Source organism: Oratosquilla oratoria, chromosome 12 (genome assembly GCF_046742065.1).
Source record: "Oratosquilla oratoria isolate Oo_2021 chromosome 12, ASM4674206v1, whole genome shotgun sequence".
In the NCBI taxonomy this organism is placed as follows: domain Eukaryota; kingdom Metazoa; phylum Arthropoda; class Malacostraca; order Stomatopoda; family Squillidae; genus Oratosquilla; species Oratosquilla oratoria.
The window spans coordinates 1,574,715-1,646,803 of NC_134788.1; the positions used below are offsets into that span (position 1 = coordinate 1,574,715).

Genomic DNA, 72,089 nt, shown 5'->3' on the forward strand with positions numbered 1-72,089 from the left:
TCTTTAAATTTCCTGATTGTACTCCGATACTTTTCGATGAGTTCTTCCGATCGAGTTGATTCGACGTCATTCGTACCGGCGTGGATTATGAATACCGTATTTGCGTCCGCTTCTTTTGTGACATTGTTACAGGACTCGGCGATGTCATCGAGTCCGGCACCTCTATACATATAGCACCTTCTGCGGCCATTTGAAGAACGGCCACAGAACTCTTCGGATTGGTGCCTCACTATGGAGTCCCCTACTAAACGAGTTTCAAACTCGTCCTCCTTGGCTAGTTCTAAAACAGGAGGGGGGAGGGGAGAGGATGGAGAGAGGGGGAGGGGAGAGGAGGGAGAGAGGGGGAGGGGAGAGGAGGGAGAGAGGGGGAGGGGAGAGAAGGGAGAGTGGGGGAGAGGAGAGGAAGGGGGAGAATGGAGAGGGGGGAGAAGGGAGAGATGGGGGCAAGAGGAGAGGAGAGAGAAGAGAGGGAGAGAGGAGAGGAGAGAGAAGAGAGGGGGAGAGGAGAGGGGGAGGGGGATGAAAGAGGGGGATGAAAGAGGGGGGAGAGAAGAGAGGAGAGAGAAACGAGGAGATGAGAGGGGAGAGAAGAGAGGGGGAAGAAAGAAGAGAGGAGGGAGAGACAAGAGAGGAGGGAGAGACAAGAGAGGAGGGAGAGACAAGAGAGGAGGGAGAGAGTAGAGAGGAGAGAAAGGGGGAGAGAGGAGAGGGGGAGAGAGGAGAGGGGAGAAGAGAGGGGGGAGAGAGGAGAGAGGGGAGAAAGGGGGAGAGAGGAGAGAGGGGGAGAGAGGAGAGAGGGGGAGAGGAGAGAAGAGGGGGAGGAAAGAGAGAGGGGGTGAGAGGAGAAAGAAGAGGGGGAGAAAGGAGAGAGGGGGAAGAAAGAAGAGAGGGGGGAGAGAAGAGAGATGGGCGAAGAGAAATGATAGAGAAGAGGGGGAGAGAAGAGGGGGGAGAGAGAGGAGAGAGATGGGGAGAGAGGAAAGAGATGGGGAGAGGGGAGAGAGGAAAGAGATGGGGAGAGGGGAGAGAGGGGGAGAGAGGAGAGAGATGGGGAGGAAAAGAGGAAAGAGATGGGGGAGAGGGAGAGAAAGAGAGGAAGGGGAGAGAAGAAAGGGAGGAGAGGAGAGAGTAGTGAGGAGAAAAGAGAGAAGGGGAATGGTGAGAGGGGGAGAAAGGAGATTGGGGAGAATGGAGACAGGGGGAGATGGGAGAGAGAGGGGGAGAGAAGAGGGAGAGGAGAGGGGGAGAGAGGGAGAGGGGAGGAAAGAGAGATGGGGAGAGAGGAGAGGGGGAGAGATGAGGGGGGAAAGAGGTGGGAGAGAGGAGAGAGGAGGGGGAGAGAAGAGAGAGTAGTGAGGAGAAAGGAGAGAAGGGGAGAATGGAGAGAGGGGGGAGAAGAGAGGATAGGGGGGAGAAGAGAGAGGATAGGGGGGAGAGGAGAGGAGAGGGGGAGGAGGAGAGAGGAAAGGGGGAGAGAGGAAAGGGGGAGAGAGGAAAGGGAGAGAGAGGAGAGGGGGAGAGAGGAGAAAGGAGAGGGAGGGGGAAGAAAAGAAGAGATGGGGGAGAAATGAGAGAGGGGGAGAAAGGAGAGAGGGGGAGAGAAGAGAGAGGGGGAGAGAAGAGAGATGTGGGACGAGAAAGGAGAGAAGAGAGGGGGGAGAGAGAGGAGAGAGGGAAGGGGGGATGAGGAGAGAGATGGGGAGAGAGGAGAGAGGGGGAGAGAGGAGTGAGGGGGAGAGAGGAGTGAAGGGGAGAGAGGAGTGAGGGGGAGGGAGGAGAGAGGGGAAGAGAGGAGAGGGGGAGAGAGGAGAGAGGAGAGAGGAGGGTGAAAGAGGAGAGAGGGGGAGAGAGGAGAGAGGGGGGGAGAAGGAGAGAGAGCGGGGGGGAGAGGGGGAACAGGAGGAGGGGTGGAGGAGAACCGAGGGTAGGGGGATGAGAGAAGTGAGAGGGGGATGAAAGAGAGGGGGAGAGAGGAGAGAGAGAACAGAGTGGAATAAAGGAGAGGGAGAGAGAAGAGGGGGAAAGAGGAGAGAGGGGAGAGTAGGGGGAGAGGGGAGAGTAGGGGGAGAGGGGAGAGGAGAGAGAGGGAGAAAGAAAAGAGGGGAGAGAGGGAGAAAGAAAAGAGGGGAGAGAGAGAAGAGAGGAGAAAGGAGAGGGGGAGAAAGAAGAGAGATGGGGAAGGGAAATAAGAGAAAAGAGGGGGGAGAGAAGAGGGGGAGAGGAGAGAGAAGAGGGGGAGAGGAGAGAGAAGAGAGGGGGAGACAGGAGAGAGGGGGAAAGAGGAGAGAGGGAGAGAAGAGGGAGTAGTGAGGAGAAAGGAGAGAAAGGGGAGAAAGGAGATAGGGGGAGAATGGAGAGAGAGGGAGAAAAGGAGAGAGGGGGAGAGAGGAGAGGAGCGAGAGGAGAGAAGAGGGGGAGGAAAGAGATGGGGAGAGAGGGGGGAGAGATGAGGGGGAAAGAGAAAGGTGGGAGAGAGGGGGGAGAGATGAGGGGGAAGAGGAGAGAGTAGTGAGGAGAAAGGAGAGAAGGGGGAGAATGGAGAGAGGGGGAGAAAGGAGAGAAGGGGAGAATGGAGAGAGGGGGAGAGAGGAGAGAGGGGGAGAAGAGAGAGAGGAGAGGAGAGGGGGAGAGAGGAGAGAAGAGGGAGAGGGGGAGAAAAGATAGGGGAGGAGAGGGGAGAGGGGGAGAGAAGAGAAGGGGAGAGAGGAGAAAGGAGAGAGAAGAGGGGGAGAGAGGAAAGAGAAGAGGGGAGAGAGGAGAGAGAAGAGGGAGAGGGGGAGAGAAGAGGGAGAGGGGGAGAGGAGAGAGATGGGGATAGAGAAGAGAGGGGGAGAGAGAAGAGAGGGGGAGACAGGAGAGAGGGGGAGAGAGGAGAGAGGGAGAGGAGGGGGAAAGGGGAGAGATGGGAAGGAGAGAGGGGGAGAGGAGAGAGTAGTGAGGAGAAAGGAGAGAAGGGGGAGAATGGAGAGAGGGGGGGAGAAAGGAGATGGGGGAGAATGGAGAGAGGGGGAGAAAGGAGAGAGGGGAGAGGGGGAGAGAAGAGGAAAAGGGGAGGAAAGAGGAGGGAGATGAGAGGGTGGGAGGAAAGAGGGGGATGGGGGAGAGAGGAGAGGGGGGGAGAGGAGTAGTGAGGAGAAAGGAGAGAAGGGGGAGAATGGAGGAGGGGGACGAGGAAAGTGGAGAGAGGGGAGGAGAGGAGAGGGGGAGAGGAGAGGGGGAGAGATGAGGGGGAAAGAGAGGAGGGAGAGGAGAGGGGGAGAGAAGAGGGAGAGGGGAGGAGAGATGGGGAGAGAGGGGGGAGAGATGAGGGGGGAAAGAGAGAGGTGGGAGAGAGGAGGGGGAAGAGGATAGAGTATTGAGGAGAAAGGAGAGAAGGGGGAGAATGGAGAGAGGGGGAGAAAGGAGAGAGGGGGAGAAAGGAGAGAGGGGAGAAGAGAGGAGAGGAGAGGGGGAGAGAGGAGCGGGGGAGACAAGTGAGGGGGAGAGAAGAGAGAGGGGAGAGAGGAGAAAGGAGAGGGGGGAGAAATGAGAGAGGGTGAGAAAGGAGAGAGAGGAGGGAGAAGAGAGGGGGAGAGAAGAGGGAGAGGGGGAGAGGAGAGATGGGGAGAGAGGAGTGAGGGGGAGAAAGGAGGGAGGGGGAGAGAGGAGGGGGAGAAAGGAGGGAGGGGGAGAGAGGAGAGAGGGGGAGAGAGGAGAGAGGAGGGGGAAAGAGGATAGAGGGCGAGAGAGGAGAGAACGGGAGAAAGGGGAGAAGGGAGAGAGGAGAGGGAGAGGACAGGGGGAGGAAAGAGGGGGAGAGGAGAGAGGGGAGAGAGAAGACTGGAGAGGAGAGGGGGGAGGACAGGGAGAGGGGGAAGAGAAGAGGGAGAGGGGGATGAAAGAGAGGGGGAGTGAGGAGGAAGAGGAGAGGGGGAGAGAGACAGAGGGAGAGAGGAGAGAGAGGGCGAGGGGAGTGTAGGGGGAGAGGGGAAAGGGGAGAGTAGGGGGAGAGTGGAGAGTAGGGGAGAAGGGAAGAAAGGAGAGTAAGGGGAGAAAGGAGAGTAAGGGGAGAGGGGAGAGTAGGGGGAGAGTGAGAGAGGAGAGAGAGGAGAGAAAAGAGGGGGAGAGAGAGAAGAGATGGGGGAGAGATGAGAGGGGAGATAGGAGAGGGTGGAAGAGAAGAGAGGGTGGAAGAGAAGAGAGGGGGGAAGAGAGGAGAGAGGAGGGAGAGTGAAGAGAGGAGGGAGAGAGAGAGGAGAGAGGAGGGAGAGTGAAGAGAGGAGGAGAGAGGAGGGGGAGAGAGGAGAGGGAGAGAGACGAGAGAGGGTGGGAGGGGAGAGAGGGGAGAGAGGAGAGAGGGGCGAGAGGGGAGAGAGGAGAGGAGATAGGGGAGAGGAGATAGGGGAGAGGAGAGATGGGGAGAGGAGAGGGAGAGTGGGAGAGCAGAGGGGAGGAAAGACAGGGGGAGAGAGAGAGGAAAGGAGAGGGGGAGAAAGAAGAGAGGAGAGAGGAGAGAGAGGAAAGGAGAGGGGGAGAAAGAAGAGAGGAGAGAGGAGAGAAGAGAGATGGGGAGAGAGGAGATGGGGAGAGAGGAGAGAGGGGAGAGAAGAGAGAGTGGAGAGAAGAGAGAGGGGAGAGGAAAGAAAAATGAGGAAAAAAAAGGAGTGAAGGGGGAGAATGGAGAGAGGGGGGAAGGAAAGAAAGGAGTTAGGGGGAGAAATGGAGAGAGGAGGGGGGGAAGGGAGAGTGGGGGAGAGACGGGATAGAGGAGAGAGAGAGGGAGAGGGGGACAGAGAAAGAGGGGGGAGGGGAGGAAAAGATGGGGAGAGAGGACGGATGAGGGGGGAGAGGAGAGACTGAGGCGGGTGAAATGAGATGAGGGAAGAGAGGAGAGAATAGTGTAGGAGAAAGGAGAGAAGGGGGAGAGAATGTGAGAATGGAGAAGGGGGGGAGAGGAAAATGGAGGAGAGGGGGGAGGAAAGAAAGGAGAGATGGGGGGAGAACGCCCCGAGAGAGGGGGAGAGAAAAAGAGCGGAGAGTGAGGAGGGGAGAAAAAGAGGGGGAGAGGAGAAAGGGGGAGAGAGAGAGGAAGAGGAGAAAGATGGGGGAGAAAGGAGGAGAGGGGGGAGAAGGGGAGAGGAGGGGAGAGGGGTGATGAGAAGAGGACATGGGGGCAGGAGAAAGGAAGAGAAGAGGGGGGGAGCAGAGGAAGAGATGGGGGGAAAAGAAAAGAGAGAAGAGGGGGAGGAGAGGGCGGAGTAGAAGAGGGACAGGGGGTGAGTAGAGAGGGACAGGGGGAGCAGAGAGAGGAGATGAGATGGGGAGAGCGGGACGAGAGGTGGAGGTGAGGGGGAGAGAGAGGAGAGAGTGGAGTGAGGGGGAGAAGAGTAGAGTGAGGGAGAGGGGGAGCGACGAGGGGGGAGGAGAGGAAAGAGGGCGAGGGAGGAGAGAGGGGGAGAGGAAGAGAGGGGGGGAGGGAGAAGAGAGGGGGAGGAGGAGAGGACAGGGGAGGGAAAGAGGGGGAAGAGAGAAGAGAAGGGGAGAGAGGCGAGGGGGCAGGAGTGATGGGGCGTAGAGGGGAGCGAGGGGGAGAAGGGGGAAAAATGTGGAGATGAAGCAGGAGGGGGGTGACGGGACGGCAGTGGTGGGTGAGTGACGGATAGAGGGGAGAGGTGGGGGAGAGGGAGAGGGTGAGAAGGAGAGAGTGTGGGAAGAGGAGAAGGAGGGGGGTGGGAGTGGGGAGGAGAAAGCAGAGGAGGGGGAGAGGGAAGAGAAAGGAAGAGGGGGAGAGGACGAGGGAGAGAAAGGGGAGGAGGGGGAGAGAAGAGGAGAGGGGGAGAGTAGAAGAGAGAGGGGGAGAGAGAAGAGGAGAGGGGGGGGGAGATGGGGGGGTGGTGGGAGAGAGAGAAGAGAGAGGGGGGGAGGAGATACGAGAGAAAGAGAGAGGGGGGGAGAGAAGAGGAGAAGAGATTAGGGGAGGGAGAAGAGAGAGGGGGGAGAGAGAAGCGAGAGGGGGAGTGAGAAGAAGGAGAGAGGGGATGGGAGGAGAAGGAGAGAGAGATGAGGAGAGGGGTAGAGAGAGAGAGGGGGAGAGTGAAGAGAGGGGGAGAGGAAAAGAGAGGGGGAGGAGAAAAGAGGGAGAAGAAGAAAAGAGGAGGGGGAGAGAAAACGAGGGGGAGAGTAGCGGGAGAGGGGGAGAAAGAGGGAGAGGGAAGGAGAGGAGAAGGAGAGGGGGGGAGAGAGGAGAGATGTGGGGGATCAGAGAGGAGAGATGGGGAGAGGAGAAGGAGTAGTGAGGAAAAAAAGGAGAGAAGGGGGAGATTGGAGAGTTGGGGTAGGGGAGACGAGAGGTGGAGAAAGGAGAGAAGGGGAGGAAAGGGAAGGGGGGAGAAAGGAGAGAGGGGGAGAAAGGAGAGAGGGGAGAGAGAAAAGAGGAGAGGGGGAAGAGGGGGGAAAGAAGTGAGGGAGAGGTGGAGAAAAAGAAGCGAGAGAGGAAAAGGGGGGAGATAGGATAAGGGGGGAGAGAGGGAGAGAGGGGGGAGAGGAGAAAAGAGAGGAGAGGGAGGGTGAAAGGAGATGGGGGAGAAAGGAGAAGGGGGGAGAGAAGGAGAGAGGGGCGACGGAGAGAAGAGAGAGGGGATGAGAGAGAACAGAGGGGGAGGGACAAAGAGGGGGTGGGAAAAAAGAGGGGGAGAGAAGGAGCGGAGAGGGGGGAGAGAGGAGAGATGGGGCTAGAGGGAGAGAGAGGGAGAGTTGGGGAGAGGAGATAGTGAGGAAAAAAGGAGAGAAGGGGGAACGAATGGAGAGCGGGGGGAGAATGGAGAGCGGGGGCGAGGGAATGGAGGAGAGGGGTGAAAGAAGAGGGAAGAGGTGGAGGAGAAAAGAGGGGAGAGAGGAAAGGGGGGGAGAGGAGGAAAGGGGGAAGAGAGGGAAAGGGGGGAGATGGAAAGGGGGAGGAGATGGGGGAGGAAGAAAGGAGAGGGGGGAGAGAAGACATGGGGGAGCAGAAAGGAGGGGGGGAGGGAAAGGAGAGAGAAGAGGAAGTAGGAGGGGGAGGAGAGGAGAGAGAAGAGAGGGAGGGAGGCGAGGAGAGAGATGGGGGGAGGATGGAGGGAGAGTGTAAGGGAGGGGGAGGGGAGGAAAGAGGATTGGGAGAGCGAGGGAGAGAGGAGAAGAGAGGAGGGAGGGGATAGTGAAGGGGGAGGAGAAGAGAGGAGGGAAGGGAACGGTTGGGAGGGAGAGAGGAGGAGGGACGATGAGGGGGGAGAGTGATGTGGGAGACGAGGAGGGGTGAGAGAAGTGTGGAGAAGATGGGGGGGAGGAGAGAGGTAGGTAGCTGTAGGAGACATGGGGGGGAAGGGAAAAGGATGTGGAAGGAGGTGAAACAGAGCGAGGGGAGAGAGAAGAGTGGGTGTGGAGGAGAGGTGGAGAGTAGTGAGGAGGAAAGAGAGGAGAAGGGGGAGAGCGATGAGTGAGAGGGGTGGAAGAATAAGAGGAGAGGAGGGGAGAGATGAAAAAGGGGGGAGAAGAGGAGGAGAGGGGGAAGAGAGTGAGAAAGGAGTGAGGGGGGATAAAGTAGAGGGGAGAGAGGTAAAGGGGGAGGAGAGACGGAGAAAGGAGGAGGAAAGAGAGGGGGGAGAGGAAAAAGGGAGGGTAAAGAAAGGAGAGGAGGGGGAGAAAGGAGCAGGGGGGAGGAGAAGAGAAGAGGTCATGGGGGAAATAGAAAGGAGGGAGTAGAAGAGGAGGGAGGAGAGAGGATGAGAGGAAGAGGGGGAGGTGAGGGGGATGAGAAGAGGGGAGATGTAGAAGAGGGGTGGAGAGGAAGGGGGGGAAAAAGAGAGGGGAGAGAAGGGGAGGGACCGAGGGGAGAGAAGAGGGGGAGGATGAGGGGAGATCTGAGAAAGCGAGAAGGGGCGGAGGGAGAGGGTGAGGGGAGAGAAAGAGAGGGAGGGTGGGAGAGAGAAAAGAGGGGGGAGGTTTGGGAGAGGGCGAGAGAAGAGGGGGATAAGGAGAGGGGAAAGAGAGGGGGAGGAGAGGGGGGAAAGAGAGGGGGAGAGGGGGCAGAAGAGGGGCGAGGACGAGGGGAGAGGGGAGAGGGAACAGAGGGGAGGTGAAGAGGGAGAGGTGGGAGAGAAAGAAGAGAGAGAGCGGAGAGAGAGGAGGGAGAGGTGGAAGAGAGGAGCAGAGATGGGGGGAGGATAGGAGAGATGGGGAGAGAGTGAGGGGGGAGAGTAAGGAGGAGAGTAGAGTAGAGAGGGGGAGAGAGGAGAGAGGGGCGTGAAAATTGAAAGGAGAGGGGGAGAGAAAAGGGAGAGGAAAGGTGAGGAGGGGGAGAGAGGAGAGAGTGAGGGGGAGAGAGGAGAGAGGGCAGAGGAAAGGGGAGGAGGGGGAGAAAAAAGGAGAAATGGGATCAGCGGAGAAGAAATGGGTATAAGGGGAGAGGGGGGAGAGGACAGGGGGAGGAAAGCGAGGGGGGAGAGGGGAGAGGAGAGAGGGGGAGAGAGGGAAGAGGGGAGAGAGGGAAGAGGGGAGAGATGAGAGGGGGAGAGAGGAGAGTGAGCGGAGGGAGTGGGGAGAGAGGAGAGGGAGGAAAGGGGAGGAGATCAGAGAGGGGGAGAGGAGAGAGGAGAGGGGAGGAGGAGGAGAGGAGGCGAGGGGGGAAGAAGGGGGAGCTAGAGACGTGTGGAGAGAGGAGAAGGGGGAGAGAACGGAGAGATGAGATGGGGTAGGAGAAGAAAGGATGAGAGGAGGGGAAGGGGTGTGGCGAGAGCAGAGAGGGGGAGAAGGCGAGGAAGTGGGGGAGAGACGGATGGAGAGGAAGTGGGGGGAGAGACGGAGAGGGGAGGAGAGGAAGAGTGGGGGGAGAGAAGGGGTGAGGAGTGCGGGAGAGGAAGGACGGAGAGAGGAGAGTGAGGGTGTTGGTGGGTGAGAGGGCGGGAGGGGAGGGGAGGAGAGATGGGGAGAAAGCAGAGAGGAGGGAGGGGGAGGGGCGGTAGAGAGGAGAGGGGGAGGGGGATGAGAGAGGAGAGGGGGAGAGGGGGGGAGAGAGGAGAGGGGGAGAGAGGAGGGGGAGAGGGGGGAGAGAGGAGGGAGAGAGGGGGGAGGAGAAGAGAACGAGAGGGGGAGAACGAGAGAAGACGAGGGGGGGAGAGAAGAGACGAGGGGGAGAGAAGAGACGAGGGGGAGAGAAGAGGGATGAGGGGGGATGAGAAGATAGATGGGGGCGAGAGAGGGGAGAGATGGGGAGAGAGAGGAGAGATGGGGGAGAGTGGAGAGGGGGAGGAGAGAAGAGAGAGGGGAGAGAGGAGAGAGTAGTGAGCGAAAAAGAGGAAAGGAAGGGGCGAGAATGGAGAGAGGGGGAGAAAGGGAAGATATGGGGGGAGCAGGGAGGACGAGGAGGAAAATGATGGGGAGGGGAGGGGAGGGAGAGGAGAGGGGGGGAGGGGAGGGAAAGGAGAGAGGAGAAGGAGAGGAGAGAGGAGGAGGGTGGACTCGAGGGGGGGAGGGAGGACGAGAGGGGGAGGGTGGGGGAGAGGGGGGAGAGCATGAGGAAGAGCGGGGAAAAGAGGAGAGAGTGGGGAAAGAGGATGAGAGTGGGGGGAGGAAAGAGGATGAGAGGGGCGAGGGAGAGAGTGATGAGGAGGGGGAGAGATGAGGGGGAAAGATGTGGGAGAGAGGAGGAGGGGGAGAGGAGGAGAGAGTAGTGAGGGAGGAAAGGCAGAGTGGAGGAGGGGGGACGAAGAAAGAGAGAGAGGGTAGGGGGAGAGGGAGAGGAAAGGAGAGAGGAGAGAAGGGAGAGGAGAGGAGGGAGAGGAGAGGGGGAGAGAGGAGAGACGGGGAGAGAGGAGAGACGGGGAGAGAAGAGAGAGGGGGAGAGAGAAGAAAGGAGAAAGGAGAGGGAGGAGAAAGGAGATGGGGGAAAGGAGAGAGGGGGGGAGGAAAAGGAGAGAGGGGGGAGGAGAGAGGGGGGAGGAGAGAGGGGGAGAGAAGAGGGGCGAGGAGAGGGGAGAGTTGAGAGGGGGAGAGGGGGAGGGAGAGGGGGAGAGAAGAGGGAGAGGGGGAGGGGGAGAGAAGAGGGAGAGGGGGAGAGAAGAGGGAGAGGGGGAGAGGAGAGAGATGGGGAGGAAGGAGAGATGAGAGAGGGGGAGGAAGGAGAGATGAGAGAGGGGGAGAGCGGAGTAGGGGAGAGAGAGTAGAGAGGGGGGAGCGTGGAGGGGATAGGGGAGCGTGGAGGGGATAGGGGGAGCGTGGAGGGAGGGGAGAGAGGGGGAGTGAGGAGGGGAGAGAGGGAGCGAGGGAGGGGGGAGAGGAGAGAGGGTGAGAGAGGAGAGAGAGGGCGAGAGCGAGAGAGGAGAGGAGGAGAGAAAGGAGAGAGGGGGAGAAAGGGGATAAGGTTTAGAGTGGGGAGAGTACAGGGGAGGAAAAGAGAGGGGGGAGAGGAGAGAGGGGAGAGGAGGGAGAGGGTGAGAGAGGAGAGAGGGGGAGAGAGGAGAGAGGGGGAGAGAGGAGAGAGGAGAGGGGGAGAGAGGAGAGGGGGGAGAGAGGAGAGGGGGAGAGATGGGGGGGGAGAAAGGAGGAGAGGGAGAGAGAGGGGGAGAGGACGGAGAGAGGAGAATGTGGGTGCGAGGGGGAAAGAGGAGGAAAGGGGGAGAGAGGAGAGAGGGGGAGAGAGGAGAGAAGGGGGAGAGAGGAGAGGAGCGAGGGGGGAGAGGAGAGAAGGGGGAGAAGGGAGAGAGTGGGGGAGAGACGGAGAATGGAGAGAGTGGGGGGAGAGGGGGAGAAGGGGAGAGACGGAGAGAGTGGGGGGAGAAGGGGAGAGACGGAGAGTGGGGGGGAGAAGGGGGAGAGACGGAGAGAGTGGGGAGAGATGGAGAGAGTGGGGGGGAGAAGGGGAGAGACGGAGAGAGTGGGGGGAGAGGGGAGAGAGGTTAGAGGGGCGGAGAGGGAAGGGGGAGAGAGAATGGGGAGAAGGCAGAGAGGAGAGAGGGGGAGAGGGGAGAGAGAGTAGAGGAGAGACGGGGAGAGAGGTAGAGAGAGAGGGGGAGAGGGGAGAGAGAGTAGAGGAGAGAGGGGGAGAGGAGAGAGTGGGGAGAGAGAGAGGGGAGAGGGGGAGAGAGGGAAGAGAGAGGGAAGAGAGAGGGGGAGAGAGAAGAGAGAGGGGGAGATAGAAGAGAGGGGGGAGAGAGAAGAGGGGGGAGAGAGAGAGAGAGAGGGGGAGAGAGAGAGAGAGGAGAGGGAGGGGGAGAGAGAGGGGGGAGGGAGACAGAGATAGAGAGGGGGAGAGAGAAGAGAGGGGGAGAGAGAGGAGAGGGGGAGAGAGAGAAGAGAGAGAGAAGAGAGGGGGGAGAGAGAAGAGAGGGAGAGAGAGAAGAGAGAGGGGGAGAGAGAAAAGAGAAAGGGGGGAGAGAGAAAAGAGAAAGGGGGGGAGAGAGAAGAGAGAGGGGGAGAGAGAAGAGAGAAAGGGGGAGAGAGGGAAGAGAGAAGGGAAGAGAGGGAAGAGAGAAGAGAGAGGGGAAGAGAGAAGAGAGAGGGGAAGAGAGAAGAGAGAGGGGAAGAGAGAAGAGGAGAGGGGGAGAGAGAGACGAGAGAGGGGGGAGAGAGGAGAGGGAGAAGAGAGAGAGAGGGAGAGGAGAGAGGGGGAAGAGGAGAGAGGGGGAGAGAGAAGAGAGAGAGGGGGGAGAGGGGAGAGAGGAAAGGGAGGGAGAAAGAGGAGAGAGGGGGAGAGAGGAGAGAGGGGGGAGAGGGGAGAGAGGAAAGGGAGGGAGAAAGAGGAGAGAGGGGGGAAAGATGAGAGAGGGGGAAAGATGAGAGAGAGGGGGAGAGAAGAGAGAGGGGGAGAGAGAAGAGAGAGGGGGAGAGAAAAGAGAGAGGGGGAGAGAAAAGAGAGAGGGGGAGAGAGAAGAGAGAGGGGGAGAGAGAAGAGAGAGGGGGAGAGACAAGTGATAGAAAGGGGGGTGAGAGAGGGGGAGAGAGGAGAGGGGGGAGAGAGAGGAGAGGGGGGAGAGAGAGGAGAGGGGGGAGAGAGAGGAGAGAGGAGAGAGGGGAAAGACAGAAAGACAGAGAGAGAAAGAGAGAGGATACCTTGCTCATCAGGTCCCCATTCTTCTTCTTCTTCTTCTTCTTCTTCTTCTTCTTCTTCTTCTTCTTCTTCTTCTTCTTCTTCTTCTTCTTCTTCTTCTTCTTCTTCTTGGGGCCGGCAACAGCGTGACCCCGTCCGTGGCCCTTCGCGATGATTTCTTGACCACCGATGTCGCGCGCGCGCGCCCACGTTCACCTGCAAAGTCCATTACATTTCTGTGGATGCACCCCCTCCCCCCCTGATGCCCCCTTTCTGGGCAACGGACGGAGTGATCATCTTTGTCACAATTAATACGTAACTGGCGACGAATGCTAAGGGCTCTTCATTCAAGAAAACTTCGAATTTAAGCATTTTGGTATGCTGATTCAATTCCTACGTAAACGTCACGAGGCGCGAGTGGGTATGTGTGGATGCCGGCGGCGTAAGCGTCTTGATTATACATTTTCTTTTTTGTAGTTGTACACGAGTTACCCCCAGATTCTGTGAGCTGGTTTGATCACGTTTCCTGTGTTTATTATTACTCAGAGTTGAAGAGAACAAGTAATACGGCAGCAGTGGCTTTATATTTTAGAATGCGAGTAGTGTGATGCATCGTACATATGACAGCCAATGCTCCGTGTGAGAATTTGACTCGTACTGAAGTGGTTAATACCTATCTGGGGACGACTGCCGAGGGCACTGCCCTCAAGAAGACTTTGTATTTAAATGCGGCAGAAAGGAAGATCAGGGGAGTGAGGGAGTATGCGCGAGAAATAAATTTGATGCAGCCCGAAGGAATTTCTCCCCATCTTCTCCCTTTCTGCATGGGGGAACAGAGGGGGGGGGTCGCCGAATTAATGAAGCGACCTTGCTGAGGATGTGCTGTGCCTTACGACACTACTTGTGACCCGGGGCAGTGGGCGAGATGCAGGGATGACCCATTGTCATCCAGGAGGTGCCAAGATAAGAGGGAGGGTAGAGGGTGGAGGGGAGTGGAGTGTATCAGGGATGGAATGGGTGGGAGTGGTTTCCATGCCCTTTTCTTTTTGGCTACCTCCCGTGTGAGGCCTGTGGTAGATGTATGTAATGTATAGAAAGGAAGATCCATAATACGGGGTGGGATTCAGAGGAAGGAAATGGCTAACCTCTTCAATAGGAGTCAAATCCTCTCTCGCGCAGCATCGGATGCCTAATGCATGATGCATCACACTACTGGCGTCATAAAACATGAAGTCACTGCTGGTATTAATCACTCTCTTTCACCGAGTATTAACAAACGCAGAAAACACGATCAAACCAGTTCACAGAATGTGGGGTTCACTCGGCTACAACTACAAAATGAATGTAATCAAGACACCCCACGAAATCGATGCAGGAGGATTCATTGTATGGAAGTGAGTGGTTGTTAAAGGGGGTCACTGATTACATGAATGAAGTGACCTTGCTGCATCGCCTCTGACCCAGGGATGACCCGTCATCCACGAGGAGCCAAGATGAGAGGGAGGGAGGGAGGGCGGGAGGGGTAGTGGACGGGAGTGGAATGGGTGGAGAGATATGGAATTATGCCTTTTGACTTTGGCTACCTCCCTCCCTCCCTCCCTCCCTGGTAAGGGGGAAAGAGCCTTGGGGGCACATGAAGAACTCTTACCCCAGAACGCCCACGTCAAGAATCGTCACCCCATGAGATCCCACCTGAAGAACTGTCACCCCAGTACGCTGAATATCAACAGTGGAATAAAGAGTAGGTTAGGTTAGGGTTAAGGTTTGGGTTAGGTTAGGTTGAATGAGGGTTAGGGGAGGGGGAGGGAGAGGGGGAGGGAGAGGGAGAGAGGGGGAGGGAAAGGGAGAGAGAGAAAGAGAGAGAGGGGTGGGTGAGGGGGAGGGAGAGAGAGGGGGAGGGAGAGAGAGGGGAGAGAGAGAGAGAGGAGGGGGAGGGAAAGGGAGAGAGGGAGGGAGAGACAGACAGACAGGACAGAGAGGGAGAGACAGACGGACAGGGAGGGAGAGACAGACAGAGAGGGAGAGACAGATGGACAGAGAGAGAGAGAGAGAGAGAGAGAGAGAGAGAGAGAGAGAGAGAGAGAGAGAGAGAGAGAGAGAGAGAGAAACATGCATATGCATACGAAAATGGAGATCAGATAGTAAAACCATGATGGATCACCTTGAGGAGCTATTTTTCCTCCGACTGTTGGACCGGATTTGCAGCATCCAGCCAGCCAGCCAACCGCAGCAGCAGCTTTCGGGAAGGAATCTGATGATATGCAGCAGCAGCTTTCGGGAAGGAATCTGATGATATGCAGCAGCTGCAAGACAAAAATTCTCATCCAGCTCATCAAACGACATTCCACATATTTTTGCCGAGGAAACAAAATAGTTTGCCAGAGAGTGATTTATGGCAGAAAAAGTTCTGGAGGAGGAGGGGGAGGAGGTGGGCGGTGGCAGTACCGTCCCCTGATTGGAGGAACCATAGCCCAGTGTGATGTGATGTGATGTGATCTTAACCCCTCAAGGAGGCCAGGCCAGGCCAGGCCAGGGCAGGGCAGTCAAGAGGAAGAGAGAGAGAGAGACAAGAAGGAGGCAAGGCGTGTTGTGCTTTTGCCACCAGGGAGGAGCGCCGAGGATCTGCGGCGCAAGTTTTGTGCTTTTGCCACCAGGGAGGAGCGCCGAGGATCTGCGGCGCAAGTTTTAACCTTTGCCTGGTGTGCTTTGGACTGACTGTTGGGGCAGGTAACCATTGCTGCCAAGAGTCAACTTTACAATGTCTACAACAGCATTTCCCGACCTTTTTTTGTTTTTCCAGGCGACCCCAATATGATCCTCATGATATGACTGCTGCAACCCCACAAATCTATTTCGGAAAAAAAAGCCTTCCTCGGCAACCCCAGTGGTTGTGAAACAGTGGTCTACAATGTCCATGTATTACAAAAGAGCCTCCCTTTACCATTTCCTAACAATGATGACAATGGTGCCTACCTTGACACGCTGTACCACGGGGTTGGGCTTCTTGTGGTCCCCAAGTGCACGAGCAAGCGAGGCCATTTGCCACGGGGGCTGTCCCAAAGAACATCTATTGGAAAGCTGGGAAGAGGATAATGAAAAAATGTCAATAAAACACTCTCTTGGCCTAAATCGATACACACAAACATATACAAACACATGTACAGATACCTGTAAACAAACTACATATATCCTACATATACCAAAGGCTTTTTGTCCCCCTTACACGGGAGGTAGCCAAAAGACAAAGGCACAGAAACCACTCCCACCCATTCCATCCCCAACATACCCCACTCCCCTCTTATCTTGGCACCTCCTGGAGGACAGGTCATCCCTGCATCCTGTCCACTGCCCTCCCTGGGTCAGAAATGGTTTCGCAAGACACAGGACATCCACAGCAAGGCCGCTTCATTAATTCAGCGACCCCCCCCCCCCCATTCTCTCCATCCCCTCGTGCAGAAATCCCTTATTTCTCACACATACTCCCTCACCTCCATCCCCCCACCTACTCCCCCTCTTGCATCACAGCCCAGCATCATCTATACACAACCTTTCTCCATTCACCCCTGTCTTCTGTCCTCTCCCATCCTTCCTCAACAGACATTCTCTTCTTTCCCAATGCCCCTTTTACCCCATCCATCCATCTCATCCTAGGTCACCCCTCATGTTCATTCCTTCCACCTCTGCCTGCCTGCCTGCCTGCCTGCCTGCCTGCCTGCCTGCCTTACACACACACACACACACACACACACACACACACACACACACACACACACACACACACACACACACACACACACACACGCTCATCGAAGCAACACCGCTCGTCGTCGCTCGTCGTCGCGCGACCAAGAAGAAGAGGATTTACGACGAAAAAGGAAAACCTGGTTTGTACTGTAGGGGTGGGGAGTGAACGTGAGTGCCCGAAATGGTATCTATGCAGTGCTAGTTAATTGTGTTAACTCGAAATTAGCAAAAATGAATGAAAACGACTCGAAAGCCAGTTGCGAATCAGAGCCATCTGGAGGCAATCCACTGAACCGCGATGTAAACAATAAACAAAGCACCACGTGTTATGACAATGATTTCTTAGGGTTTGGTAAGTACGAAAGAAAGAACTTAAGTAGATTATTAGAGATAGAGAGAGAGATGAGCAAAAATAGGACTCGGTGGGAAAATGAAATCATGGACTTAAGAAAAGAGGTCATTGGTTTAATTGATTGTTTATCTAAGACTAACCATGAAATTTCTGACCTGAAAAAAGCTAACTTGGATCTTACAAACGAAATTAAAGAAATGAAAAGAGACATAAATGAACTGAAGAATGAAAATGAAAAGAAGAAAACTAATGATAATAATAGCGAAAATCTAAAGCAAGAAGTGAACAACAAATTCCAAGAATTGACACAAAAGATCGAAGAAAACTTAGGTGGGGACAGTATCCAGGAAATTAAGAAGTGGAAAGAAAATATTGAAAATAAAGAAATTGCTTTCAAAGAAATAGTCAAGCAGCAAATGCAAGATAATGCAAAAGACACAATCATTCAAGTGATTAACGAAAAAGCAAATTGGGTCAGGGACACAGTAGATAGGAAGAAATGTATTGTGGTTTATGGGCTTAAAGAAAAACAAGGATTGGCGAGGTACATGAGAGAAAAAGAAGAAAAAGAGACAGCAGTAGAAATCCTTAATGAAATTCAGGGGGGAGATAGTGATTCAGGCACAGACTTAGAAGAGACTTACAGAATTGGTCGCTATACTAAGGATAGGAATCGACCTCTAAAGATAAAACTAAGGTCACAAGTGGTAGTAGAAGACATATTTGAAAAAGTAGGTAACTTGGCAAAGAGTGAAAAATACAATAAGATATGGATAAAAAGAGAAATGAGTACTGAGGAATTAGAAAAAGAAAGGGCGCTAAGAGAAGAAGCAAAGGAAAAAAACTTGAAAAGATCGGAGACAGAATGCAAAGAATTCCAGTGGAGAGTAATAGACTTGAGATTAAGACAATGGCGCTTCAAAACGAACAAAACAAGGGAAGAAGAAACCAGGGAGAAGGAAGAAAATTAAAAGTGGCCTATACCAACATTGACGGACTAATTTCGGGACTGAACGAACTCAATGATTATCTGTTAGAAGCAAAACCAGACATAATGGGAATTGTAGAGACTAAACTAAGAGGTGAAATACCATCCACTGTTATCGGACAAGGTTTATACAACTACTGGATAAAAAACAGGGACAAGAAACAGGGAGGGGGAATCATGTTCTTGGCCAAGAAAGACCTAAAGGTGACAAAAATTGCAGAGGGCAAAGGTAATGCTGAATTGATCATGATAAAAGTCGAAGGCAAGAATATGAAAAGTAGAAAGTTTGTGGTGACTTATGTGCCTCCAAAAACAAGCGCTTGGAAAGAAATTGAACATAAAAAAATGCTAGATGACACAAGAAAATCACTCAATGAGATACTAATGGGTAAGGGTAATCTGGTAGTTATGGGGGACTTCAATTGCAAAGAAATTTGTTGGGACAGCATGACAGTGCAAGGAGGAGATGACTCGTGGGGCAATGTACTGCTAGATATGACCATGGAGTACACAATGACCCAATGGGTCCATGAAAACACAAGGTACAGAAATAATGAAGAGCCATCGAAACTAGATCTAATATTTACAACAGAGCCTGAAATAGTGCATAAAGTCCAGTATGAGACACCAATTGGAAAGAGTGACCATGTACTCATCGAAACTATACTAAAGGAAGAAATAGACATAGAGAGGAACGAAAAGCATAGGAAAGGAAGACTGAGGTACAACAAAACAGACTTTACAAAACTAAAGACATTCTTCCGGAATGCAAACTGGGAAATATTTTACAGGGAAGAAACAGCAGTGGAAGAGAAATGGAATATATTGATGGAAAACTACAATGAAGGGGTAAACAGGCATGTACCAAGACAAAAGCGAGAGAGAGAGTACATTAAATGTTGGTTCAACAAAAGATGCAGTGAGGCAAAAGACAGAAGGGACAAAGCTTGGAAAAAGTGGAGAAAAGACAAAAAACAAAGCAAATGGCAAATTTATGTTAACTATAGAAATGAGTATGTTAATGTGAGAAGAGAGGAGAAAAGGAACCATGAGAAGGATATTATAGACAAATGCAAAGAGGCAACCCAAACTATTCTATCGGTATGTGAATGGTAAACTTAAAAACAAACAGGAATTGGTGAAACTATGCCAAGGAAACATAGAATACACAGAAGATTTAGAGATGGCCGAAGTCATGAACAATCACTTTAAATCTGTTTTCACCAGAGAGAAAATACCGAATTGTGACATAGACAAAAACAAGAAATCTCCCCTCATGAATGAGTTTACAGCATCACTAAAGGAAATATCAGAACATTTATCAAGGCTGGATGTCAGAAAATCACATGGCCCGGACGGTATTGCAAATTGGATTCTAAAGGAGTGCAAAGAAGAACTAACAGACAAAATACACATCTTAATAAACAGCTCACTCAAAGAAGGAAAGATACCCGAGGACTGGAAAAAACGCTAACATTGTACCAATACACAAAGGAGGAAACAAAGAAGAACCCACCAACTATATGCCAGTATCACTAACAAGCACCATTGACAAAATTTGTGAGAAAATAATCAAGAATAGATGGTTAAAACATCTGGAAGACAATGACATATTAAACCCAAGACAATTCGGATTCAGACAAGGAAGATCATGCTCCACAAACTTAATATGCTTTTACTCAAGACTAATAGACATAGTGCAAGAAAGAAATGGATGGGCTGATTGTGCATTCCTAGACTTGCAAAAAGCCTTTGACAAAGTACCACACAGAAAACTACTAAAAAAACTGGAACACATAGGAGGAATACAAGGAAACCTACTAAAATGGATAGAGGACTTTCTGACTGGTAGAAAGATGAGAGTAGTGCTCAGAGAAAAATATTCAGACTGGAAAGAGGTGATCAGTGGAGTACCGCAAGGATCTGTGCTGGCACCAATAATGTTTGCTATCTATATGAATGACATGGATGAGGACGTGAACTGCTACATGAGCTTCTTTGCCGATGACGCCAAACTGCTAAGGAAAATAGAAACTGATGAGGACTGTGAAGCACTGCAAGAAGACCTAAATAGGGTATGGAACTGGAGTCAGAAATGGGAAGTGGACTTTAATACTAAGAAGTGTAGCATAATGGAGTTTGGAAAAAGCAAAAACAGAATATCAGGAAAATATACAATTGGAACCAAAGAAGTAAAGAAAGTAGGATCCGAAAAAGATTTGGGAGTAATTATCACGAACGACTTGTCCTATGATATACAGATTAACAAAATTGTCGGGGAGACTTACAACTTGCTAAGATCAATAAAAGTGGCGTTTACATACTTGGACGAAGACATGATGAAAAAAATATTGGTTACATTGATAAGGCCTAGATTAGAGTATGCAGCGACATTGTGGTCCCCCAGTACCAAAAAGAATATAAAGAAAATAGAAAGAATCCAAAGAGCAGCTACAAAAATGGCACCTGCACTTGCAAACCTATCATACGAAGAGAGATTGGCTAAACTGGAGTTACCGACACTGGAGCAAAGAAGAGAGAGAGGTGACCTATTGACCATCTACAGAATCATGAAAGGCACAGAGGTACTCGATAGTGAGAACTTACTTAACTGGGACAAAAGAAACACAAGAGGACATGGAAAGAAAATAAAAAAACATAGCTATAGAAGAGAACTGAAGAAAAACAGTTTTCCTCATAGAGTTTTGGACACTTGGAACAAACTGGACAATGAAATAGTATGCGCAAAAACCATTCATGAGTTTAAAAACAAACTAGACACTGCAAGATACAAAGGCGGGACAACACGAGCATAGCTCCCCTTCCTGTAAAATACAACTAGGTAAATACAGGTGGGGGGGGATTAAACCTAGAGCAGATGTGATCAATATTCTCCAAAGGTATGTCAATCGTTCGATACAATGAGCTGTGGACAAGCGATCCATCCTGTGTCATCAAATACCTTTTCCTCACAATACTTTGACATTTGGTAAAAACAGTCATCAATACACAGACACGAAATGGGAATACACGGTACTAACTTTGAGGACGAGTGAAAGGCAGGCGGGGTAGAACATCACGATTACCAGGTAGTTGATGACGACCATCGAGAGGCAGGCGAAGCCACACATCTGCTCCAACCGGCTCACACCTGACACCAAGCAACACATGTAAAACGTGTCATAGAAAGGTGCTCTTTACGTGGTATGGGAAGGAGGTAGAGGTCGGGAACCTTATTGGGAAAACAACGAGATAAAATGATTACAGAGATATTGCCTTTGGTTCCTTCCCGAGACCCACAGGTCCTGTGGTGGTGAAGAAGAAGGAAAAGAAGAAGAAAGAAAAGAAGAAGGAAAAGAAGAAGGAAAAGAAGAAGGAAAAGAAGAAGGAAAAGAAGAAGAAGGAAAAGAAGAAGAAGGAAAAGAAGAAGAAGGAAAAGAAGAAGGAAAAGAAGAAGAAGGAAAAGAAGAAGAAGGAAAAGAAGAAGGAAAAGAAGAAGGAAAAGAAGAAGGAAAAGAAGAAGGAAAAGAAGAAGAAGGAAAAGAAGAAGGAAAAGAAGAAGAAGGAAAAGAAGAAGGAAAAGAAGAAGAAGGAAAAGAAGAAGAAGAAGAAGAAGGAAAAGAAAAAGGATAAGAAGAAGAAGGAAAAGAAGAAGGAAAAGAAGAAGAAGGAAAAGAAGAAGAAAGAAAAGAAGAAGAAAGAAAAGAAGAAGAAAGAAAAGAAGAAGAAAGAAAAGAAGAAGAAGAAGAAGAAGAAGAAGAAGAAGAAGGAAAAAAAGAAGAAAAGAAGAAGGAAAAGAAGAAGAAGGAAAAGAAGAAGGAAAAGAAGAAGAAGGAAAAGAAGAAGAAGGAAAAGAAGAAGAAGGAAAAGAAGAAGAAGGAAAAGAAGAAGAAGGAAAAGAAGAAGAAGGAAAAGAAGAAGAAGGAAAAGAAGAAGAAGGAAAAGAAGAAGAAGGAAAAGAAGAAGAAGAAGAAGAAGAAGAAGGAAAAGAAGAAGGAAAAGAAGAAGGAAAAGAAGAAGGAAAAGAAGAAGAAGGAAAAGAAGAAGGAAAAGAAGAAGGAAAAGAAGAAGAAGGAAAAGAAGAAGAAGGAAAAGAAGAAGAAGGAAAAGAAGAAGAAGGAAAAGAAGAAGAAGGAAAAGAAGAAGAAAAAGAAGAAACAGAACAAAAAGAAGAAGAAGGAAAAGAAGAAGGAAAAGAAGAAGGAAAAGAAGAAGAAAAAGAAGAAACAGAACAAAAAGAAGAAGAAGAAGGAAAAGAAGAAGAAACAGAAGAAGGAAAAGAAGGAAAAGAAGAAGAAGTAAAAGGAAAACAAGAAGGAAAAGAAGAAAAAGAAGAAAAAAAAATCTGTACAGTCTGAATATAGGAAGTACAGGTTTCTGTGTTTTGTGCCTTCTGTGTAATATACATAATACACACATCACATGAAAATTTACATACTTTGATATCCTCAGAATCACTAAGAAAAGAACATTATAATTTAATTTTCCTTTTAAATCTGGTTACCCAACACATTCTTCTCTTGTAATACATCTTTTATCATACTCGTATCTATACAATTCAGTTTCCCATTGCAAACTGCACCCCCCCTGCTTCTATCAGAGGCTAGGACAGTTCCCCTTCCCAGTGAGAGAGAGAGAGAGAGAGAAAAGACTTTTTGTCACGGAATTTTACGAGCCATACCCTTGTTCCAACTTTAGGGGGCAGACAAACCGCCATCACCTTGGGCCCCGCTGCAAGGAGGAGTTTTAATCCAACAAGACAAACGATGGCTGCCTGTCGCTGACTGTCTGTCCTGCAAGGTGGTGGGCCGAGAGACTCGTCTCCCTCCTGCTGGTCCGTCTTTCAAAACCCATCAATTCTCTCGTGTCCTTTCGGAGGAGGAGCTCTGAGGGGCTGATGGTGTTCTCTGGACTGCAGCTCAGGATTTCTCAATCAGCTGTAACGACTGTCATGCCTCCACCTCCTTTCCTCGTAAGGAGCGGTGACAATCAGCAGCTGCTCCCCTTTGGCCTCCTCCTACAGTACTGTTGTATGTATGTCAGTGGTTTATAGTAGTAGCAGAGTATTCACGAGTAATTGGAGGAAATATAGTAGAAGTTGAGAGAGAGAGAGAGAGAGAGAGAAATCTTGAGCCCATTCCTATAACTGAGAGTCTGCCCTTCAGGAACCTCAGGAGCCAGATGGACGTGCGAGTGCCGAGGCCTTACGATAAGGGGGGGCAGCAAGGAAATTGTTCTCTCCAACAGGACCACCACCACTGTCCCTTTACCATACATACATATACCAAAGGCTTCCCCCCCCACCTTACACACAAGTGCCAAAAAAACAAAGGCATAGAAACAACTCCCACCCACCGAGCATCGACAAAACTCGTTCCTCTCCCGAAATGACCTCTGGCTTACCCAAAAGAGTTCCTGCGCCGATTGATAGCCAGCACCTCGACCATCATGTCCAGCGTGAGTGAGGGGCCCAACTGTGCCATGCCGAGGGCAATGTTGGACGCCACCTTGTGCTGCGAGACGAGGACGACAGGGTGAACTGGGCCAGCAGCAGCAGGGAGGCTTTGCTCAGGTCCACCAGCAGGAGGAAGAAGAAGAGGGCATCCCTGTATCAAAGAAGCGAGTATTAACACCGAGCGACACGTAACATAATAACAAGAACAGCCCAATTTGGGGGGGGGGATTTCGAGACGTGACCCATGAATGAGCTTCCAATGTGTAATTTGAGATCCCCCAGAAAAAAAAAAAAAGAACATCTGAAGACGAAGCTGGAGAAGACGGCAAAGACTCCTCCGATGCCTGCTGCCAGAGGGGACATCAGAATCAGTACATGAACTATTTCATAACACACACACACACACACACACACACACACACACACACACACACACACACACACGCACAGGTGATACAGGCCAAGCTCAAACAATACACGAGTCCAAATCTGAACATGATAACTGGAAATCAAAGATATAGATTAAGTTGGAACCATACATGAATTGGAGTCCAGGTACTATGTTAGAAGAAAATTAGAGAACAGGAGGAGACGGGACCAACGAGCGTTGCTCCTTTCCTGTACACTGCAATTAGGTAAATACGCACAGACAACCGAGATTTCTTGTTTTAGGACAGAAGGGCTTTCAGAGGCAACAAGAACAAAAAGCTCACATGTCTAGAGGATGTGAAGAAACGCCATTTCCCATATAGAAGTGTATAGCTTACAAGGTGACATAGTCCAAGTTCAAACAATAGAAGTTGATGTCTTCAAATCTAAATGTGATGCATGATGACGGGGAGTGGGTGGGTGGGGGGAGTGTGTATGAGAAATAGAGTGACGCAGCCCAATAGGATTTCTCCCCGTCTTCTCCTTTTCTGCATGAGGGGACGGAGAGGGGGGGGGTCGCCCAATTTATGTAGTGGCCTTGCTATGGATGTGCTGTGTCTTGCGACACTGCTTCTGACCCAGGGCAGTCGACAGGATGCAGGGATGACCCGTCATCCAGGAGGTGCCAAGATGAGAGGGAGGGAGGAGGGTGGAGGGGAATGGAGTATATAGGGGGTGGAATGGGTAGGAGTGGTTTCTATGCCTTTTTCTTTTTGGCTACCCCCCTGTGTAAGGTGGGGTAGCCAAAAATTAAAATCACTTGACATATATACAAAAACATGAATATCAAATGAATATGTTGAAAGCAGGATTGAGATTTTGGTTCAGATCTGCAAACTCTGCATTTCACGCCCCAACTATTCTCCCAAGATATTTTGAGAAAACATTACAAAGTTCCCCTTCTTCTTTACGGAATATAATCGTTGGTATCATTCAAATTGTTTTGCCAATTTCTCTTTTCTAAAGTAGCAATTCACCATGTATTTTATCTGTGGGGGGAAATGTACTACATTTAAATCAAAGAAACAATATTGACAGAGATGGACTTTGTCGACAAGACTTTAAATGTATGTTTTCAAATGACAATTCAACGACAGTAATATTATTGAGTTGTAATTAGAGAAAAATTCTCCAACTGGGAAGAAGTAAAAAGCGGGGTCCCGCAAGGATCAGTACTGGCACCGATCATGTTCGCTGTATACGTTAATGACATGAATGAAGGCGTGGAGTGCTATATAATTTTTTTTGCAGATGATGCAAAATTACTTAAGAAGGTAAAAACGGAAGAGGACTGCAACTCATTGCAACAAGATCTGGACACAATATGGAATTGGACTCAAAAGTGGGAAGTAAAATTCAATATTAAGAAATGCAGCATAATATAATTTGGAAAGAGTAAAAATAGAATATCAAAAGATTACAGAATTGGGGAAGAAAAAATAAATAAAACAAACTATGAAAAAGATCTTGGAGTGATGATTGGAAAGGACATGAAACCAGATAAGCATATAAACAAGATGTTCGGAGAAACCTACAACTTATTGAGAGCAATCAAAGTGGCATTTACCTATATGGACGAAGAAATGATAAGGAAAATACTTACTACACTAATAAGACCAAAACTCGAGTACGCAGCATCACTTTGGACACCCAGTACCAAAAAGAATATTAAGAAACTAGAAAGATTACAAAGAGCAACAACAAAACTAGCACCGACACTCGCCAAACTAACATATGAGCAAAGACTATCCAAATTGAACCTACCAACTCTGGAACAAAGAAGAGAAAGAGGAGATTTGCTAACTATCTACAGAATAATGAAAGGAATGGAAGTTTTAGACAGGAACGACCTATTAATGTGGGACAACGGTAAAACAAGAGGACACGGAAAAAAATTGAAAAAGGATAGTTATAGAAAAAACTTGAAAAGGAACAGTTTCCCACACAGAGCGATAAATACATGGAACAAATTAGACAACAAAACAGTATGTGCTAACACTATACAAGATTTTAAGATAAAACTTGATGCGGAGAGATACAAAGACGGGTCACCACGAGCATAGCTCCCCTCCCGTATATTACAACTAGGTAAATACAACTAGGTAAATACACTCTCATTCTTTTAAAATATGCATTTTATAATGTATTTTATGTGATGAAAAGAACTAAATTTAAATTAATTTAATCAAGAGTACTTGATGATTAACGACTTGAAGAATAAACTTGATACCCACACGGCAAATCCTAAACTAAGGCAGCTTCCACGAAAAAATCTGTCAAATGACATTCTGTCAATTGTTGAGAAAACAAAATTGTTTACCATAGTTATTTTACTGTAGAAAAAAGTTCTAGATGTTGAAGGAAATGGTCCAGTGTGATAGTGTCATTGTTTTCTATACTTACCTAACATATACTTTGAGCCAATTGTGTGAAGGGTGCCGAATTGATGGTACGTGTAGAGCTCCGCAATGGACTACTGTCATAAGGACGACGTCGACCCTTTGATATTCCTGCGGTACAGAAATACATTTTGATGCAGTGTTACTCCACGTGATTTAGGTTAAAAAGACAAATACCATGGCAATTATAATTGATTTTATATATTCTTTTCAGTGGATACGCGTTAACTTGAGATTCAAATGGGCTGTAAAAAATTGTAGAAAATGAATGAAAGTCCATTTCTTAGTTGTCGATATTTTGTCAATTTCCCGTGCATGCAGTTCCTAAATAATAATAATAATAATAACATTAATAATAATGAATCAACATAAATTATTTCTGCAAACAAATAAAATATCATAGGAATGATGTATGTTCTTGTGATCTCATTTCTGGTTCCAAGTGCCTACCACTCGACAATAATTATTGCCATTGACATGATGCAAACCAATGAGTAAGGCTTATATTAAAAGAAAAAAAAATTGTGTGGCACAGAAAATAAACAAATGAAATGTTGTACAATTTAGTTATTTGTTACTGGGCAAACATCGACAACACAACTAACTGGTAACAAGTCAAGACAGCAAGTGCTAAATGATCAGAATAGGGCCAAAACATCCCAAATCTAGGACATTTGGGCCATGGCCATGGACCTGCAACCTAGTCCTAACTAAGACAGTTGGGCTATGGATGTTTTGGCCATGGAACTACAGCCTAGTCCTACAACATTTGGGCTGGTTTATGGACATAAGCTCACAATAGAAAAGTGCAAAAAGTATTAATGGTAATTTTATAATTGATATATGTTATCTATTTCACATAAAAAAAATGTACCAGGTACATTGGGCCTTTGCATAACTGTGAAGTAGGCAATCTATCACAATCTTGTTCTCTTTACATTTAGAAGTTTAGATTTTTTATAATATCAGTACATATTTATCAATCAGAAATAAAAATAAATGTATATAAACTATAATTATCGATACGAATGCAACTAACAACAGTAAGTTAATTTATGGGCGGCATAATTGCACGTACATACATATACCAAGGCTTTTTCCCCCTTACCAGGGGGGTAGCCACAAAGAAAAAGGCATAAAATCATTCCCACCCATTCAATCCCTGAATACACTCCACACCCCTCCGCCCTCCCTCTTATCTTAGCACCTCCTGAATGACGGGACATCCCTGCACCTTGTCCACTGCCCTGGGTCAGAAGCAGTGTCGCAAGACACAGCAAGGCCGCTTCATTAAATCGGCGACCCCCCCTCTCCGTCCCCCCATTGCATAAAAGGAGAGGACGGGGAGAAATCCCTTCGGGCTGCGTCAAATTTTGCTCACACATACTACCTCACCCCCCATCCACCCACCCATTCCACCTCATGCAATTAATTATAATTGCACGTAGGACACAATAGTAACGAGATTAAGGTTGGGATATAAATATTGCTGGGAATAAACATGATACAGTATAAATACTTATACTGGTGGGATTGCATGCAGTGTCACGAAAATAAAGGCCATTCATTACAAGTTACAACACCATGTCATGGAATGCACAGAACTACGTGAACTTGGAAATGACATAAAATAATGTTCCTTATCTTGTATGATAAAAGATTAAAACTCAAACAAGTTACAAAATCAAGTCAGGAGACATTATAGTTATGATTATATGTATCGATAACAAATGTATTGTTTTCAAAGCTACAACATTCCATTTTTGTTGACAGGGTGCACTAGCAAGCTCTGCACCCCTTTCGCTGTAATTATGAATTATTATTAAGTCAATGAACACAAATAATAATAATTTACTTGATCTCGCTGTTTTGTTTACTCAGTCGTTCCAATGTGTACGGTTACACCGTCGCAGGGCGTTTGGCTAAGTTGCATCTTAGCAACCAATTTTTCGCTGCATTGCTCGATCGTTTCGCTACACTGTTTTATTGATAAGAGGGAACTTTATTTTGATTCTAAAAATCTGCAACCAATATGTAGGTGGGAATAAAACATGACATTGGAAACAACGTACGCGCATGCACACGATGCACGAGTACTATGTTGTAAAAAGCACGCGTCCATAACAAATGCACATAAGCCATTTTGTGACTGCGGCCGTCCACACTGCACTTTTCACACCCAGCATCAGACCATGACCATTTGCATTTTCTTTTAAATTCATGTTGCACATGTTCTTTCCTAATATTTTTGTATTATTATAATTATTAAATATTTCAATTGTTAACACTTATATGAATATGAGCTGCATTTTTAAATATATTTTTTCTTTTCCTTTAAGGCCTACAGAAGAGCTCTGTTGGATGGCCTGGGGGCACGTGCAGTTGTGCTTATTACAAAGCCATGTATTTTGTTCGGTTTCATTAAACGCAATTGTAATTGGACAGGCCGCGCCTATGCCATGGGCTTAATGTTTGCGCTGGCAACATAAGTCGAATCCTGCAACCTGATTGGTTCGAGCTATAAACGGAATATTCTGAATTATTAAAGTTTTTATTGCAAGACTTGCAGTTCAACCGATTGTGTTCCCAGGGTCTGACGACGTAGCGACCCGAGATTGGAGGAAGACCCTGGGCACTACGAGGTTGAATATGCCCCCCCCCCCCCCACCCCCGGGCCATGAAACCAGGAATTAAATTTTGGGAGCTAATCATGCTTTCGGGGGAGGGGGGGGCGGTTGCCGCTGTACTGTACACACACAACTCGTGGCGCACTTGGTAGAGTTCCCGGCTGCCACTACGGAGGTCCGGGTTCGAATCCCGCCCAGGGCTGATATAATATCAGTAGCGATGCGCTGCTGGTTGTTACCCTAACTCTCGTGGGCGGGGAGTTGTGTGTGTGTGCGTGTAAGGTCACGGTATTACCCATAGATCGGTCGTGTACGAGATCTGAGCTCTCTTCTGGGAGGGAAATAGCTGTCGATCAAGAGTCCAGCACGTGATCCAAAGACCATGGTGAATCACACACACACACACTCACTCACTATAGGGCTGGGCGGGATCCGAGTACTGGACTCGAATCCCACGGATGGATCCGAGGAGAACTGACGAATCAGATTCCAGACGCTGGTGGTACTCGAATCCAATTACCACAAACTCGATTTTACCATTCATGAATAATAATAATAATAAAAAAAAACTTTGCGTACGAAAAATATCATGGCTAGCGAGCGACGTATGATGGCAGAAATGTAGTGTTGCCATGCGCGTGTCTTTTTTTTTTACGAACGTTGATTAGCTGGGCATGTGAGACGTTATCATTATATTTCACAAATTTATTATTGGATACTGAATTTGTTAGTTCTATAGTTGGTGATATTCTAGGTATAATTTGTTTAGAGTATCCAGTGCACATTAATCATGTTGCTATAGGACGATATACATACATACATACATACACACACACACATATATATATATATATATATATATATATATATATATATATATATATATATATATATTGCAAAAATAATCACAATAACGCGTGACGAAAAAATATTGCAGAAACCACAGGGAAATTAAAGTCGGAATACTGAACGTTTTCGTCTATTACGACATCCTCAGAGTACAAGAAAGAAAAAATAGAACACAATATTTATACAGAAGTAAGAAAACTGGGAGAGGTTATAGTCACATAAAACCTTCGGACATTATACATACTCACACATTCAATTACACATGGAAATGTTAATGGTAATAATAATAAAAGTACATACACATTCATATACACATGGAAATAAGAAAGGTAATAGTAACAAAAAAAAAAAAAAAAATCAAAAGAGCAAAATCATGTGGCCGAAAGGTCCATAGGACATTTGGTACAATTAGGAAACTTGGTACTGCTTAAATATCCTATGATTATAAGATTGTTTAACCAAAACACAAGATAATATTATCAAATTGTACAAAAAAACAAACAAAAAAACAATATTTAACAGAAATAAGAAAACTGAAAAGGTTATAGCCACATAAAACCTCCGGACGTTATACATACATACACACTCATATACACATAGGAATATTAATAGTAACAATAAATGAAAAAATACATACACATTCATATACACATAGAAATAATAATAATAAATAATAATAATAATAATAAAAAAGAACAAAACTATGTGGCCGAAAGGTCCACAGGACATTTGGTACAATTAGGAAATTTGGTACTGTTTTACTATCCTATTAATTATAAAATTGTCTAGTTTAAATAAACCTAAACTCAAGTTAATATTATTATCAAAATTGTTCTTTATGAAACAGGATTCAATGATGTTCCTATCTAAAGCTGAATTACAATCAACAATTTTCTTAACGTTGTCCCAGTCAATGTTGTGGTTTGTGTCCCTAACATGGACAAAAACTCCACTGGACATTTGGCCCGTCCTTATACTGTACCTGTGTTGTTTCATCCTAATATTTAATTCTTTACCTGTTTGGCCAATATAACAGGAGTTACAGTTTTTACAGGGAATACTATAAACACATCCTACATTATTACAAGGGGAATTTTTAATAAGGAGTTCTTTGATGGTACTGTTTTTGAAAATAACATTAATATTAAACTCCTTAAGGATGCGAGGAAGTCTCACAAGATTATCATGAAAGGGAATTACTAAAAGATTTTTCTTACAAAAAGTATCTTTTTCGGTTGTATTGAAATAAGACTTCCTTGCCCTATGTTAAACCTAAACTTGAGTTTAGGTTTATTTAAACTAGACAATTTTATAGTTAATAGGATAGTAAAACAGTACCCAATTTCCTAATTGTACCAAATGTCCTGTGGACCTTTCGGCCACATAGTTTTGTTCTTTTATTATTATTATTATTATTATTTTTATTATTATTATTTCTATGTGTATATGAATGTGTATGTATTTTTTCATTTATTGTTACCATTAATATTTCTATATATATATGAGTGTGTATGTATGTATAATGTCCGGAGGTTTTATGTGGCTATAACCTTTTCAGTTTTCTTATTTCTGTTAAATATTGTTTTTTTTTTGTACAATTTGATATTATTATCTTGTGTTTTGGTTAAACAATCTTAAAATCATAGGATATTTAAGCAGTACCAAGTTTCCTAATTATACCAAATGTCCTATGGACCTTTCGGCCACATGATTTTGCTCTTTTGAATATATTTGTTTTGTGTTACTATTACCTTTCTTTTTTCCATGTGTATATGAATGTGTATGTATTTTTTTATTATTACCATTAACATTTCCATGTGTAATTGAATGTGTATGTATGTATAATGTCCGAAGGTTTTATGTGACTATAACCTCTCCCAGTTTTCTTACTTCTGTATAAATATTGTGTTCTATTTTTTCTTTCTTGTACTCTGAGGATGTCGTAATAGACGAAAACGTTCAGTATTCCGACTTTAATTTCCCTGTGGTTTCTGCAATATATATATATATATATATATATATATATATATATATATATATATATATATATATATATGAGTGGAAAAGATGGTACAGCAACGCGGGTTGGAGCTAGAACACTATATTCCTGACATTTCGACTAGAAGCCTTCTTCATCAGAGTGACAGACAACGTACATAGACAGTATATAATCATGTCCTCCTCCTCCTCCTTACGGCTCATCCGGGCGGGCGTCTCAGAATGTCGCATCCTACGGTATAATACTCCCTCCTCCTCCTCCTCCTCCATTCCAATCTGGCGGCTGCAGACGACAGACTGGCAAACCCTTCTCTGTTGTGGTTGCTGACCTTTCCCACTGTTATGATGCACGCGGTCTCGACCAGCCTTCTCATTCTAATTCCTCTCTAGCCCGGTCCAGACAGGGCGTGCCTCTTCCCATTTTGCTAAATGCCAGTGCGCGTCCACGTGCACTACCTACCAGGGAATTTGAAGTCCTGGGATGCCGCAGGTCGTTCTTATGTTCTGCTGGTCTCTATTTTTCTTTTTTCAACCCCAGCGACGTCTCACCGTAATACGTTGCAGGGCATCCATTGCATGGTATTCCATATACTACGCTATTCTCATTGGTTGCTGTTTTTTTTTTTTTTTTTTCCTAAGACGCCCTTCATTTTGCGCCCAGATCTGAATGCTATTGTGATGCCTGCTTTAGCTAGTGTCTTGGTCAGGGCTCTTGCCTCCTTCGCAAATGGTACTAGATATCTAATTGAATCTCTGTCACTTTTTGGTCTTGCGTCAATTTATTCCGCTTTTCTTTTTTCTCAGTCCGGATAGCAACCCCACTCGATACGTAAGTTTACGGAAGACATTAAATATGTGGGTCACCTCCTCGTCTACATATTCTTTGTTGTATATCCTTAGTTACTCTTAGATAGAAACCTCTCTAAGAGCTCTAAGGATGTGCAACAAAGAATATGTAGACGAGGAGGTGACCCACATATTTAATGTCTTCCGTAAACTTACGTATCGAGTGGGGTTGCTATCCAGACTGAGAAAAAAGAAAAGCGGAATAAATTGACGCAAGACCAAAAAGTGACGGAGATTCAATGATAATACACAACACATCACATTCAAGCAAGGCGTGCCTTAAAATGATTACAAGCAGGAGACTTTATTCCCGCAAGGGCGTGGCACAGCATAACCACAGGATTCTATTCACGCCGCTGAGGATGCGACAGTTCTCCTGACTTCCTCCTACTGAATCCCTCTTTGTGACTCCCTCCTCCTCTTCCTCTTCCTCTTTCTCCGTCTTCTCCTCTTCTTCCTTCGGTTGACCACCCTCATATTCTTCCTCCTTCTCGTTCTCCTCATCGTCCTCCTCTTCCTTCTCCTCTTCTTTTTCCTCTTCCTCTCCGTCCTCCTCCTTCCCCTTCTGCTTCTCATCCTTTATCCTCATCTCATCGTCCACGTTCCTTCCTCCTCCTCCTCCTCTCTTCTTTTTCAGCCCGTCCTCCTCCTACCCTACCTCTCCTCTGTCACCATGAATTTTTTCTCGGTCAACAAAAGAATTGAAGCAGGAGAAAAGTAGAAACAAACCAAAATAGAAAATGAATGGCATTGGATAGAACACGATACTAAAGTGATAATGACAGTGATGATAACGATGATGATGATAAGGAATAGTAGCAATAGCATCTCTTACCCTCTCACTCTTACTCTCAAGACACTACTACAGGCACACACCCGTTGCATCCCCTCCCCTTCCCTGTCTCCATCTTCATTTTCTCTTCCTCCTCCCAAAACCTGGAGTGTTGCTCCTCCATCCACCCCTAGCCAGCCAGCCATCCAGCTTCAACACCTTAATTCCCCTCACTCCCTCCGCTCCCAGTGCCCCTCCCTCACTCCTTCTCCTTACCTTTTCTCGCCCGTTTCCCTCCATTTCTTCTCCTTCCTTCTTCTCCCTTCCTATTCCCCTTCTCTCCCTTCTCCTCTACCTGTATTCTCCCTCCCCAGCCTGATCTTCCTTGATTTCCCTTCCACCTTCCCCGCTCCCCCTCAGCTGGCCTCTCCTGACCTCCTCCTCCTCTCGCTTCCCACTTTCCCTCCTCCTCCATCGTTCGTATTATTCCCCCCCAGGCCGCCTTGCCTTGTTTGTGCATTCACCCCTTTCCATTTCTTGCCGTTTCTAATCGTTGACCCTTCTTCCCACCTTCACGACCCATCTTCTCCCTCCTTCGTTCTTCTTCCTTGGTCAGTCAGTCTTCCTGTTGTCTGCTCGCTCCCTCTCTCAAGGGCATCTCAGCATCGGTACTGACTTCTTATTTATTTATTTATTTTTTTGTCTTCTTTCTCCACCATCATCTGCGTTCTTCATCTCCTTCGCGACAAAGTACATCCCTACTACTTGTTCTCTCCTCTCCGTCTGTCTCTGTCTTTCTGTCTGCTTGTCTGTTCTGTCCTTCTGTCTGTATGCCTCTCAGTCTCTATCTGTTTGTCTTTCTGTCTGTATCTGTCTCTGTTTCCCTGTCTGTCTGTCTGTCTATCTATCTGTCTGCCTGTCTGTCAGTCTGTCTATCTGTCTTTCCGTCTCTCTGTCTTTCTATCACTCTGCCCGTCTATATGCTTGCCTGTCTGTCTGTCTGTCCATCCCTCTGTCTGTCTGCCTGTCCATCTGTCTGTCTGTTTGTATGTCTCTGTGTGTCTGTCTCTGTCCGTCTGTCCATCTCTGTCTATCCGTCTGCCTGTGCGCCTCTCTCTGCCTGTCTTTCCATCTCTGTATATCTGTCCGTTTCTCTTCCTGTCTGTCTGTCTGTCGCTTTATCAATCTGTCCGTCTATCTGTCTACCTGTACGTCTCTCAGTCTCTGTCTTTCTGTCTCCCTCTGTCTGTTTTTCTGTCTATCTGTCTCTCTCCCTCTCTCCCACCCTCTCTCTTTCCTTCTCTCCCTCTCGCTGCATACGAGTATGCCTCAAATGGTGTGTGTGTGTGTGTGTGTGTGTGTGTGTGTGTGTGTGTGTGTGTGTGTGTGTGTGTGTGTGTGTGTGTGTGTGTGTGTGTGTGATTCACCATGGTCTTGGATGACGTGTTGGACTCGTGATCGACAGCTACTACCCTCCCGTAAGAGAGCTCAGAGCTCATATATGACCGATCTATGGACAATGCTGTGACCTTACACGCACATACACACCCAACTCCCCGCTCACGAGATTTGGAGTAACGACTCACAGCGTAGCGATACTGAAATTACTTCAGCCCTGGGCGGGAATCTTACCTGTGCGTGCGTGTGTGTGTGTGTGTGTGTGCGTGATACTGATTTATTTCACCCCTGGGCGGGATTCGAACCCGGACCGACGGAGTAGCGGTTGCGAAAGGTACCACTGCGCCATCGAGCCGAGTGTATAGAAGTATGTATGTATATGCATATATGCCTATGCATATGTATATCTAAGAAGATCTCTAGAGACCCAGCTAATGGCCTCAGAGTAAAATTGAAGGGCCTAATTCGTAGAAGCCATGAATTCACTTGCTGGAACTCTCCCGAGCTGCTACCACTCAGTCACTGACTGAGGGGGATCATAACCTTGGTTACATAATTATAGGGGGAATGTTGAAACACACACACAAGCGCGACCAACCACTTTGTCCCTTCATTAGCCAGGTACCGCTAGTTAATCACAAACTGGCTAAGCGTCTACGTGCACTGATCTCATCCTTCACACCATCCCCATTCAGTCCCAAGTCCAATGGAGAATTCCTCGATATTATAGAGACAACACGACTATATAGAATCATAGCATCGATGGATGTTGAATCCCTCTTCACCAATGCACCTTTGGATGAGGCTATTATCTTCATCTACAATGGACTATACCACTCAGGAAAAACACAGTTTCCGATTTCCGAGGACGTACTCTATTAATTATTACAAGCCTGTACTGAAGAAATAACGTTCTACGGACCCAAAAAGAATGTGTATTGTGCAAACTGATGGTGTTGCCATGGGTTCCCCGTTAGGTGTTATGTTTGCCAAATTTTGTATGGGCTCGATCGTAGAGAGGATATTTACACAACACCCTAAACTCAAACCCTACAATTTTTGTTGAAGATATTTTTGTCAGGGCTAATACCGAAGAGAATGTTTCTCAAATCATTGAGGTGGTCAGGGAAAACATTTCCTTCAGTTTTACACAAGAACTTGAGATTGACCACAGACTCCCCTTCCTCGACACCGTTGTACACAGAGGCACAGACATTTTTTTTTTCTACGGAAATGTACGTAAAAGCTACCAATCCAGGATTCTGCTTAAATGGCGCCAGCGAACGTCCTGGGAGATAACGACGCGGCGTAATAAACTCTTTTGTCAAGCGTGCGTTCACACACTGCCCTACATGGACGGCTACTAACGCTGAATTAAAAAAGAATCTCTTAGCTCCTTACTAACAACGGGTATCAGAAAGAAGAAATAGACAAAGTTATACGAAGACGATGCTTACAAATAAGACGAGAAAGCCGTGAGAAATGCCATCCAGTGTCCAGCCCAATAATCCTGATGCACACATTAAGCTCACAATTTATTGCAAATACCGTCGAACCTCCAACCTAGTTATGAAGAACAGCTGTCTCCCATCAACAAATATACTTGCAATCGCCTACCCACCAGGTACATAGGTTTCACTACCACTACATTAACCAAAAGAATCTCAGCACACTTGCAGGAGCAACGCGCCGTCATATATAAGAGAACCCACGGACAAGCACCGAGTAGGAAGCAGATGGAAGACCATACAGTTATCCAACACAAAGAACCAGACACCAGGAGATTAACCCCTTCCATACGGTGCCGCACACGTAGGCGTCATGGGGAGCGAGTGTATTCGCGAGGCTGCCATATCGGCGTCTTGATTATATATATTGTAGTCGCCCCTCCATAATGACATTCTTTCTAATTCTTTTGTAATCGCATTTTCTATGGTTATCAGAATTCACGGGTGAAGAGAGAACGATCAATATAAGCGGTGACTATATTTTATGATGCGAGTATTATTACGACACGTCGTACGGCTGGCATTGGCTGCTGCCACCGAGATCTAAGTCCATGACGCCTACGTGTGCGGCACCGTATGGAAGGGGTTAAGAATGACGGAAGCAGTATACATTCATAACCGAAAGCCCATTATGAACCCTCAACAACTGCCCGAATCCACTCCCCCCCTCGGCAACAAGGTCCCAAGCAGCAACGCACGGAGCATCACGACGTGAACAAATTGGACAAATAGCACCCTACGGAGCTCTACCTCCCGAACGCAGGACATAAAGATTGTCTACATGCACACACCGCACAAATGTTACTTCCCTCCCTAAAAGTTACCCCTCGTGTGTTACCTCCCCCAATGTCATCATGAACCAAATAAATAGCCACGTCACGAGTAACACACAATTACACCTGTACATTTATCGCAGGTTAATACTCCTGAAGACGGCCGATTGATGACCGAAAGTCGTCTAAAGAAAACTAACATGGATTTTAGAAGTCTACTTCGTAACCTTACCAACGTAGACCGAAACATTGTAAGAAATTTTGAGAATGCAATCTGAACAATGCTTAACTGCTGTTGACTTCAACAGAACATGCATTCTGAATGGCCTTTACCCCAAATACGTATGTATACGTATTAAGATATGTACATATACGTAAAGAGTCAATGAAAGGTCATCTTAAGGGGTCACACTGGGCTTCCACGGGGTCCAACAGCGCCGACAGTTGAGAGTTCGTTTGAGTAAAAACGACTTCGGTTACATTTTTTTTTTGTTTTTCAAATCTCCAAGTATGACATTCTTTTTTCGTCATATAAGTATAGCAAAGCTGAACTGAACGAATAACTGAGAGAATGTTAGACATACTGTTGAAATGTTCTTAGAGAACTCCATATCTATATAAGCAAAGTCATATTCCAATTAATAAAATGGAGGCTGGAAGTAGGATGTGGTAGGAAAAACACTGTGATAACCCCTTAATACAAAAATATGAGAAATATTGCTACTTTAGTACGTATGTAGTAGAGTGTGTCAAAGTAGGGACCAGTAGAATGACAGACAGAGGGTAGTAACTATGACGAAACAATACGGAAAGTGTGCGTTTTGCAAAGACTTAGGAAAACACGATTCACTGTTAGTTGTACTTAGTGTAGAAGTTTCCGTGATTCTATCATCATTTTTGTATTAGATTAATGCAAAATGGGAATTAAAAAAAGTCAGAATCAGCTTTTGCACGCTCTAAATGTGGTTTTGGTATGTATGTAATTGTTTCACTTTACACAGTAAGTTATGGACAATGAATTTTCACTCGCCTACGGCTCAAACCATCTGCTACGGTAAATAAATAAGTAATTAAGCCAAACAAGGTGTGGCTGGCATTTTGGACAAAAGTTCGAAACTGGTACAGAACTTGTTATAAGGCGAGGCTCCATGCCAAAAGTGTGTGTGTGTGTGGGGGGACTCTTCTTCACATGGGCGAGGTCTTATAAAGGGGTTCAGTTCTCAACAGCGAGGTCCTGTTCAGTCGGGGGCTCCAGGCGGTGTGCAAATGCTTTGCCGTCGGTGTTCGACATGGATGAATTTAACTAATACAAATATAATTACCGTTACAAACAGTCTACGGAAAGCAAGCGGTAAAACAAACCAAAATATTGGCATGCGCAATCTTGCAATAATTGCATGTATGTCACTAAAGTGCTCAGTTGCGTTTACGAATAAATAGTTATAAATGGAAGGTTTCGCACGACATTCCTCTGGCAACGATCAGCAACGGACTCTCCCGCGCCTCCATGGTTGTCACCAAGATGGCCTCCCCACTACGATCCATTTCTCGATTCATTCTCCTGTCGTTCTCTTTACCTTTCAATACATCTGTGTAACTAACTACTTATCGATATTCACCTACCTAATTCATCTATCTATATCTATCTACGTGTCTACAGCATACTTATAAATATATTACTCCAAATATGAATGCATATAATTGTGTATGTATTCATATATGCATGCATGCATGCACAGGGCCGTTTCTAGGCACAGGCGACACAGGCGGTCGCCTGGGGCGCCATTTGCTGGGGGGGTGCCAAATTGCCATCCAAAATTAATATATAAATAAATGAGAGACAAGTATTTTTTTACGTGAATAATTCAAATAAATAAATAAATACAAGTGCAAACGCGAAAATAAATGAATAATGAAAGTGTTGATACTTGATGCAACGGTGTTTAATGTTTGAAAGCACATTTCACATTTTAGCCGGTTATCATTTCCAGCCCGGAGGATGGAAGGAGGGAGGGAGGGGGGGGGGCGCCATAACGAATATTTGCCTGGGGCGCCAGATGAACTAGAAACGGTCCTGTGCATGCATGCATGTGCGTGTGTTTATGTATGTATAGTATGTATGTACGTACAGTCACTCAAAACAGTATCGGTTGGTGGTGTTAGGTGTTCGTGGCTAGGTGACGAGTGAAACAACAGAATCATCGATGTTCCTGTACAGTTGGTAGTCGTGACAGAGTTGCGCCCTACCTCCCTTCCCCACGCTAAAATACGTGTTGTAGAATATGCATTTAATGCGCGAAGATGCGACAAGAGTGAAAGTAATTATATTTGCACCGACAAGAATTTCTTAATATTTTATTGTTACTGAAATCACACACGCACACACAACTAAATAAATACACATAAATTTACCACGAGCATAGCTCCTTCCCGTATGATACAACTAGGTAAAATAACTCAGAAAAGATTTGATGGCGCAGCGGTAGCGATCGAAACTATTGACACAATGGTCCGGATTCGAATCCTACCCAGATCTGAAATTTCAGTATTGCTATGCTGCGAGTCGTTACTCCAACTCTTGTGGGCGGGGAGTTGTGTGTGTACGTGTAAGGTCACAGTATTACCCATAGATCGGTCAACGGCACTGGACTCGTCATGTGAAGTTTGTTCTTACGTTTATTCCTGTGCTAAATGTGGTGCATCCTCATGTGTGGACTTAGGTCGCTCTTTGGTAGGCCAATCACACATATATTCGTTCATTCTTTGTGGGTTTTTCTACGTCTATTTCTTCTCAATTATATGTTTGGTTCTCTCGCATTACGGGCAAGGGGTAATTATATTTGAAACTTGAGGGGTTTTGCTGCATAATTTTGGTCACATGGATATTTTAGTCCAACGATTACATTTGCTAGGCCATTTCGTTTGTTATCACTCAGTCTAATAATGATACTCGTCTTGCTGTTTTGTCACTGTAAACTCGAATATGATGTTTTCTTCACACTCCACAGAAAACGAACGCGGAGGATTGGCGACGACGCGACGTCCTGCCGCTTGCTTGCCTCTGACCACGCGAGAACTTGCAGACACGTTCTGACTCGACGGAATCGTCAATTTTTTTTTTCTCATTGCAGGGTAAAGTACCTGCATGTTTACTTTCATTATCATTTAATGGTGTGAATGTCGTCGTTTCAATATGAATACTTTATCAGATAAATTTGACCACAAACATGAATTAATAAGAGCAAAAGCGAGGTTTTATAGAAAATCCCAATGAGCTCGATGTAAAGTATTCAAGTTTCTGATTCCATCCTTTCTTGCCCGGCGCCGTGGTGTGATGGTACACACGGATAAGAACGTAACAGCAGAAAAGTTTTTATTTATGTCGCGGTAGTTCAGTGGTTAGGGTCACGGAGCCACGCCCCGAAGGTCCCGCGCTCGAAACCCGGAGGGTGCTCTTCCGCTTTGTATCAAAGCTCGCCTTGGTAAAGGTCCCCGGAACTCTCGTTCTTAGAACTGATATCTGTTGCCAATTTTATCTGATAAAGGCATTCGTATCAAAATGTATTATGTTCCCTCTGTCAAATAACAGTTGCAAGAAAGGACGCGGGTGCCAGACTTAAGAGTGAGGTGAAATATACGAAAAATAAACGTGATCGCATTTCCACTGAGGTTGGTCAGGGGCAAGCGACATGACGTCACCATTCTTCTGGGCTCGTTTTCTATTGAGTACATGTATAGTCCAGGAGCATTAGTTATTTTATTGTCAAAAAGAGGAAAAAAATGTCACAGAGCGGATCATTTCAGCACTTTGGCATACCATAAAACCCAAGAAACTCCATTTAGAATTGAACTCTGAAATGACGTCGAAAGTACAAGCCACCCCCTGAAATGGCGCGCGCGCCTCCTCGAGACCCTGGAGATGGGTGCAGTAAATCCTCTTTCTTCAATTGGGTAGAAACTACCAAAACGTAGATAGAATTATGATTTGGGAGCGTTAAATAACCACTGCATCGGTGCGTTCAAACAAATAAGCATAATGAGCATTTTACAACACAATCTGTGTCAAATGTAATCAATGAAAGTCGGGTTAGGATCCTTAAATGTTCTTAGCATGTTTCGGAATCAAGATAGATATCTCCACTTGACAGGCTGGTTGTGTGTTTGTGTAGCTGTGTGGCTGGCTGGCTGGCTGGCTGGCTGTGTGCCTGTGTGGTTGGCTGGCTGCATGGCTAGCTGTGTGGCTTTGTGGCTGGCTGGTTGGCTGGCTTTGTGTCTGTATGGCTGGGTGGGTGTCTGTGTGGCTGGGTTTGCGTCTGTGTTATTGGGTGGGTGGCTGGCTGGCTGTGTGGCTGTCTGGGTGGCTGAGCAGCTCTATGGCTGTCTGGGTGGCTGTGCAGCTATATGGCTGGCTGGGTGTCTGTGTAGCTGGTTGGCTGGATGTTTGTGCGGCTGTGTTACTGGCTTTGTGGCTGTTTGGGTGGCTGTGTAGCTCCATGGCTGGCTGGGTGGCTGTGTGGCTGGCTGGGTGGCTGTGTGGCTGGCTGGGTGGCTGGCTTTGTGGCTGGTTGGTTGGCTGTGTGGCTGGCCTAGCTGGCTGTGTGACTGGCCTAGCTGGCTGTGTGACTGTGTGGTTGACTGGCTTGCTTTGTGGCTGTGTGGCTGGTTGGCTGGCTGTTTGTCTTCGCGATTGGCTGGCTGGCTGTATAACTGTGTGCCTGGCTTGCTGGTTGTGTGGCTGGCTGACTGGCTGTCTGGCTCGCTGGCTGACTTGGTGGCTGGCTAGCATCCTGGCTGGCTGGCTGGCTGGGCGGTATCATGGGAAGTTGGCTGGCTGGCTGGGCGGCATCATGGGAAGTTGGCTGGTTGGCATTGTGGCAAACTAGCTAGCCTCACAGCCACCCCGCCAGCCACAAAGCCTCACAGCCAGCCAGCCAGCCAGCCAGCACATACAGCCACAAAGTCACCCAACCAGCCAGGCACACATCCACACAGCCAGCAAGGCACCCACACAGCTAGCCAGCTAGCCGCACAGCCACAGAATCAGGCAGCCAGCCACACAACCAGCTAACCAGCCACACTGCCAGCCAAACAGGCACACAGAGTGACACCCAGCCCTACAGCCATCCAGCCACGTAACCACACAACCAGCCAGCCAGCCAGCCAGTTAGGCAACCACACAGCCAGCCAGCCAGCCAGCCAGCCAGCTAGGCAGCCAGCGAGCCAACCACAAAGCCAGCCAGCCAACCACAGAAATAGTGAATAACATATATGAATACAAATAATAAATGATAAACAATAAGTAATAAATAATAAGTGACAATTAATGATTAATAAATGATGAATAATAAACAGTAATAATAAATAATAAATAGTGATAAATAATAATGAATGATATGTAATAATAAAAATAAATATTGAGGAATGATAAATGATACTGGTAAATGATGAATATCAATTAACGAATAATAAATATTAAGTAATAAATGATAATAAATAATAAAGTATAGATATCTTATAATAACAAATGATATAAAACAATAAAAATATGTAATAACAATAAACAATAGAAAACGAATAATAAATAAAATAAATATAATAGAAATAGGATAAATAATAGCTAATAACATAGTAAATTATCAATAATAAACACTAAAAATAAACAATAGATATTATATGATAAGTTATAAATGATAAGTAATAAATGATAAATTATAAATAACAAATAATACATACATACATACATATACCAAGGCTTTTCCCCCTTACAAGGGAGGTAACAAAAAAAAAAAGGCATAAAATCATTCCCATCCATTCCATCCCTGAATACACTCCGCACCCCTCCACCCTCCCTCTTATCTTAGCACCTCCTGGATGACGGGTCATCCCCTGCACCTTGTCCACTGCCCTGGGTCAGAAGCAGTGTCGCAAGACACAGCACGTCCACAGCAAGGCCGCTTCATTAAATCGGCGACCCCCCTCTCCGTCCACCCATGCATAAAAGGATAAGACGGGGAGAAATCCCTTCGGGCTGCGTCAAATTTTGCTCACACATACTACCTCACCCACCATCCCCCCACCCATTCCACCTCATGCATCACAACATCATCCATATACAACCATTCTCCATTCACCCGTCTTCTGTCCTCTCCCGTCCTTCCTCAACAGACATTACCCTCTTCTCCAAAGCCCCCTTCACCCCATCCATCTACCTCATCCTAGTACGTCCCTTCATGTTCACTCCCTCCACATCTTTTACTAGTCTTTCTTCACTCATTCTTTCCATGTGTCCAAACCATCCTAATACTCTTTAATCAACCCTATCTCCCAACTCCCTTTCCAACCCTGTTCTCCTCCTCACCTCCTCATTTCTCACTCTATCCAGCCTAGTAACCCCAATCATACTTCTCAGACACCTCATCTCAAACACATTCAAACTCCTTCTCTCTTCCTCTCTTATGTTCCATGTTTCTGCCCCAATCTGGCACAATCACTCCTTCATACAGTCTCCTCTTAGCATCCATTCCCAAATGTCTATTCCTCATTACACTCTTCAATCCACCAAGGCATTTACTCGCTTCTCTCAATCTACATTCTACCTCCACCTTTTCCTGCCACATTTGCACCCAAGTATCTAAAACTATTCACTTCCTCCAGTCGCTCTCCCTTAATGCTCACTTCCAGTCTACTGCCACTTGCACCCCTTGTACATCTCATCACCTTACTTTTACCCACATTTATCTTCAGTTTTCTTCTATCACACACTCTCCCAAACTCTGTCACCAACTTCCTCAATCCTTCCTCCGATCCTGCCACAAGCGCAGTGTCGTCCGCAAACAACAGCTGGCTCACCTCCCACTTTTCTCCATTTTCTTTAACCATCTCCAATCCCTGACCCACTACCCTTGCATTTACCTCTCGCACCACCCCATCCATGTATAAGTTGAACAGCCAGGGTGACATAACGCATCCTTGACGAAGTCCCACCTTTACCTCGAACCACTCACTCTCTCCATTTCTAATCCTGACAAGCTCTACTACCCTCATAAAAACTCTTGACAGATCCTATTACCTTTCCTCCTATCCCGTATATCCGCAAAACCTCCCACAGTGCCTTTCTGTCTACTCTGTCTTAAGCCTTTTCCAGATCCATAAAAGCCCCAAAAACATCCTTCCCCTTTCCTATAGCTTTCTCACATATGTCTTACCACAAAAATCTGATCTACACAACCTCTACCCATCCTAAATCCACACTGTTCCTCACCAATTACTCCCTCTCTTCCTCTCCTAATCCTCTCAATCAAGATCCTCCCATAAGCCTTCCCAACTACACTTAACAAGCTAATCCCTCTGAAACTACTACATTCACACTTGTCCCCTTTTCCCTTGTAAAGTGGAACTATACAGGCACTCCTCCAGTCCTCCGGCACTCCACCCTCTCTCCAGCAAACATTAAATAACCTCACCAGCCAGTCTACCATCACTGTACCTCCTTTTTTAGACATTCTGCATGGCATCCATCCAGACCAGGTGCCTTACCTGCTTTCATCATCTTAACAACTGCCTTCACTTCATCCTTCCTTATTTCTACTCCATTTTCCTCACTCATCACGGTCATTTTCTTAGCATTTCCCACTGCAGTTATCTTTCCCTCTCTATCCTCCTTCACATTTAGCAACTCCCTAATATATTCTGCCCATCTTCCCCTTACTGCCTTCTCTTCCATTATCATCTCTCCATCTGCTCTCTTCCATTATCATCTCTCCATCTGCACCTTTTACCTTTTCTTCTCTACTTGATTCGCCTCCTCTTCCTCTCTTAATTTCTTTACAAAACATCTTTTTATTACTTTCAAAATTTTCTGTCATACTCTTACCCCATTTCACATCTGCTCTCCTCTTTGCAACCTTTACCTTTTGCTTTACTTCTCTTTTCTTTTCTTTGTACCTCTCATATGACTCCCTCGTCCTATTTTGTAACTAATCTGAGAAAGCTCGCTTCTTCTCTTCTACAACCTTCTTTGTTTCTTCATCCCACCATTCACTACCATTTCCTCTATTTCCTCCTGTCCTTCTTGTTCCACACACCATCTTTGTGCACTTTGTGACTCCCTCCTTGAACCATCCCCATTCCTCCTCCACTCCTAGCTCTACTCTATCCTTCACTCCCTCCCACTCCTCCTTCAGCTTCTTCTTGTACTCCTTCTCCTTTTCATTTTCATTTAAAGAGTTCACTCTAAGCACCTCCCTACCTTTTGTCCCTTTCCTCTTTCTCCATCTATCCTCCACTCTCAACTTACCTTCCACCAAAAAATAATCTAATATTCCCCCACCCTCTCCCCTTAGCACATGTACATCCTTAACTCTTCCTATCATAATCCTATTTACCACTACATAATCTATCAACGCTCTATCTACCACCCTTCCATCCACCACCCTCTCCCATGTGTACTTATGCTTGACTTTCTTCCGAAACACTGTATTTGCTATCAACTCTCTTTCTAGACACATTTCTACCATTAAATCTCCACTACGATTCTTTCCTGGAACTCCACATTTCCCAACCACTCCATCAATTAGATCATTTCCTACCCTAGCATTAAGGTCTCCCAGTACTATTACATTGACATTTCTCCCTAAATTATCTATGCACTCATTTATATCTATCCAAAAAGCCTCCCTTTCCTCTACACTCTTCTCACTGCCAGGCCCATATGCACTTACAAAAACCCACATCTCCTTTCCCAGTTTCACCTTCATCCACATTATCCTTGAGGAAACCTCCTTCCACTCCACTACACGTTTACCTTTCTCTTCACTTACTAGTATAGCCACCCCTTCTCTCCCTCGCCCTCTCTTCACTCCAGATAACCTCCCACTTACACTCCCAAACTTACACTCGCCCTTCCCTTTCAACTTAGTTTCACTCAAAGCCAACACATCCATTTTTCTTCTCACAAACATACTACCTATCTCTTCCCTTTTGCTCTCATCTGTACCACAACCACGCACATTAAAAGACCCAAACCTTAGGGTGCTGGTCGGAAAAACTCCTAGACCCTCTTATGCCTTTACTTTTTTTTAGGAATGTCCCCTGTGGGGCTACAAGAAGGATGCCTAGTCCCAATCCCCGTCCCTTTCTTCTCGCCTCTTACGATCCTAGTGGAAATAATAAAGAATAATAGATAAGATACAATAAAAAATAAATAAATAATTAATAATGAATAATGGATAATAATTGATAAATGATACATAAGTAAATCATAACGAATAATATATATTGGATAACAGAGAGAGACACTGGAATTCAATCAATAAAAACTATCTGGACAGTAAAATTTTCTCTGCCTCTAGAGAACTAGAGGCAGAGAAAGAATATCGAGGGTTTGAGGAGTAGACTTGGAACGCGTGCTAGTCGTCACTTTTTACGAAAAACGTAAAATAAATAAATAAATAAATTAGAAATAAATCAATAAATGAATAAATGGCAATGGATTACAAAGGCGGGGCATGCCGACAGGAGACCATTTGGTCCATATCTAGGTCGGATGCGAAAAAATATAATAATGATAAAATCAAATCAAATAGATTAAATGAAAAATTATAATAATATAAATAATAATAAATCAAATAAATGCAGAGGCATAGTTTAGATAATAAACAAATAGGTAAATAGTAAATAACAATAAATTGATAGATAAATGATAATAAATGAAAAGCAAATAATAAACAGACAAATAATAACAAACAAATAAACAAATAACAAAATAAATGACAGTTATTACAGCATCTTGCTTAGGTGTTTATCTAAACGAATCTTAAAGCTTCGAACTGAACTACATTGCACTGCCTAACCAGGAAGCCTATTCCATTCATTAACTACACGGTTGGCGGAGTTGTTTCTACCCACTTCCAAATTGAATCTATTTCCTGACAGGAGTGCTGTAGGAAAATAAAAAAGAAAAGTGCTACAGGGATTCGGCTTAACATGTGTGTGTGTGTGTGTGTGTGTGTGTGTGTGTGTGTGTGTGTGTGTGTGTGTGTGTGTGTGTGTGTGTGGAAATATTCCTTACACATTACCACCAAAATAATGAGAAAAAATTATTAAGCATAGTGGAATGGTGGTGGGAGTGGTGATGAACAACAAGTAGGACAATTAGTGGACACACATACAATTCGCGTGGAGCCCTGTAGCACTATCCTTAAAAAAGAAAAAACAAAAAAAAAAACAAGTCAAGAAAAAAACAAAAAAGGATTACGACTCCAGTCTTTCCTCCTCCTCCTCCTCCCACCCACTTCAACTTGTCTAAATACACCAGCACACACCCACACCCACACACATGGGCACAGCCTTAAAACAGACACACCAAACAAGGGGCGCATATTGAATTAATCAGATGCACTTTGACGTGCACTCGACCGACAGTGCTCGTACGTCGTATACCACCACCATCCGCGGTGCAAATCCAGGATCCAGATGAGAAGACACACTTGAGTGTCATTGCGTGGACACACCATGGGGGGGGAGAGAGGGAGGGAGAGAGAGAGAGAGAGAGAGAGAGAGAGAGAGAGAGAGAGAGAGAGAGAGAAAGACGACCTCCGAGTATCCGACGCGAGGAGGAGGAGGAGGAGGAGGAGGAGGAGGAGAAGGAGGAGGAGGAGGGAGCTGCTTGAACTGCCCCCCGAGAGCGACACACAGACACACTGAATGCTGCTACTTCGTTCTTGTCCTGGAATTGGCCGGGCAACACCATCTCACAGACTTCTGACTTCGAAAGTTAAAGCAGTTAGTTTGAAGAAACCCAACAACACAATCCAGTTGTAGAATCAATCAACAAGCTGCATTCAAGTAATGGCACAACTGACAACCTAATTAATTGTGTGAGGAACATCACGTTCGTGAGTCGGTTCGTGATTCTTGATAATGTCCGGAGAGGAAATTAGGATTTTTCATGTTTGGATCATGCTACGCACGGCGCAGTCCGCGCGGCGCGGCGTTCGAGCCCAACAACCACAGATTACTTCCACCAGCCAGGGAGGGAAGTCTAGATACTCGTACATAATAGGGCAAAGGTAGCGCACTTTGGTCGCAACTAACCACCTCCTAACTTGAATCCTTCATTTATTGTGTGTGTGTGTGTGTGTGTGTGTGTGTGTGTGTGTGTGTGTGTGTGTGTGTGTGTGTGTGTGTGTGTGTCAAAGGATTACAAAGGCGGAGCATGCCGACAGGAGACCTTTTGATCCATATCTAGGTCGGATGCAAAAAAAAAAAAATAAAAAAAAAATCATATTAATAATAAATTAAAACTATAATAATGTAAAAATAACAAATAAAATACATAAATAAATGCATAGGTATAGTTGAATAACAAACAAAAAGGTAAATAGTAAATGATTATAAATTGACATATAAATAATAATAAATGAAAATCAGACAGACAAATTATAACAAAACAAAAACAAATAATATAACATAAATTATAATCATTACAGCATCTTACTTAGGTATTTATCTAAATGATTCTTAAAGCTTCGAACTGAACTACATTGCACTACCTGTGCATGAAGTTTATTCCATTCATTAACTACACTGTGTTCAGCGCCGAAGAGGTACAATCTCTACTTAGTAGAATTGAAGCCTTGGAGGATGCTGTTAAGTGCCTTAAGGAGGAGAATAGAGTTCTCCGCTCGAAGGCCCATGATACGGAAGGCAATATTAGCGATGAGCATGGATGGAATACGGTGAGAAATAAGATGCGGAAAAGTGGAGAAAATTCCTCACCAGCCCCACTGAAATGCAAAAACTCGTTTCAAGTGCTGGCAAATCTGCAGGAAGAAGGAACTAATGAAATCCAAGAGATGAAGAAAAGGGCAGACGCTGGATCCCTGCCCACAGGTAAGATTTTGGTAGTAGGAGACAGTCAAGTGAGGTATTTAGACAGGGTTTTCTGCGACAAAGATAGGAAGCATAGGACGCAGGTATGTTTCCCCGGCGCGGGCATAGGTGATGTTAGAGATAGGATTGAAGAGTGTCTAGTAGGGGAAGGTAAGGAACCAGTAGTTTGCTTAAGTGCCGGAGGAAATGATATAGGTAAGGTAGGAAGTGAGGAATTATTTGCGCGGTACCGAGATGCGCTAGACAAGATCAGAAATAGGGGAGGTGTTCCTGTAGTATGTGGAATCCTTCCGAGGCGTAGAGTTGGAGGCATGTGGCATTCCAGGGCTATTGCAATGAATTGCAGGCTGGCAAAACATTGTAAGGCTAATGGATGGGCATTTGTCGACAACTGGGACCGCTTTTATGGTAAGAATCACCTATACACAAGGGACGGAGTGCACTTGTCTCCCAAAGGATTTCGGCTCCTTGCTGAATCCCTTGAGCGAGAAGTAGGCATCCTACAGGGTTTTTTCGGGTAGATTATGTGGGAGTAGGGGGGGAAGTATCGGAATATAGTTTAGGAAATAGAAACAACTTAGAGGACTGTACAAAAAATCACCAAAGCAGGTGGAGGGAAGATAAACTTAAAGTTTACTATACAAATAGTAGGAGCATAATTAACAAAATTGATTTGCTGCGAGGTAAAGCATGCGTAGAAAATTTCGATATTATAGCCATTACTGAATCCTGGATCAACATGGCTGATAAACATTTCCTTCCGGAAATCGAAATAGAAGGATATAAGTTTTTTCATAAGGATAGGGTCGGCAGGAATGGGGGAGGTGTAGCACTTTTCGTTAAAAATACATTAAACTGTATTATCAACAATTCGATTAAGGAAGAGGACTGTACGGAATCTATTTGGGTAGAGATTATAGGCAAAAATAAGAAAGTTATTATTGGCGTCTTGTATAGACCTCCTAACCTTAGCATTGAGCAGACTGATTCCCTAATTCATGAAATTCACAGAGCGTCCCAGTACAAAAACGTTGTAATCATGGGAGATTTTAACTATAGAAACATTGACTGGGAAACTTTAATAGGAGATCATGAAGCGAAACAATTCCTAGATGTGGTGCAGGATAATTTCCTAAAACAAATGATTACCGATCCTACGAGGGGACAAAATACCCTGGACTTAATTCTAACAAAAAATGAGCACCAAATTAGCAGCATAATAGTGGGCGATAGTCTAGGCTTTAGCGATCATCAAGAAATAAGATTTAATATTATCTGGGAAAAAATAAAAAGTACAAATAACGTTCAAGTACCAGACTTCAGGAAAGCAAACTTTGACAATATAAAAACCTATTTGAAATTGAATACGAAAAACAATCCGGACGTTTCAAACATTCTTGATTCTCGTTGCGGGGCTGATAATCAGAAGTGGGTCAAGGAGGATACGCGTACCTTGGGTCAGGTCTGGGTCAAAGAGAGAAATACGCATACCTTAGATCAGGTCTGGGTCAAAGAGATTGATGCGCGTGCCTTGGGTCAGGTCGATTCGGGGCGACGGCCCAAAAATCAGGTCAGTACTTTGGATGAGATGTATAGCAATCTGGCAGATCTAATTATTAATGCACAAAACACATTTATCCCCCTAAAGTCAATACGAAAAAATAGTAATACTCCCAAATGGATGACGGACAGATTGAAACATGAGATCGGAATTAAAAGAGGACTTTACGTAAAAATAAAAAACGGGGAATCACACCTTAGATCAAGATATAACGAAATGGCAAAGCTGGTTAAAAGGAATACACGTTCAGCGAAACGTAATTATGAAATCAAGGTTGCCAGTCAAGCAAAATCCAACCCAAAGGGTTTCTTTCACCTCTACAGAACAAAAAATAAAGAAAGAATAGGACCAATTAAAAACGATGAAAATGTCATGATAGAATCGGAAGAAAAAATGAGTGAGGAGTTTAACAATTATTTTCTATCGGTGTTTACTAATGAGAGGTTAGATAAAGTACCTGACTGCGATCCGATTTTCAGAGGGGATGAAGAAAATAGCCTAACTAATATCAGTATTAGTAAAGAAGAAGTTATCAAGCAGATTGACAGACTTAAAGCTACAAAATCTCCGGGTCCGGACGAAATTTTTCCAAGAATGCTTAAAGAGTGTAAATTTGAAATCTGCGACCAGTTAACTGAAATATCCAATAAATCTGTAGACACTGGTTCTGTTCCAACTGCTTGGAGGCAGGCAAACGTTGTTCCTGTTTTTAAGAAGGGAGATAGATCGACCATATGCAACTACAGGCCAATCAGTTTGACATCGGTTATAGGAAAAATGCTTGAATCAATAATAGTAAATAGACTCAGAGAACACATTGAAGGGCATAATTTAATTCGTGATTCACAGCATGGTTTCTCCAAAGGTAAGTCATGCGTGACTAATCTTCTATCCTTTTACACTAAGGTATATAAGGCGTCAGACAACAATGAAAATTACGATGTTATTTACCTTGACTTTAGCAAAGCGTTCGACAAAGTGCCACACCAGAGACTACTAAATAAAATCAAAGCCCATGGCATAGGAGGAAAAGTGTTAGAATGGATTAGAGCTTGGATTAGTAACAGAAAACAGCGGGTCACCATAAATGGAATAAAATCTAGGTGGGGCAATGTTACTAGCGGGGTCCCCCAGGGCTCGGTTTTGGGTCCCTTATTGTTCATTATGTATATAAACGACTTAGACGATGGGTTAAATAGTGATGTTAGTAAGTTTGCGGACGACACTAAAATAGGACGCCTAATTAGGTCAGGAGAAGACGCCCAGATTCTGCAGGATGATCTTAATAAACTGTTAACATGGTCGGTGAAATGGCAAATGAACTTCAATATCTCTAAGTGTAGCTACACAACCCCGAAAATAGATACAACTTAGATGACACGTTTTTAGAAAAATCTGAGTGCGAGAGGGACTTGGGAGTTCTGGTGAGTCCGGACCTTAAAACCAGGAAGCAGTGCATTAGCGCCAGAAATAAAGCAAACAGAGCATTAGGCTTCATTGCTAGGACGGTAACAAATAGAAGTGCAGAGGTAATTATTAAACTCTATCTAGCGATAGTTAGACCCATCCTTGACTATGCGGTACAGTTTTGGTCTCCGTCCTACAAAATGGACATAAATTCACTAGAATCAGTACAGAGAAGAATGACCAAAATGATACAAGGACTCGGAAATTTGCCTTACGAAGAGAGGCTTAGGCACCTAAACTTACACTCTCTGGAAAGACGCAGAGTGCGGGGTGATCTAATAGAAGTGTTCAAGTGGATCAAAGGCTATAACAAGGGTGATGCAAACAAGGTCATCATAATAAAACAACAGGGCAGGACTCGCAGTAATGGGTATAAACTGGACAAATTTAGATTTAAGAAGGAAATAGGCAAGAATTGGTTTACAAATAGGGTGGTCGATGAATGGAATAAACTTAGTAACCACGTAGTAAGCGCTGAAACTATCAGTTGTTTTAAAAAACGATTAGACAACTTTATGGATGGGGACGACAGGTGGTGATGGATACGGAGCTGCCTAGTGTAGGCCTTATGGTCTTTTGCAGTCTCCTTTATTTCTTATGTTCTTATGTTCTTATGTTCTTATGTTCCAAATTAAATCTATTTCCTGACAATTTGAGACCATTGTTTCTTGTCTGATTCTTAAATTTTGAAAATTTTGTCACTTTTGATCTTATCAATTCCCTTTAGAATCTTGAAAACTTTATCAAGTCACCTCTGAGTCTACGCTTTTTTAGGGAAAACAGATTCATATGTCTTAGTCGATTTTCGTATGATTTATTTTTGATATTTGGAATCAGTTTTGTGGCTCGCCGTTGTACTTTTTCCAGTCTGTCAATGTCTTTAATGAGATTCGGTGACCATACGGAAACAGCATATTCCAAATGTGGACGAACTAACGATTTATAAAGCTTGTTAATGAGTGATGGACTTTTGAAATCAAAAGATCGCGCAATCAATCCCAGAATCTTATTTGCTTTCTCAGAGGCTGAAATACACTGCTTGGATGATTTGAGGTCGTTACTGATAATTACGCCGAGATCTTTTTCACTATCCACTTTTGTTAACGAATTTCCAAATAACTTGTAATCGTACTTACTGTTATTTTTACCTATGTGCATTACCTTGCATTTACTTGTGTTAAATTTCATTAGCCACTTTTCAGACCATTGCTGTAATTGATCTAAATCTTCTTGAATATCTAATTGGTTTGAGTGATCATTTGCCACTCCGCACAGTTTTGTATCATCAGCAATTTTTGAAACAGTAGATTTTAGTCCATTGTCTATATCATTTATATATACTATGAATAGAAGTGGCCCAAGAACGGAACCCTGAGGAACTCCACTTGCAACATTTTTCCATCCAGAAGTTTTTCCATTTAAAACAACTCTCTGTTTTCGACCTTTCAACCAATTACTAGTCCAACCTAATAGGCTACCACTTATTCCATGCAAAGCTAATTTAGTAAGTAGTCTTTCGTGTGGGACGGTATCAAAAGCTTTTGCAAAGTCTAGATATATTAAATCTATATTGTTTCTTTTGTCATAATTCGAGATAACTGTGTTGTAGAATTCGAGTAAGTTAGTCACGCAAGAACGTTTCCGTCTGAAACCATGCTGGCTATCATTTATCAAACGGTTACTTTCTAAATGATATTCGATATCATCTCTGATGATAGTTTCCATTATTTTTCCTACGATCGAAGTCAAACTTATAGGCCTATAGTTATTTGGTTTCTTTTTGTCACCTTTTTTGAATATGGGAGTAACGTTAGCTAGCTTCCATTCTCTTGGGACATCTCCGGATATGATGGATTTCTTGAAAATAATTTCTAATGGAACAACACTCTCATTTTTCATTTCCTTTAAGATTCTTGGATGCCAACCGTCAGGCCCTGGTGTTTTATCAACTTTGAGTTTGTCTATACACCTTTTAATTTTTTCTTTTGTTATATTTACCGTAGTAAGTTTACCCCAGACTTTTCACAGGTTTCAGTTTGGAATTCACTTTGAGGTGTTTCGTTTACGAATACCGAGCTAAAATAATTGTTTAAGATATTACACATTCCTTCATTTGAATATTCAAGTTGACCGTCAGCAGATAATAGTGGACCAATGTGATTCCTAACAACCTTTTTATCTCTAATGTAACTATAGAATTCTTTGGGATTCTCTTTGGATTTATCAGCGATGTTCATTTCGTATTGTCGTTTTCTTTTTCTTATTGTCTTTTTTAAATCTCTCTGTATTGATACATAACTTTCATAGTCATTAGATGCACCCGAGCACTTATATTTCTTATAAGCCTGTCTCTTTTTAGCAATACTTTTTTCAGTTTCTTTGTCGAGCCACTTTGGGCGAGCCTGATTTGGGGGACGTCTGTCCTTAAAAGGAATGTAAGTTTGAATCATCTTAGTGAGCGTATTTTGAAATATTTCCCACATCTGATCTACAGGCCTTTCGTTTAATTTTGCCTCCCAATCTGTAAGCTGAAGCTCCTGACGTAGTTCTATGAACTGAGCTTTACTGAAATCGGGTATTTTAGAAGCACAAGTATCTATTCTAAAATTGTTTAGGAGTTTGAATCTGACTAAATTGTGATCGCTATTTGCAACAGATTCACCGAATTCTACATCAGTTACCATGCTTTCGCGGCTAGTGATCAATAAATCGAGCAAGTTTCCATATCTTGTGGGCTCTTTTACATGCTGAATTAAGTAATTGTCACCAAGAAAATCAATCAAGCGACTACCTATATGGCCATGTTCAAGGGTCATCCAATCAATGTCAGTAAAATTGAAATCACCCATTATCAATAAATCCCGGTTGCAGAAACTAGACAGTTCTTGAAATAACAGTTTGTCGTCTGCTAATGATAATGTCTTTGGCCTATATATTACACCTATATTCATTTTTTGTCCATTTGTTAGGGTTAACTCAACCCACAAACTGTCATATGCATCCTGTTTCACTTTCTCTAAAACACAAGCATGAACATTGTTTTTAACGTACAATAGAACACCCCCACCTTTCTTGTGGTTTCTATCCTGATGAAAGTGTTTAAATCCCGCAATATTAAATTCAGCTTCGAACTCTGTACCATTTAACCATGTCTCAGTTATTCCTATCATATCGAGATTTTCGCTTTTGACATACGCCTGTATTTCTTGAAATTTGTTCCTAATACTACGAGCACTAAAGTACATAGTTTTAAGAAACTCGTGATTATTTCTTTTTGCCACATTTTGAGTTTCAATATCATGTCTTATATTATAATTTTGTTTTTTTATTTATTAATTACTATATATTATTATTATTTGGTCCTTCATTGACATTCAATGCCTCATTAACATTTCTCCTATCAAAATTAAAATTTCCCCCATCACGGACATCTGGTCGATTACGGTCATCCGATCTATTTTGTACATTTTGTCCCCCTACGTCACCGTGATTCACGCCGGCCTCCCATCGTTCAGTGACATTATGTCCGGCATCCCTTTCTAAAATTATATTTTGTCCTCCAGTGACATTATATCCTACCGTGATATTTTTTCCTCCACTATAATTACATCCCATCGTGATCTTTTGTCTTCCACTGTCATTACATCCTATCTTGATATTTTGGCCTTCATTGACATTCTGTCCGGTATCTCTTCCTAAAATTATATTCTGTCCTTCACTGACATTATATCCTACCGTGATATTTTTTCCTCCATTATCATTACATCCTATCGTGATATTTTGTTCTCCACCATCATTATTTCCCATCGTGATCTTTTGTCCTCCACTGTCATTACATCCCATTGTGACATTTTGTCCTATGACATTACATCCTAATGTGTCATATCGTCCTCTAGCGACATTACATCCTATCATGATATTTTGGCCTTCATTGACATTCTGTCCGGTATCCCTTCCTGTGTGTCTGTGCGCGCGCGCGCGTGAGTGCGTCCACCCTGTTCGTCTGTCCAAGTCCTATTTCAAGCGTGTCTGCACCTCGTCGGTGACTGGCACTCACAAACTTGGGAGAGAGTGCTTGCTGCCATTAGGATGACTTTTCATTTCGATTTCATCAGACGACTTGTGACGTTTAATTCACAAGTCAAAAATTGTTCGGGGTTGGAAACGAAAACGGCGCAGACTCCCTCCCACTGAATTCATGTCCTTTTAACAACTTCCTGTGAAAAATTCTAACCATTGCACCAACTCCTCATGCAATAAGGTCGCAAACGTATGTCTGTTATAAAGCCTACTAGTTTATGAACCTACCTGGATCACGAGATTACACATATATAATTCATTTCGCACATCCTATTCGTCACCTCCCCATGCTTCTCCTCCTCCCATCCAACTCTCTCTCTCTCTCTCTCCTGCTTAGTAGATATACAAAGAGAATGATGTGGCATGACCGACCACAGCCGCCATTCCTGCACCTAATAACAGCATCATCCATCGGAGGAGTCGAGTCGAGTCGAGTCGAGGCAGGTGATCCAAGTGTTCGCTCCCTTTACTCTTCTTCTTCTTCTTCTTCAGAGGACACCCCCACCCCACCCCCGCCGCCCTTCTCCCCAGCCGCCGAAGACCCCAACATTTGAAGAAGAGCAAGAGAGGAAGAGGAGGAGCTGAAAGCCGACTCGAGGGACTACCACCAAACGTAATCACGTCTGCCTTACAAACACATTACATTTGTGCACTTGTGCACAAATGTCCAAAAGCCATGGGAAAAAATGCCTACGACCACCATTGCTTTCAACTTTCCAACTACGCCCATTTGCTGCCAATTGCACACGCAGGTGAAAAGTCAAACTGTTATGTGTACACACACACACACACACACGTAAATATATATATATATATATATATATATATATATATATATATATACACACACACACACAAGCTGAAACTCGTTTCATTATCAGAACACTGGCACCTCGAAAATACACATATGAACACACGCACGCATGAAAATACACATATATACACATCCGCACACATGAAAACACGCGCAACATGAAAACACACAAGAAAAACACAGACACTTAAAAATGGGCGCGCGAGCACACACACACATAATATCCCTTCACAACATAGGTTTATTGTGATAATTTGGCCTAACATCCAGTTCGAGAGCGACGTTCCTCAAAATACCCTCTGTATAATATGACGAGGGTTAAAGCCACATGCAGCTGAATAAAACAGATGACTGACACCCAGGATAATTCAGTCGTAAATAGAACGAGGTTAATAATAACGAAAAAAGAACAGTCATTCTGTCTGCATCGCACTGCACAACAGATGAGCTATGACGACGACTGCAGAGAACGAGAAGTGGCACCGTCGCTTTCTCACACTACCTCGTCAAGATCCTAACGAATCTCGACATCCGTGTCCTTATCACCTTTTGGAGTCAAGTCTAGGACTGTTCCTACGGTCACTGAAGGGAAACAATGTCACACTTTTTAATTTGACATGAATATTGTCAGCTGCTAATGATTAAGATGAGAAGTTATAGTTTGCAGTGAGAAAGGTACGCCTCCATTCAAATGCGACAATTGTTGTTTCACTTTCTCATGGGAATTGCGCGCCGAGAATGACGTTTAGATAATAAACACGATTTTATTTTTATATTTTGGTCACTCCCTAAACATTATAGTCCACGTATCAATATCAAGATGGGATTTTATTTTTATAAAAAATGAATGATTGAATAAATAGATCAATATTAAACCAATTCATAGATAAATAGATAAATGAATACGTAAAACAACGAAATTTAAATGTGCTATCGCCATTATTTTAGCAAAAAAGGGTAAACTGTAGCAGATTTTTAATATTGATTTCATTTACTACGTCTAATTTCTTATCTAACTGATATCTTGGCGATGCACTGTTCTTAAACTTGTGTACCATACTTCATAGTCTGCAAAGAAATAAAACTTCTGGTGCGTTTGGCTCTTTCGAATGTATGAAGATTAATAGAATGATAAACACTAATGGAGAGATAACGGACGATGACCAGGAGATAACGCATGTAATGAATAGATGAGTATTTAATCAAGTTTTTGTGAGAAAGGACATAAGCCTACCACTACCAACTCCGGAGCTGATCTTCAAGGGCCCTAAGGTCACCAATGTTATAATAACTAGAGAAGAAGATTTGGAGAGCCGACCTTAGGGACTCGAGGAGGACAATTCACCGGGGCCAGACACTATATCACCTGTAGCCCTCAGGGTATGCTCAGATATACTATGGAAACCACTCCTTGACATATCCCAGTCCTCTGTAGACTCTGGAGGGGTCCCCAGTGATCGATTGGAGAATGGCTAACATCTCTCCCCCATACACAAGAAGGGCAGCAGAGTTGACCCCCCCACCCCTTGATCACCGTCCGTCCCGTATCACTGACAAGCATCGTGGTAAAGTTGTTGGAGAGTATCATTCGAGAAGTAATTGTTAAACACCTGTCGTCCGATAACAACTTGATTACGGATGCACAGCACGGGCTCAGCGAAAAGAGGAGTTGTGTGTCACCAACATGCTGTGCTACTACTTGGACGACCTTATTGATGCTGTCGACAGTGGGGGCAGAATGTTGACCTTAATTACTTCGATTGTGAGAAAGCGTCCGATAGAGTACCACATGGGAGATTATTGGTCAAACTACTGGCAACAGGAATTGAAGGTAAATTGCTCCAGTGGATTAAGGGTTTCCTGTCAGGGAGAATGCATCGAGTATCAACCCGAGGCAGCACGGCATCAGGATGGTTACCAGTCATGAGTGGTGTCCCCCCAGGTACTAACTAGTGTGTTGGGACCTTGTCTCTTCCTGGTGTATATCAATGACCTGGCCAACAATCGGGAGTCCTCAATGAGCCTATTTGCGGATGATGGCAGAACCAGAGGGCATCCTATGAAAATAGTAAAGACCAAAATTGGATAAAAGGAAGAATCGTTTTGTAACGATAGCAAACAATCGGAATGCACTGACACCCAAGTATGTCATAGACTCAAAATCAGTCATTAAATCTGAGGGTAAGTTAGATAAAGCATGGTAATTTCTTAGAAGTACACACATACGCAATATAGTACTAGAAAATTAAATGATAATCGCGTAGGTGTGCACTTCTGTAAAAAAAAAAAAATACCGTAAATTTCGGAGGGGTCCCTTCGCGCGCCGTCCTGTAAACTATCTATCTTCCTTACCTTTCGGATCCTGTGTACAGCAGCCAATGTTGCCTACAGGCAGGCGGTGGTTACTACAGTCGCACTCGTAATCCCAGACTGCACAGCCAAAAAAGAAAAAAGCACAACTTAATGTAAACCATCACAGTAATGCAGAAACACTCCAGTCACATTCACAACGTATACGAAGCGTCCGCCGGCACGACCTTCCTCACCCACCGCTTGAGTCATACTGACTGACTAGCAGAGTAGCGGACTAGTACACAAATAAGTGATGTTACAGGGCAACAGCTCTCAATCTCAATCTATCACTTTGTCGTAGTGATCAAGATAGGGCCTCTTGTGCTTTTTGGATAGGGGTGTGGAGGAGGGACGGAGGGAGGGAAGTGGAGAGGATAGGGGTGGAGGGAGGAAGGTGGGGAGGATGGGGGGAGTGGAATTAAACTTGTGAATGTGTTTCTATCGCGAGTCAAATCAGCGTGACTGACACCCAGCAGACCTCTAGCGCTTGTCTGTCTTGCCCCCCACTTCTGCCTCATCTCGCCTTGTTGTCCTTTCTGTCTGTCTGGATTATTCTTCTTCTTCCGTCCGTTTTAAATCGATACGTCACTGATGTGGCAGACACAAAGTAGGACTCACAGTTTCCCTCCCTTACCATTTGTGCATTACTTCCTCGTTTTCAACTCCTCCTCCTCCTTCTCCGCCCTCTCTGCCTCTCCCTCCCGTCCTCCCCCTCCTTCCACCCTTCCAAACGCTGCCCCTCCTTATTTACCCATTTCTTCCCTTCTTTCTTTCCCTCTTCTCCTCCTCTTGCCCCTCCTCGTTCTTTTAAAGCAATTTCCTGCCATACTTCTTCTTACCCATCCTTCCTGGTACTCTCCTCGATGTGAAGTCGTGTCTTAACAGCAATTAAGGTCTTCGTAAACTGAAGCGATGAATGTTCTAACTCCGTATTTTTGTTATTATGATATTATAAAGAAGATAACATGATATTATAAAGAAGATATCAATGCTGCTGCACCCAAAAAAATTACCAAGGAAATATTGAAGGGATGGGTTAGAAATTTCTTTTCTTCTCCGGGTTCTACTTTCCGCTATGGAAAATGGACTCCGGGGTCCACTTTCCACTATAGAATATGGACCCCCGGGGTCCATTTTCCTCTGTAGAAAATGGACTCCGGGGTCCACTTTCCACTATAGAATATGGACCCCCTGGGGTCAATTTTCCGCTGTAGAAAATGGACTCCGGGGTCCACTTTCCACTGTAGAATATGGTCCCCCGGGGTCCATTTTCCGCTGTAGAAAATGGACCCCGGGTTCCAGTTTCCGTTATAGAAAATGGACCCCGTGGTCCATTTTCCACTATAGAAAATGGACCCCGGGGTCCATTTTCCGCTATAGAAAATGGAGTCCGGGGTCCACTTTCCGCTGTAGAAAATGGACCCCTGGGGTCCACTTCCCGCTATGGAAAATGGACCCCGTGTCGAATTCCTGGGGGTAGGGGGGTCTATATTCCATTTTATATCGCCATGTGATTCTGATCAGCTAAGGGAAGGCTCTTATCGTTCTGTAGCTGCACACAATACCGGGCATATTAACCTGGTGCAACTGTAATACGTTCACTTTCCAGTAACACTGAAGATAAACCCGAGAACAGGAGTCGCCACATGTCACCAAATATCGTCAAGACACTGTGCACGCCCGCATCACCGAGTTCATTTGTCCTCAGCTGACAACGCACCCACTCCAACCAGGCGAGCAAGGCTGAATCGGTAATGTCGTCGCTTAAGCGAGGTCAGAATAAGACGAAAGCACAGTTGGGAGCAAGTGTGCAGGAAATCACAAGCAGCCCTCCTTCCCTTAGAAAAAGTAAAAGAAAAAACAAGTCCAGGGCTCAAATGCTGAATAATTACGAGGCATACGATTTTGTATTTATTATTTTTGAAGGAAAATGGATAAATGACTGTTAACGAGCACACGAGTGGCATTCCAATATATGGATGAGATTATAGAAATAAATAGAACAAAATCTCGAAAAACTTGTTCGTCTCAGATGAAGGTAAGCTGCAGTGTCGTCTAAAAATAAATGAATAAATATGTAGATAAATAGATAAAGAAAACAGAATAAATCATTAGACAAAAACTAAATGAATAAAAATATACTTATGAAATTAACACTAATAATGAAAATAATGTATCTGTATATATAAAAAAGCTGTCCGTCTGCCCAAAATTGCTGACGACTAATCGGCAGAGAGCGGTGACGTCACGGGAATGGAGCTGACTGGTTGGCTGAGAGTCAATCGAGAGCGGTGACATCACGGGAACGGAGACGACGACTGGTTGGCTGCGAGTGAAGCAAGTTCGCCTAAAGGCACCCTGATGCAAAATAATAATAACAATAATAAATTAAGAAAATAAAGTCTGTCACTATTTCAGACACGTTGAATAAAAAAATTCTAATTCACAGGTGATGGCCTTAGAAATGAAAAAAAATATATATATATATAACATAGAGCGTTGAACGCGAGAAGTAGATTAGTTATATTAATCAAAACGTTATTATTGAATTGGATGAACACAATACAATAAATTAAGAACAACCTTGACCTTCCTATTCCTCCACTTCTTCCTCACACACATATGCACCACACGCACACGCACACAATTATATATATATATATTATATATATTATATATATATATATATATATATATACATATATATACATATATACATATATATACATATATACATGTATACATGTATATGTATATATATATATATATACATATATACATGTATACGTGCATATATACATGTATACGTGCATATATACATGTATACGTGCATATACATATATATATATATATATATATATATGTATATATATACATGTTGTTACGGGCTGCTGGTATGTGAAGAGACGTTACGTATAACGTCTAAGTGCTTAAGAACCAGCGCACTTCTAGAAGCCACTGTAGGACTGAACTATCTGGTCAGGGCCTAGATAATTCGTAAGACTAGAAGTAAAGGTAACAAAGAAGATTCCAGGAAAGGAATATTAAACTAGCGATAAAACTAGTAAACGAAATTATTAATGGAAAATATTTACAGGCAATCAACACAAAAGAGAATGGGCAGTAGGGTCAATGGGACCGTTACATGATTATAAGAATATGGAAATTATCGTTCAAATAAGAAACAAGATAAGTATACAATATGGTACTATCTAAGTACAAAGAGATCAGGAACATGCATCAGAATAAGTAATAAGTACAAATATAAGTAAAGTAATGCAATGTATATCAGACACGTAATGTAGGCAAAAAGGGTGATCACTTCACACCAATCGTCTCATGAATCTAAACCTTCTAGTTTTTATCAAGAGATCAATATGTGGGAAATGACAAGGAATGAGCGGTTTCAACTGCTTATATACCATTGGACCGGAAGCGAGATACTTCCGGTGAAGTGTGCGAGTGAGTGAAAGGGGGGGGAGGAGGGTAAGTTAACACGTCAACATGGGTAGTTTTAAGACCCTCGACTCGCTTGAACAATCTATTTATTTAGTAACTGTCAAATCTGTGCGCTCCGAACTATTCAGGATTTCGCTTGTCTGTTTGTTCTACAAGAGTGCGCACCTCTCTGCACGTAGGCAAGATTACATATAGTGGACGGGCGTTACTGCTTAACATTGTTACAATACATACATAGACAAGAAATATGAACATAGTTATGTAATACAAAGGAACACAATTCTATAACATAATTACACATATGACGTAATATCTAATATTACGTTACACCTCCACCGTTTGGGAAAGCTTTTCACTTTCTGTTGAAAAGCTACGTTCTAGAAGTACGGAGTAGTTCTTCTGCGCAGGGGACAGCTTCTTGCTGTAGTAGGTGATAGCGTGAAGAACTTCATTGTGTTCTTGCAAGAGGGCGGCACCGATACCGGTGTCGCTGGCGTCGACTTGCAGAAGAAAGGGTCGTTGGAAATCGGGTGCCCTTAGAACTGGTGCGTTAGTGAGAAGGGACTTCAGGTTTTTGAAGGCCGTCTCACAGGTAGGCGTCCACACGAAGTCGTGGTCTTTTCTCAACAGGTCAGTCAATGGTTCTGCTACATCTTGTTTCTCAGATAAGTGAAGATTTTGTAGTATCTGGGAGTTTTCCAAGGGAATCTCAGGAGGATTAGGCAGGTTATCAGGAGGCTCTTCCGATTTTATTGTGGTAGAGCTGCAAATTGGAATTGGATCTCGGGAATGATAAGGTTTTAAGGTATTTATGTGACAGAGACGGGAACTCTTTCTTCTGTCTGGAGTTTTGATTATGTAGTTGAGATCACTGGCTCTGGACAAGACTTCATAGGGTCCTTTGTATTTAGCCTGCAATGGATCTCCTGGTATGGGAAGATAAAGTAACACTTGATCTCCTGGAGAAAAAGTTCTAAGTTTAGAATTTTTATCATACCGACCTTTCATTACTCGTTGAGCATTCGCCAAGTTCTCTCTTGCCAACTTCCAAGCTTCTAACAACTTCTCGGTGACCTGGGACACATATTTCAAAGAAGGAACAGGTGGTTCTTCTTTCATCCATTGTTCATGAAGTATCTTTAGGGGACCACGGACTTCATGACCGAAGACTAATTCTGACGGGCTGAATCCAAGGCTTTCTTGAATTGTTGTTCGGGTGGCGAACAACAAAAAGGGGAGTCCGTCTTCCCAATTTCGAGTGTTCTCAGCACAGAAGATTCTTAACATTGTCTTGAGCGTTTGGTGAAAGCGCTCTAGAGCACCTTGTGATTGAGGATGATAGGCGGAGGAAGTTACATGATTTATACCTAGTGTTACAAGAGTTTCTCTAAACTTGTTGGAAAGAAAATTACTTCCTTGATCACTTTGAATGTTCTTGGGGAATCCTACCATAGTGAAATATTTCAACATTTCTCTGATTATGTTTTGAGCTTTAATATTTTTCAAAGGAATTGCTTCTGGAAAACGAGTGCTCATACACATGATTGTGAGAATGTACTGATTTCCTTTACTTGAAGGAGGCAAAGGTCCTACATAGTCAATAAGAACTTTTTTAAATGGCTCTTCCATTACAGGAATGGGATGGAGTGGAGCTTCTACAATTTTCTGGTTGGGCTTACCTACAAGTTGACATGTATGACATGTTTTACAATATTGGGCAACATCTTTGACAACCGTGGGCCAATGGAAATGTTGGGTTATGTTGAACAAGGTCTTTCTTACCCCTAAGTGACCTGCTAAGGGAGTATCATGAGCCAATCTTAGAACATTATTCCTGAAACCAAGAGGGAGGACTATTTGATTCCTTACTTGCCATGGCTGGTCAGCGGTTGCGGTGGATGCTCTCCATTTTCGCATTAGGAGTCCGTTTTCTATATAGAAACCTCGTGACATATTTTCAACTTCTTCTGGAGATGAAACAATCTCGTACAAATTTTTAAGAGAAGGATCTGACTTCTGTTCTTTGATTAATTCTGCTCTAGATAGAGAAACTGGTGAAGAAGAAGATGGGTCAGTTTGGGAGAATAGGGATTCTAAATTATAGGTCTCCTCTTCAGATTTCTTGTACTGAGATCTGGTTACAGCACAAGCGGGAAACAACTGTAAGTTATCTGAAGGTTCTACTGAGGTCTTAGGGTTATTTGTTATTAAGGGAGAAATGACTTTGCTTCCAGCGATGTCATTGGCCAACAATAAGGATATTCCTACTATGGGAAGAGAGTCTACTACTGCTACTTTAACCATTCCGGTTGTTAAATCAGACCGCAAGAAAACATTATGTAATGGACATTTTACAATTCCTCCAACTCCTTCTATCAATATATCATAACCTGTATATGACTCACCCAGATTCTGCAAGACAGAATTTAAAATCAGACTTTGCTTTGCTCCTGTGTCTCGGAGTATGGAAATAGGATATTGTTGTGAACTACTACTATGAGATATAGTTCCTGAAGATACAAATGGTTTGAAACAAGGATCATGATCTGATGAGGGGGGTTCTACATTACTTGACAATACCGGCTTCTTTGGTAGTGTATCCTGAATAGAGGATTTTGAATCGTCTGATTTTATATTACTTACAAGAGTTGGTGTCTTATTGGAGAATGAGGGTGTCAGTCTCTTTCTGCAATTAGAAATGTGATGGCCAACCTGTTTACAATATGAACAAGTTACAGGGTGATTAGTCTTAAACCTTTCCATTCTTTGCCAAGGTTGGTTTGGAGGATATTGATTGAAATCAGACCTGTAACTGAAATGTGATGGGCTAGACTGATTTTCAAAGTGTTTCTTTGGGGACCAAGGATCAGAGTATTTTGTTGAATCTGGAATATGTGACTTTGACTTTTGGGATTCCATTTGTCTTGACTTAGGTTTATGATTTAGTGTGAACTCATCAGCCAATACAGCAGCTTTAGTTAAAGTTTCGGGAACATGATCATCTATAAAAATCCTAAGATCTGTCTCTAAGGTATTCTTAAATTGCTCCAATAAAATCAACTGTTTAAGTCTATCTAAGGTGTCCGTTTCACTAGCCAAACACCACCTATTGAATAACCTCTCTTGTTGAGCCGCATATTCTACGTATGTTAACTGAGGTGTCTTCCTATAATTACGGAATTTCTGTCTATAGGCCTCTGGTATTAGTTCATAAGCTTTTAAAATAGAAGCTTTTATATTATCATACTCGCTTTCTGCTTCTGAAAGAGAAGTATAAATTTGCTGAGCCTTACCCTTAAATTGTGTTTGAATGATTAATGGCCAATTTTCTTTAGGGATTTGTAACTGTTGCGCCAATTTTTCCCACTGAAGAAAGAAAATTTCTGGCTCTCCTTCTGAAAATTGGGGTAGAAGTTTTACATACTTGGAAATATCTATATGACCTTCCTGAACTACGGGTTGTCTATCAACAATCCTAGCTTCTACTTCTGCCTTCTTTAATTCTAACTCTGCCAATTTGACTTTAGTTTCGTTCTCTCTTTCTATTTGTTTCACTTTAGCTTCCTCTTCTCTAGCTCTAAATTCTGCCTCAATTTGCATTTGTTTCAGTTTAGTTTCCTCCTCTTTAGCTACTTGTTTCGCTTTAGCTTCCTCTTCTCTAGCTCTAAATTCTGCCTCAATTTGCATTTGTTTCAGTTTAGTTTCCTCCTCTTTAGCTTTAAATTCTGCCTCAATTTGCATTTGTTTCAATTTAGCTTCCTCCTCAATTTCTACTCTCCTGACCTTTAATTCAATCTCCTTAATCTTAAGTTCGGTTAGTCGTGCCTCTATTTCTAACCTATTTGAAGGAATTTGTATAGCTGTAATCTCTTCTGGAGATAAGATCTCATCTTCGATCAGATTTTCAACGAGTTCCTGAAGTATTTTTTTCTTTCGCAAACTTGTATCAATGTCTACTCCAAAGTGCTTGCCTATTTCTATCAAAGTGTCTTTAGTTTGTTTCTTTAAGAAACTTACCTTGGGATTTTGAACGAATTCTTGAACTATATCATCCATCTCTATAAGAATGTGTTAAATACCTGATCCAATATCCTGGCAAGGTCGCCACTTTGTTACGGGCTGCTGGTATGTGAAGAGACGTTACGTATAACGTCTAAGTGCTTAAGAACCAGCGCACTTCTAGAAGCCACTGTTGGACTGAACTATCTGGTCAGGGCCTAGATAATTCGTAAGACTAGAAGTAAAGGTAACAAAGAAGATTCCAGGAAAGGAATATTAAACTAGCGATAAAACTAGTAAACGAAATTATTAATGGAAAATATTTACAGGCAATCAACACAAAAGAGAATGGGCAGTAGGGTCAATGGGACCGTTACATGATTATAAGAATATGGAAATTATCGTTCAAATAAGAAACAAGATAAGTATACAATATGGTACTATCTAAGTACAAAGAGATCAGGAACATGCATTAGAATAAGTAATAAGTACAAATATAAGTAAAGTAATGCAATGTATATCAGACACGTAATGTAGGCAAAAAGGGTGATCACTTCACACCAATCGTCTCATGAATCTAAACCTTCTAGTTTTTATCAAGAGATCAATATGTGGGAATATGACAAGGAATGAGCGGTTTCAACTGCTTATATACCATTGGACCGGAAGCGAGATACTTCCGGTGAAGTGTGCGAGTGAGTGAAAGGGGGGGAGGAGGGTAAGTTAACACGTCAACATGGGTAGTTTTAAGACCCTCGACTCGCTTGAACAATCTATTTATTTAGTAACTGTCAAATCTGTGCGCTCCGAACTATTCAGGATTTCGCTTGTCTGTTTGTTCTACAAGAGTGCGCACCTCTCTGCACGTAGGCAAGATTACATATAGTGGACGGGCGTTACTGCTTAACATTGTTACAATACATACATAGACAAGAAATATGAACATAGTTATGTAATACAAAGGAACACAATTCTATAACATAATTACACATATGACGTAATATCTAATATTACGTTACAATGTATATATGTATATGTACATATATACATGTATGTATATGTACATATATATATATATACATGTATACATGTATATATATATATATATATATATATACATATTTACATGTATACATGCATATATATATATACATGTATACATGTATATATATATACATATATACATGTATACATGTATATATATACATATATACATGTATACATGTATATATATTATATATGCAAAGTAGACCACTTGGAAAAAGAAACTAACGAAGCAGAGCGCTTTCGTATATTACATCTTCAGTGCAACAAGTACATAGTGATAGGAATACATAGACTTTATATACATGATACAAAGGGGACCAGGACAGGTTTGAATAAGCATACCGACCAATTACCCCCTAGAGAGCGGAAGGTCATTGTCAATTATCTTACGATGGTCGGGCGACATTAGGTCACAGTCGCCAAGGGGAGCGGAAGGTCATTGTTAATTATCTTACGATGGTCGGGCGACATCAGGTCACAGTCGCCAAAGAGAGCGAAAGGTCATTGTCAATTATCTTACGATGGTCACAGTCGCCAAGGGTCACTGTTTCTACTACTTATATAGGGCGACATTAAGTCAATTTGTTGGATTACATTTTACATGATATTATCTTACTAATTTCTTGACAAATGAAATTATCAAGTTTGTACAAGCCTTTATGTAGGTTGGTATTTTGATTACTAGTGGTATGAATCAAACTGCACTCTATTAAATTTCTTGCTATTATGTTGTTGGTATAATAGATTGCCTGGGCATTACCCCAATCAACTGGATGATTATTTAATTCAATATGCTTGAATATACCACTAGAATTATTGCCATCCCTGACATTTTTCTTGTGTTGTTCAATTCTAATGTTTAAGGGTTTGGCAGTTTGACCTATGTAAAATTGATTACACATTTTGCAAGGAATTTTATAAATGCATCCTTTTTTGATTTCAATACTATTGTTGATAAGTTTATGTTTTACTGTACTATCATGTTTAAAAACTACCTTTACGTTAAACCTTTTTAATAATTCTGTGATACTTAACAAATTTTCTTGAAATGGTAAAATTAAAACATTATGATAATTGAAAGGTGATTTAGGCTGAGGAGTTAAAAATGATTTCCTTGCAAAATTGTAAGCAATATCAAGGAATTGCTTAGGGTATTTTAATTCTAGCCCAATGTTAAAAACATTTCTGATTTCTTCATCAATAAATTCAGGACTCCGTTTGTGAAGGACTTTGCTTGGGCCTTGACCAAAGCCCATAAACTACGATTAAGGCTGCAATTTTTACAAAATTGCCTGAAGGAACAGGTATTACCGAAGTCTGTTCTTCCCCAACGACTTTTGAAGATGTCAGATCGCCTGTTTGATGATTTCCAACGCATCATCTTGTTGAAGTGTATTGACATTGCCAAATTAGAAGTGAAAGAAGCTTTTAGAATCAAAAGGGTCAAATGGCATATTTTTCAACAAACTATACCATCCATTGATAAGGAAGTGCTTTTAGACTATTGCTTCTGCAATATGAGATCCATTTGTGACCTTCTTGCCAAGAAATTAAAAAATAAGTTACAACAACTTATTGATAATAGTGATTGGACCAAACATGCTAACAGTGAATTTGTAGTTAATCTTTCTGACAAAATTCTTAATACTAATGAGAAAACAGCTTTAGGATATGGACTTAGTTTTGCCAACAATTCAAATCCAACAAATTTTGTCAGCATTGGTAAAGCTTTCTGTAATTTAAAGAACCATGATTTATCAGTTGAAGATTTCAATATTTGTAAAGGAATTGTTTATGGTGCTTTATCACAAGAGGTTGTTCCTAATTGCCCAGAACGTTTTCAGAAGGCAATTATTAGTCTTAAAAAAGATAATCATTTACATTTCACTAAAGCAGATAAATCTAATGCAGTTGTTATTTTAAACAAGGATGATTATCTTAGAAAAATGAATGATTTATTAGATGATAACAATACTTACACACTTCTTAACAAAAATCCTACAGAAGTAGTTAATAGTTATTATAATAAGAAATTAAAAGAACTGCTTCATAAGAATAGAGACCTCTTACAGAAATTCACTTCAATTAGTCCCCCTTTGCCACATATGTATGGTCTCATTAAGACTCACAAATGTAACAACCCCGCTAGACCTATTGTTTCGTCAATTGGTTCCGCTTCTTACAAGCTTTCCAAATGGCTAGTTACTATCCTTAGCCCTTTAGTAGGTACAATCTCTTCTTCTCATGTTACAAACACTTCTGATTTAATAGACAAACTCATAATATTAAACCTAATTATAAATTTACATTGGTTAGTTTTGATATAGTCAGTTTATTCACAAAAGTTTCCATAGATGATTTATTATTTTACCTTCAAGATGAACTTAATAAACATGTTCTTCCATTGCCATCATCTACATTGATTGAACTAATTAAATTATGTGTCAAAGATTGTAAGTTTCAATTTAATGGTAATTTCTATTCCCAAAAATTCGGCATGAGTATGGGAAACCCTTTATCCCCAGTTTTAAGTAATTTATACATGGAATTTTTTGAAACCAAAATATTACGCACAATCTTCCCCCCTAACATCCCTTGGCTTAGGTATATTGATGACATCTTATGTCTTTGGCCAGAAGATAAAAATGTCCATAATTTTTTAACTAAGTTGAATACCCTTGTTGATTCTATTAAATTTACTTTAGAAATTGAGAAAAATTGTACCTTACCTTTCTTAGATTGCACTATCCTACGTCATGACAATAGCCTTAGATTTAAAGTATATCGTAAACCAACCAATGTAAGTTCATATATTCATTATTATTCTTCTCATCCAAATAATATTAAACGTACAGTATTTGCCTCAATGTATTTAAGAGCTTTTCGTATTTGTAGTCCTGAATTTATTGATGAAGAAATCAGAAATGTTTTTAACATTGGGCTAGAATTAAAATACCCTAAGCAATTCCTTGATATTGCTTACAATTTTGCAAGGAAATCATTTTTAACTCCTCAGCCTAAATCACCTTTCAATTATCATAATGTTTTAATTTTACCATTTCAAGAAAATTTGTTAAGTATCACAGAATTATTAAAAAGGTTTAACGTAAAGGTAGTTTTTAAACATGATAGTACAGTAAAACATAAACTTATCAACAATAGTATTGAAATCAAAAAAGGATGCATTTATAAAATTCCTTGCAAAATGTGTAATCAATTTTACATAGGTCAAACTGCCAAACCCTTAAACATTAGAATTGAACAACACAAGAAAAATGTCAGGGATGGCAATAATTCTAGTGGTATATTCAAGCATATTGAATTAAATAATCATCCAGTTGATTGGGGTAATGCCCAGGCAATCTATTATACCAACAACATAATAGCAAGAAATTTAATAGAGTGCAGTTTGATTCATACCACTAGTAATCAAAATACCAACCTACATAAAGGCTTGTACAAACTTGATAATTTCATTTGTCAAGAAATTAGTAAGATAATATCATGTAAAATGTAATCCAACAAATTGACTTAATGTCGCCCTATATAAGTAGTAGAAACAGTGACCCTTGGCGACTGTGACCATCGTAAGATAATTGACAATGACCTTTCGCTCTCTTTGGCGACTGTGACCTGATGTCGCCCGACCATCGTAAGATAATTAACAATGACCTTCCGCTCCCCTTGGCGACTGTGACCTAATGTCGCCCGACCATCGTAAGATAATTGACAATGACCTTCCGCTCTCTAGGGGGTAATTGGTCGGTATGCTTATTCAAACCTGTCCTGGTCCCCTTTGTATCATGTATATAAAGTCTATGTATTCCTATCACTATGTACTTGTTGCACTGAAGATGTAATATACGAAAGCGCTCTGCTTCGTTAGTTTCTTTTTCCAAGTGGTCTACTTTGCATAAGTGAACACACGTACCCGTGTTCTTATTAGCATATATTATATATATATATAAATATATACATATATATGTATACATGTATATATATATATACATGTATACATGTATATATATACATATATACATGTATACATGTATATATATATACATATATACATGTATACATGTATACATGTATATATATATATATACACATACATATATACATATATATATATACATATATACATGTATACATATATATACATACATATACATATACATATACATGTATACATACATATACATATACATATATACATATACATATATATACATATATACATAAATATACATATACATATATACATATACATATATACATATATATACATATATACATACATATACATATACATATATACATATACATATACAAATATACATATACATATACATATATACATATATATACATATATACATATACATATATGAATAATTCGCTAGTGGACAGCGACATTAATCAGATGATTTATATGATCGTTGCGCAGAGGATTCGAACCTACTGCTCTGGCGCCTAAGAGGCCGCAGAGAATGGTCTTTCCTAAATCTCGGAAGCCAGTAGCGCTTCGAGTTGGAAGAGCTTACCTATCTCTTCACTTACTAGAATAGCCACCCCTTCCCTCCCTCGCCCTCTTTTCACTCCAGATAACCTCCCACTTACACTCCCAAACTTACACTCACCCTTTCCTTTATACTTAGTTTCACTCAAAGCCAACACATCCATCTTTCTTCTCGCAAACATACTACCTATCTCTTCCCTTTTACTCTCATCTGTACCACATCCACGTATATTAAAAGACCCAAACCTTAGGGTGCTGGTCGGAAAACTCCCAGACCCTTTTGTGCCTTCTCTTTTTTGTTTAGGAATGTCCCCTGTGGGGCTACAAGGAGAAGGATGCCTAGTCCCAATCCCCGTCCCTTTCTTCTCGCCTCTTACGATCCAAGTGGGAATACTTGGTGGCAGTATTCTTTTCCCCCACCACAGGGAATTCCCCCACCACAGAAAAAGAATACTCAGAGAAATGGTACAGGACAGCAACAAGGGATTGGGGGACAGCATAACGGAGGGACAGTCGTAGTATAAAAGTGTCATCATTTCTCTATGAACAGTTTTCCTCTATCATAGACAAAATTATGTGTGTCTCTGGTCCGTAGGGGCGCCCCATATAAACCCTAAAGTATCAACTTCATGCTACTTTGCCACAATAACAAGGAGCCAATACCCCAGACGGGGGAAAAAGGGGGAAAAAGCTTTGGTATATGTATGTATATATATATATATATA

The 72,089-nt window shown here is 43.5% G+C and overlaps 1 protein-coding gene across 1 annotated transcript; it reads right to left on the bottom strand.

Moving 5' to 3' along the window:
• Positions 1-14,194: 14,194 nt before the first annotated feature.
• On the bottom strand, positions 14,195-59,333 carry LOC143030149 (uncharacterized). Its single transcript, XM_076193315.1, has 5 exons — positions 58,342-59,333; positions 25,409-25,515; positions 22,525-22,727; positions 20,163-20,272; positions 14,195-14,340 (listed from the first exon to the last, which is right to left on the bottom strand). The coding sequence occupies exons 3-5, from the start codon at positions 22,602-22,604 to the stop codon at positions 14,195-14,197; spliced, it is 336 nt and encodes a 111-aa protein (XP_076049430.1). The 5' UTR covers positions 22,605-22,727; positions 25,409-25,515; positions 58,342-59,333.
• Positions 59,334-72,089: the final 12,756 nt, after the last annotated feature.

Coding starts and splice junctions, on each gene's coding strand:
- LOC143030149 (XM_076193315.1), bottom strand. CDS start 22,604: ATGGCACAGTTGGGCCCCTCACTCACGCTGGACATGATGGTCGAGGTG. Junction 20,273..22,524: donor CGGCGCAGGAACTCTTTTGG/GTAAGCCAGAGG, acceptor GCTTGGTGTCAG/GTGTGAGCCGGTTGGAGCAG. Junction 14,341..20,162: donor GCCTTTCACTCGTCCTCAAA/GTTAGTACCGTG, acceptor TTTGTCTTGCAG/CTGCTGCATATCATCAGATT.